Source organism: Tiliqua scincoides, chromosome 4 (genome assembly GCF_035046505.1).
Source record: "Tiliqua scincoides isolate rTilSci1 chromosome 4, rTilSci1.hap2, whole genome shotgun sequence".
Lineage (NCBI taxonomy): Eukaryota > Metazoa > Chordata > Lepidosauria > Squamata > Scincidae > Tiliqua > Tiliqua scincoides.
This window is the reverse complement of record NC_089824.1, coordinates 194525497-194597585: the sequence shown is the minus strand read 5'-3', so window position 1 is coordinate 194597585 and position 72089 is coordinate 194525497. Positions and strand designations below refer to the sequence as shown.

General features: G+C 44.1%; 1 protein-coding gene across 1 annotated transcript; it reads right to left on the bottom strand.

The window, feature by feature from the left end:
- Positions 1-23298: 23298 nt before the first annotated feature.
- Positions 23299-34524, bottom strand: SRSF6 (serine and arginine rich splicing factor 6). The gene is made up of 6 exons (XM_066623466.1): positions 34239-34524; positions 32081-32229; positions 30516-30634; positions 30051-30259; positions 29435-29518; positions 23299-29240 (listed from the first exon to the last, which is right to left on the bottom strand). Exons 1-6 carry the CDS (start codon positions 34343-34345, stop codon positions 28877-28879), a joined length of 1032 nt encoding a protein of 343 aa, XP_066479563.1. The 5' UTR covers positions 34346-34524; the 3' UTR covers positions 23299-28876.
- Positions 34525-72089: the final 37565 nt, after the last annotated feature.

Genomic DNA, 72089 nt, shown 5'->3' with positions numbered 1-72089 from the left:
CATCATCTGCATAAAGCAATGCTGGAATATGCATTGAACCTAGTTTGGAAAAATGTCCCTCTATCTGAAGCAAAAAGGGGGTAAAATCGTGTAGAAAAAGATTAAAAAGAGTGGGTGCTAAAATGCACCCCTGTTTCACTCCCCTTTCAACCTGAATTTGGGGGGTCAATTTCCCCGAAGATGTAAATTTAATTTGGCAAGTGGTGCCTGTATAAAGTTTCTGAATAAGAGTTAGAAGTCTAGGGTCTATATTGAGTTTAACTAGTTTGTCCCATAGCAGCGATCTATTAACGGAGTCAAAGGCTCCTTTAAGATCCAGAAAAGCAACATATAATTTTTGATTTTTTAGCCTTGTGCTGTACATATTGTCTCGGAATAAATTAGCTGCCATTGAAAAAGAGTTGCATGACTTGAAATGTATTATGCCAAGAAATTACTCTTAGAATTTTGACATCTCCTCTCCCTTTGTCTTCTCTCTGGAGCCGACATAATTTGAACATAGCTTAGTCTCAACATGCTTACTTGAGAAGAAAGCAACAGGGCTTACTTTTCTCTACTTAGGACCAGGCTGTTGAGTTTGTTCTTTGGTTAGGATGTATCTTCATAAATGAGGTTAGAGAGCTGAGATTCTGGTAAAGGGAGAAGCAAATATAGCTGCCATATTACATTTACATGTCTAAAATGAAATAACTCTTGGGAGGGGTTGCTCTTGTCTGTTTTTCAAAGAGATTGAATGCTAGCCCTTCCTTTGCAAACAATCCATCCTTAATACAAGAGAGGACAGCTACCACCAGCCCTCCTTTTGCCTTACAGTGTGTGCATACCGAGCATAGTCAGCTAGCACCAGCTGCGCTATCTGGTGTTCTATCACGGTGTCACATCCACAGTCCCATTTTTGGGGTGAGCCAAGTGCGAGGAGGACTTGCACACCACTCGTCATTGGTGACATAAAAGGACAGAGCCACCACCTAGCTAGTGTATAGCTCATAAGAACCTACACTGCTATCCATCAAGCAAAGGCTTCTCAATTCTCTCACGTGTTTTAAATCAGACAATTAATTGCCTCAAGTCCTGAGGCTTTTCAAAAATTGGATAGCTTTTTGCAGGGCAGTTAGCAGCCGAGTTCCTGCAGTTTGCAAGCTTGTGTAAATATAGGGGCATAAGTGTTTGAGCATCGTTTTTTCTGGGGGTTTTTTTCCCATCAATGACAGGTAGTGGGGCAGGAAAAGGCTGGGTCCCATAACCAAGCCCCTCAGGCCCCAAGACTATTCATTAGGGCTGCCTCATTATGATAGATGGATTGAAATTTTTTAAAAACAAAATACATTAATATTACTTGTAAATAAATTTTTATTAAGTCTCGTAAAGCTAGGTGGGTCCCGACAGAATGTCATTTTAAAAAGTGGGTCCCGGTGCTAAAATGTTTGAGAACCATTGGAATAGACAAAGAAAAATGGGCACACTGAGTTGTGCTTTTGCTTAAAAACTCACATACACACCCCGTCAGTGCCATTGTTCCAACCCAGAGAACGTAAACACCTCCTTTCTTAAACTACAAGATAGTGTTGGCCTCTTGAGGTCTTGGCAAAGCAGTGCTTCAAAGAATTACTAAATTGCACATGACAGCACATTCCTTTACTGCTGGTATATTGAGTTACGTATGTAAGAAAACCTGAGCTAAAGTGTGGGGTTTCCCTTCAAGCTGCTGACAGCCTGGCAGACTCCCACCGCTGACCTCCGCCTCACCCAAACCAGCTGTGCACAAAACAAGTGTGGAAAGGCTGGACGTGAGCAACGGAACAGTGGGACGGGGGCACCAGTGGGACAGGGGGACCCCGCTTTTTGGTCTGCAGCCTGCACAAGTTGCCTGCCAAGTGGAAAAGACCCTTCCAGGTGTTATAATGCAGGGTCAATGTGGGGGTTATGGTGACTTATGTGCTGTGGCAAAAATTATTATTATCTCCTCCTTTTTGCCTATTTTCAAAATCTTTCTAATTCCCTAGAAACACCGGTGATGTCCCAGCTTCTTGAAAGCAGCTGATATCTTCCTGCCCTGTTTTCTTTGAATCCAGCATCACTACAAAAGTGTCTCATGTCACTGCAAATTCAAGGTTTTCATCTCTGGGCTTTCCCAAAGACAAGGATGCTGAACAACTCTCCTGCTGACACTGGTATCTACCCACCAGTCAGGCCACTGAACCCACCTGGCTAAGGGTTGGCATGGCCAGCCTCAGGTGACCCTCATCACTCCTCAATCGACTGACCCTATGATATTAACAAACCTAGGTTTCTAAGGGAATGCACAGACCTGCTTTGGGTCATTGCCTCTAGCCTGTCACTGATGCACCCTGTCCACACATCAGAAGAAGGTTCACCCATGCTTTGCTGGGTGCAGGAATCCCTTGCCTCTTTCTTGGACAAGGTCAGTAACTAAAGACAGAAAACAAACTAACAACTTGCATTCAGAGATAGTAAGTTCTTTCCTGCCAGCCTTTGAAATTCTGTGCCAAATTTGCCAAACCCTGTTTGGTGACAGCCTTGCTTTTCTTTGTGTCTTGTGCTTCTGATCATCCACATTCCCTCCCCGTTTCTTTTATTTGGCTTCGTTTACTAGGTCTTTCAGTAAACTCTTTTTTTATTTTTCTTTATTAACAACTTGGTCTCAGAAACTGCAGGTCGTCATGCTTTCCCAGACCACTCAACCCTCGCTATTGTTTGTTTTGGCTTTATATGGAAGTCAGGATTCCTAAAAGGAGATTTTAAGAACTTCACAGAGCTGGGAGGGAGGTTTCCAAGGGCCTCTCTCTGTCTGGTTTTTATCCTGTCTTAGTGTAGCAGCGGAGACCTACCAAACTCCCCAAATGGGAAGTCACAGATCCTGTATGCATGAAGTCTCTATGAACATGGCTACACCAGGGCAGATTTAGACCATGGATTTTGAATGCCTGAAATGGGATCCAGTGCAGAGACCTCCACATGTACAGCTGTGCACATAGGGGCTCTCTGGACATATTCTAATGAATATGTGTATGTTGGGGGAGTAGCCTGCTGCCACAATACCGTTCCTGCTACACATACATGCATGCTTTCCCCTTGAACAGGGTGGGCAAACATTTTGGCAGGAGGGCCACATCATCTCTCTGATAACTGTGCCAGGGGCAGGGAAAAAAGAATTTACACTTCAAATTTGAATAAATTTGCATAAATGAATACATTAGAGATGGAACTAATATGAATGAATGCATTTTACTGAGCTTATTTATAATACACGAGAACTGTAATACAGGCATGTAGAACCACATGAGAACTATGAACTGTTTGCCACACTCCTCTTGCACAGTGAAAACATACAGATCAAGCCAGAAACACATGGAGATATAAGTTGTTCAGAGGCAATGGGGGGTGGGTGGTTAAAATAATGCCCAGGGAAAAGCATATGGATATAAAAGGCCTGGTTCTAACTCAGTCTGCAACTCCTGTCTGGTGGTGGTGACCGGCAGTCGTGGGTCAGCGTGGGCTCCAACAGTTTCTGATGGGCCAGAGGCTCATTGGAGACTGGGGGCTCCATGTGGACCAGATTGGGGGACCCCAAGGGCCGCAAATGGCCCCCGGGCCAGGGTTTGCCCACCCCTGCCCTAGAATAAAGTCTCAAACAGGATCCAAGTCTTTGTGTCCTTGTATCTTGTATGGGAATTAGTTATTCTAGTAAGCCCTAGCCCAAGCTGAATTAGCACCCAAATGTTCAACCTCCCTTTTTATTCTTTCATACACATTAGCATAGCCCCACCATCACCACAGCCGTCAATTCCTCTGCCATTTCTGTTAAACTGGCCAGGCAGAGAGGATGCTGGGAGGTGATCCACTCCCAGTATCCTCCCCATCTAATCAATTTAGAAAAAATGGGAGAGGAAGAGAACAGGAGGCAAGTAGTGGTGGCAGCCCCTTTTTCAACTGCAATTAGGAACAGAATTGTAGAGGTAACTGTATCCTCGTCCTCTAGACCAGCTGTCGAAGCAGCTCTGAAGAAGGAGGTAAACCTCCCCCGCCCTTTTAGCTTCTTACTCACTCTTCAAGGAGAGTGAGTGAAAAGAAGATAGAGCAGACAGCATGATGACTAGGCATGTGGTGGATCAGAGGAGGTGGTGACAGACACGGCACTTTCTCCATCCCACTATTTGAAGTTGCTGCTTCACCTTTCCTCATAAGTAGACTGGCCCAGATTCTAACTACGTATTCCGTAGTAAGGCACAGTGTAAGGGTAGAGGGATAACAGAATGGGCACAACTCCTACTGTTAGCCACTGACACCCACCTCCCAGCTCCCACCTCACTCTTGGAACAGGTATTGAACTGAGATGGTAGCTTTTGCTGCCACCATCCAAAACTAGAGAGTTCCAGACAGATGAAGGCCGCCTTGAGAAAACCTCCCTCCCAGGGGTCCCCTTAAAACCAAGCAGTAGCAGAAAGCACTCAGTGTAGGAAAATGAAACAAATCAGAAAACCAGTAATTAAAAGGAGTTAAAATTACACAAAATGATGGAAGGAAAATAAAAAGGAGTGATGAAGGTGTGTTCAAGGAATAGACAGCAGCATAAGAACAGGGTGAAAGGATTCAGAGCGAAAGGTTGGCCCAGAAGTTAAAAGGCAAGTTGAAAAGAAGGTACCGTATTTTCACCACACATACTAGACTGCACGTGCTCAGAGACTTTCTTTCTTACTACTTTTTACTACTTACTAAGCTGTTGATCTAGCAACTCCCTTTGATGCTGTTGGACTCCTCTGAAAACCTAGAACAGGATAGATTACATTTGGTTCCCAAGCAGTCTCTCATCTGGCTTACAAAACCAGAAGAACTGCTTAGGTTCAGGTAGCATAACTCCATCATGGAACTTCAGATCATTTTCTAGAACAGGGACAGACTAAAAAAAGTAGATCTCAATCTTCTACTAGATCTCCGAGTGATTTGCAGTAGATGGACAAGGATTCCGGACTCCCAGCTATTTAATGATAGCAACAACAAACAAAGGCTCCTCCTCAAAAAATAAAATTCAAGCAGCTGAAATGAAGGAAACTTGGGGAAAGACCCATGAGGAGTTATTTGTGTGAACTGGTACTGAAAGCAAATTCCTTGGTTAGACATGTGCTCAGAGGCACTCTGTTCCTTAATCCTAAGTGCATGTCCTCCCTATTACGTTATTGTTTTGCACCTGGCTCTTGCTGGTGGAACTTGGGGTCCTGGTGAAAAGTAATTCCAGCCAGCTTTAAGACTGCCCATCTAGCACTTCTAAGGCCCAAATCCTAACCCACTTTCCAGCACTGGTATAGCTGTGCCAATGGGATGTGTGCTGCATCCTGCAGTTGGGGGACACTCATGGAGGCCTCCTCAAAGTAGGGAATGTTAGTTTCCTTACCTAGGAGCTGCATTGCTCTTACATCAGTGCTGGAAAGTGGTTTAGGATTGCACTGTAAGTCACACACTCAGCTCTGTAACATGCCATGTTCCTCAACTTCCCATCTCCTCAGTGGTCTCCTGGAGCTTGCTGACCATCACCTACCAATAACACCAATCCTTCCTTGCCTCTCTGTAGACCAGGCCTCCACAACTTGTGACCTATAAAGCCAAATACAGCCCAACCATACCAATCAACTTTTCTTTGAGCTGTCTGCTGAAGACTCAAAGAAAAGGGTTGGAGGGGAGGAAGGAATTGCCAGGCACCTGTCAAGTCACAAGATATGGGCTAGTGAATCACAAGCTGTGTGTAAAGACCTGTTTTCTTCAGTCACAGGCTCCCTGTTCCTAAAGAGCACAAAACACAAGGCAGTGCTGGAAAAATGGCTTCCTAACAAATGCACAGGTAAAAGGCTGCTTCTCCCTACAGAGTGCTGCCACGCAATTATCCAGGAACTTGTGACCCACCAAGCCAAACATCATCCACGATAACAGCTCACAAGGAACTGCAGACCCTAAGATGGGGAAGGGGGAAAAATCAAGCACTACCACCATTTTTGGTTTATATTTTTCAGACAAGATAGAGAGGCAGATGCCCTCTGCAGAGGTTACCCTTGAATATGTGGAGGGGAAGAAAAGCAAGTGGTCCACCTAGCCATGGCCCCCACACTGACACAACTGTTGGCCACACCCCTAGACTGTCCAGCATGTGTCTGCAAAGTGCTGAATACGGTGAGGGCTCCTCTACATGATTTGCAATCCTTCTCCTTAAGTTCAGCAAATATAGGTGTTATAATATTGGCAGAGGACTAGGGAGAAAGTAGAAGAAAGAGATAAAGGGAAAAGAGAAGAGAAGCAGACTAGAAAGAGGAACAGAACTTTCATCCCCACACACTACAGTAACTAAGCTTAAGTGAGCATAACAGAAATAAATGCATATTTATTTCCCTGTTTACCTTTCCCAAATTACCCTCCACTTTCTTCATTGTCTCCCATGTCATAACTTTAGACTGAGCTTCAAGGAGAAGAGAACTTGTACTGTGAAGAGTGTAGAAAAAGAAGAATGAAGAAGAAAGGTGGTCATAATGTGGCATAAAGAATTAGAACTGGATCATATTATGGGTTGGAGTTACAAGTGTATCCCTTGTAACGGGATGAAAACTACACTTACAAACTCTGGTCCTATTGATGGCCTATTAAAATATGAATCTAATTTCAGGTTATGCCAGCCGTGGGTTTGGGATTATATGCCTCTGCAACATGGAATATTGTTCATATTACACTGCATCATAATCCACCCTGATCTCTTGATGAGCAACAGGGCATAAATCATAAATGCAACCTAGCTCAGACTTCAGACATCACCAATCTAATCCACAAAGAGAGATGATGGCACACACAAATCCCCATTCAGAAACATTTTAAATGCTGAGAAAAAAAATGCATGCATCAGTGTGCATTCGGGTAAACAGCAACTTTCAACACCACCGTCCGTGGGGGCATCCATAATCAAAAATCTATTCATATGGAGAAACAAATCAAGATATATCTCAGATATATTTTATTCTAAAAAGTTATTATGACAGCAAATGTCTTTTAATACTCGCTTGTCCAAAGACATACTCCAAAAACAATTAGCAGTGAAAATCAAACAAACAGCACTAAGGTCAGAATGTCATCCAATTTACACCATCTCCCCGAAATTAGTGTAGCACACTGTGGCCACCTAAAATGCCTTTAAATGTCATCATCGCAGTAAAAACGGCTCAACCAAGCCCCTGTGATTTATGATGGGTTTATTACACACTTTAAAACACACTTCCAGCTATTAAACAACCATCACCTTTTCCATGTCTTGGTTTCTCATTCAGAGGCCTAATAAGGAGATGCAGTTGAAAATACCATAATTTGGGGCCCCAAAGCGGATGTTATTTCTAGATAACGATCTTTTTTTCAAACATAAGCTGCAACACACCTTTTGGATTGTACAAGCTATAAACTGTCTGTTAATGCCCAAATTCTTGATGCCTTCTCAACTCCACGAAATTACTATCGTGAATATTTTGGCTTCAAGGAGTCTGTTTCATGTTAGCATCATGAATATTTTTGCTTCAAGTTTTTAATAGCATTTGCTGTTCCTATTTAGTTTTTTTCAGTTTCCAGCCATTGTGACAGCGATATCTATTAAGAATATAAAAGTTCTGACTTAAGGCTTCAGTTATCATTATGTTATCAGTAGTAGCATTTTGCAAGCATGGGGCTGATCTAAGAGTGGTAATTAAAAAGAAGCTAACAGTTTATTTCAACACCAATAGTGCAAGCAACCAGAGCCTCCAGCCCTTTGCAAAGGCACGCGTCTCTCCTTACTTTCACAAAGAACAAGATCACCCCCATGCTCTTTTCTTTGAAGCAGATCAGCAGCAATTCATCAAAATGTTCCCTCTAGACCAGGCTTTACCCTGAATCCTGACTCCCTTTCTTCCCTATCAAACTGATCAGGAGTAGACTATTAAAGGGAGACACAGGGAAAGAAAGGAGAAATGTTTGGAACCTTTTCTTGCTGGAGGAGATGGAAGGAGGAAATCAAGTGGTTTGAAGTGGCGTGTTTAAACTGCCAGGACAAAACTGGTCCAGCATTTAGGGACAGTATGGTAACAAGCAGATACCCTTCCAAAATTAAGACTACAAACAAAAAAGGTGGGCAGATACTTCTAATGAAGGGCATCCTTGATTACCCCAAGAGGGGCAGCATTGCTACAGTCTGCATGTACCCACAATATAAAGTACCTGGATTGCAGAGAGTTGCTCTTAGCAAATATTCACTTCAACACATCAGAACCAAAATCTTCCAAGAGGGGAGGCCTTTTGCTCTGAAACCCTGCCCCACACAGTGCCAAAGCGTGAGTTGTGTCCTGTTTCGGATCCCTTGGGAGGGAGGCTACTACAAACCTGTCAATTCAGAAACCTTTACTTTTTAAAAAACATCAAAATGGCGGAATTCTGTCTCTTTTTATTCTGTTGCCCAAACAGATATTCCCTTTATTGGAAGGAGGAAAGACATGAAATTACCCAAAGGAGAAAGTTTGCAAAAAAAAAAAGAGACCCTTTCTCTTCTTCCCTGATTGTACACATATGAGATCTCCCTCCCTCTTCCTCCTTTTCTGCATCGCTTCATTCCAACTCTTTTAAGTCATCTGTTTGCAGGGGGAGGAGGGGAGGGGATGTCAAATTCATCTTTCTCCCTTTTAGACATGGAAACTGCAAGAGTAAGATAAAAAAGCCCCCCTCCAGGATTGTGCACTGCCTATGCAAAATCACAGTCACCTACTCTATTTTCCTTCTTTTCTCCTCCCCCCTTTTCTTGTTTTTGTTTTTGCAAACTGCACTGCTCATTGCAAAAACCCAAGACAACTGAAAGGAATCCCTGATCCCCCTTGGATTCTTTCTTCCTTCTTCTTTTTGTCTTCCACCCCCCAAAAAACCCACCAAAAACCAAAATGCTGGCACATCCACTTGCCAAAGCAGACCCAGGCACAATTTCAAATCCATACAATGCATGCAGACCGGAGCAAAGGTCTGCAGAATTGGGAGCAAACCCTTTCTCGAGCTGCATTTCCATGATTTAAAGAGGTTTATAAATGACTTTCTTATCTGATTCCTTACCTACAATAATCAGCCTGTGGTCACTGAATGCTGAGCCTGCGGGAACCCAAGGCTGGCCGCGCCTGCGCGAGTAGGGGGCGGGGCTGCCTTCCCTGCAGAAATGCACAGGGCGATGAAATTGACAAGCAAAGCATATTTAATAGAGAGAGAGAGAGCAGAGAAGGGAGGGATCGGGAGCCTTGTGTCAGCCACGCTGCAATCCCCATTTTTATATCAATATACGTTATTAAACCAGCTATTAACCAGGGTCTGGTTTTTTTTTGTGCATGTAGTTTTTGCTTTCCCTACTGATGGGGGGAGGGCTTCTTTGCTTCCATATTCTTTTCCCCCCACCCACCCAATGCTAAAGTAAAGATACATATATTTAGACACTGATTTTTGTTTTACTACGCGTGTGTATCTCTGTGAGTTGCTACAATGATGCACGCTTATCAGTCTGCCCGGATCTCCTGTATCCAGTAGTTCTAGCCTATGGATTGCCAAGCCATGGGCTGAAATCCATTTCTGTTTGGAGGGGGGGGGGGGGAGGACGAGAAAAGAAAAACAAGCCCCCCTTCCCCTCCCAACCATTTGGACTTAAGAGATCCTGGTTCTTCCCTTCGTTAAGCTGCCACTCCAGATAGAAGAGAGCCCCCTACTCCATCCACATTGCATCAATGGAGCCGGATTGTAGAGAAACCGGGCGCCTTGTAGGTGTAAACCTTCCGCCTTCCAGCGATGCATGCATTCTTCTTTACCGCATCCTACTTAGGCCGTTAAGATCCTGCCCTCGGAGGAGTATTTTCGGGATCCAGCCCCTCCGATTGCATTGCAGGAGCCATACTCTGCAAAACCCCTGGGGTTGCTGGACAGTGGAAGGCGGTGGGGGATCATGTGAGCGAGCGAAGACCTCAACAACGGGTGCCACTGTGAGCGAGAGCAGGAGCTGATTTACAGCCCAATCCTATGCATGTCTACTCAGAAGTAAGTCCCATTAGAGTCCGTGGGGCTTACTCCCAGGAAAGTTTGGATAGGATTGGGCTGTCAGAGCCCAATCCTATGCGTGTCTACTCAGAAATAAGTCCCATTATAGTCAAGGGGCTTACTCCCAGTTAAGAGTGCATAGGATCGTAGCCTTAAGGCTGCAGTCCAATCCACACATATCTGAAAGAATGGTCCATCAACTCTTAATGGGACTTACTTCTGAGTAGACATGCATAGGATTGGGCTCTGAGGTTACAATCCTATCCACAGATATTTGAGAGTATGGTCCATCAACTCTAATGGGACTTACTTCTGAGTAGACATGCATAGGATTGGGTTCTTATTCCAGATAATTTGGACCAGGGCCATTCTTCACTAGAGTCAAAACAGACAACGGAACGGCAGTTTAATCACAGATGGGTGACCGCTGCATCTACAAAACCCTCCCATACATAACCCAAAATTATTGTCTCCTAAATACGGACTTCTTTTTGGCTGATGTAGAGCCAGCATAGATCCTTCTTGCAAAAATGCTTTCTGGTTGCTTCAGCATCTGTGTCCATGTCTAAGGATACTGGGGATGACCAAGTCACCCCATAATGTCTTGGTAAAGCAATGGTGGAGCCCAGAGGTGTAACTAAGGTGGAGCCCAAGGGGCACATACCCCGGGCACTACGCTGGGGTGGGGCCATAACGTGCAAGACAAGTCACTTCAGGGTTCTCCCTGGAGGAGGAGGTGCTGGTGGCTTCATGCCCCCATTCCTTCACCAGTGGAAGCTCCCCTTCAGAAGAAACCAGAAATGACATCACAATGCCATGTGACATTGTGACGTCACTGCCTCGGATGCTGAGGCTTCTTGTTACACTGCTGGTGGAGCTATCAGAAACCCTGGCAGAAACAAGTAATTATCTGTCTCTGCAAGCAAAGCAGTCATCCACAGGGTGCGGAGGCAACGGTTGGGATGGCAGTCATGCACGGGAAAAGTTTAGCCACCAGGCAAATTGTGCCACATACACAAGAGCACGAGTCATCCATTGTGCACCAGCTCCTTGGCCTCGAGGATCAGTCCCAAACAGGTTTTTGCAGAGGTGTAACTGGAAACCCCGGTGCCCGAGGCAGTGACATCACAATGTCACATATCATTCTGATGCCACTTCTTGTAGCTTTGCACCCCCCTTCCAGGTTCCCTCTCCTGTGGACCCTGGGCCAAGATACAAATTATCCCCCTCTCATGGGTCCTGCCTGGCCTGAGGTAAAAAAGGGGGCCCAGGAACCAAAGGAAGGGGCACAGAAATTTCTGGGGATCTTACATTTTCCAATGTAACCGGATTTGTTGCTCAAGTGGGATCCCTGCTGTTCGTGTGACTTCTGCCACTCAGTGGTGTCACTGGGGTTTGCATCACCCAGTACTGGAGGCCAGTGTGTCACGCCCATGATGGACCTCCTCCCATGCAGTGGACAGGGCAATGATCCGGATGGTGGGCAAGGTGATGTACCACTGCCCCTCCACGCTGGTTTTTGGGCTTTTGGTAGAACACAGATATTTCAACACGTTTTTTTTCCCCATTGCATTCTGCTGTAAATTATGGATTGAATGATATGATGGTATTATTCCTACAAATTGCAATTTTGGTCACTACTGGTGTCACCACCTCCTCCTGGGTGTCACCTTACTAACCCCTTATTGGTTCAATGCTGTGTCATAATAACATCTCACTGGCTCTTTGAACAATCAGTCTCATTGGTCCTTTATGAATTAAGGAAGTGTACCTTTTTTTTTATTTTTTACATAGGACAGTTGCATTTTTGTTTTGTGGTTTTATGGTCATAGCTTTCGACAGAGTGGATAAATTTCATCTGATTTTTTTTACTGCATTCTGCTGTACATTATGCATTGAATGGTATATAACATGATGGTATTATTCCTAAAAACCATGATTTTAGCAATTTTGGTCACTAGTGCTCATCACCCCCTGTGTGTGTCACCACTGCCCCCCCGTGCAGCCCGCACTCTGCACATCCTTCTAACACCACTGCCACCACTGTCCCTTTTCTCCAGTGAGCTCAGAACTGCATTTTTGTCTCACAGCAACCCTGTAAGGTAGGTCTAGGCTGAGAGACTGATTTAAATAAGGTCACCCAGTGAGGGTCGTTCACACAGGACCCATGTTAGTGTACTGCAAACAATCTTGGCTTCCTGACAAGTGGGCCTATACGACAAGCCTGATTACAATCCCATGTTTGCTGCTATTACACTTTACATTTGTAGCAGTATGCTTAAAGCATCATACAACCCAATCCTATGCATCTTTATCCAAAAACGAGTCCATGCAGGGATGTATGAATAGGGTTGTACAGTTAATTGTACATCTGGGATGATTGCCCAATTTTCTTTTCTTTTTCCCCTTGTTTTTGGACACTTTTAAGTCTCCAGAAACTCCTGTGCAGGTACAGCTAAAAAGTTGCTTAAGCACCCTTTGCAAGCAGATTTGATCCTTTGCAAAATTTGTTATCCTGCAAACATGTACTGGATGTAGATTTCGTTTTGCTTTCTGTCTGGAATGACTATCCCCCCTCTCCAGGATTAGCTGAGCAACTGGGCAGCCAAACTGTCCATTTAAGTTGAGGGGGGTGGGATGGAGTAACCAAATAGGTTCTACTCCTCCAATCAGGTAACTCAAAGCAGAGTTATGTGTTTCCCAACTCAAAGACAGTGTTGGTTGTTTTCTGCCTGCCAGTTGCCTGAGTGATGTATTTGCTGGGACCTCAGAGAGGAGCAACCACTTACTCAACTGCCAGTGCAATGACTGGGGCTTTATTGAACAATGTAAGTAAAAACCCAATCCTAAACAGTGCGCGTTGGCTCACCGCCAGCATGCACTGTTGCAAATGTACCATAAAGCACGTTTACAAGCCCTCAGTGCCAGCCTAGTGCCAAGCTAACCCAGCCCCAGCATGCACTGGGTTAGTGCTGGTGAAAAACTGGTGCTCCGCTGCTTGGCGGTGGCCCAAACCACCAAGCAGTGGAGAAGTAGGTGGGGGGAGGCAGGGAGGGGGCATTCCAGGGTGGGGAGAGGTGGGAGAAGGATGGAAAGAGGGCGGGGAGGTGGCATGCTGGGGGAGAAAAGCAGGAGGGGGGTGGGTGGAGCTCAGCTCCATTGGATCCTGAGCTCCTTTGTTGGGCTCCGTAGCCTGATGTGGAGCTCTCTGATTCCACAGTAGCTCCAGAGCTGCCATAAAATCAAGTAGGCCCATTTCAGGGCTACTTCCTTTACTTGGGGGAAGGGGATGAACATCCCTTTCTCCTGAGGAGGCAGAGGCAGCTGCCCAGGGTGTGTTGGATGCTGCAGCAGCCATTTTCACCTCCTGCAGCAACCCCAGGCTCCAAGCAGCTCAGTATTGGGCTGCCCACTAGGGCTGCCCACTAGGGTCTGTCTAGCTAGATTGCACTTAGGGACTTTTTGTTGCTTTTTCTGCCACATGATTGCAGCCAGCTGCAAACTTCCCAGGTTTAAAGTAGAGAATCATAAGGAGTATCACAACTCCATCTGCTGGTTACTGCATCCATCTGATGAAAACGATTCATCACTTTTCATCAACTTTTCTTTATGCTGCCTAGCCAAGCTTCTACATTTTCCATCACCCTGCTTGTACTTTCACTATCCCCTTTCTCTTCCCATCTTGATTCATTTAGACTTGTAATAAACTAGTTACATTTTGACCCTTTGACTGCCTAGTCCATGTTCATAAGTAACTTGGTGGATTGTCATGTCTCTCTGCGCTGCAGACAAAGGAGTGTGTTTGATTAATAACGCTTGGGGTTTAGTTGTGTCCTTGGACTTGGGTTTGTTTTTTTCCCCCAGATGGACCTGCCAGCTTGGTCCATGTAGCTTGGGATGGTGGCAATGGATATATACCACCAAGATTTTTATCCCTGTATAGCTGCTGGTTCAGTAAAGGAAAGCAAGGAGCACGAAGGAGTGCATGTGTGCTGACCACTAGATGCTACTCCCCTTGGTCTTCTCTTGGGAGGCCCCTTTCCTTTGACGGCATCTAAAAACTAACATGTGAGATGGACCTTGCCAAACAACTACTTGAACATGGGTTTCCCGCATGCAAAGTCAGTGTCAGAGGTTGGGGAGGTGGGGCACTGGTCAAAGGACCACAGCCATCAGAGGGCCATCTGGCTGAGCCAACCCATTAAACTCCCACCATTCTGCTGGTACCTGTGGTGTATGTCTAGGAGATGCTGCATTGGTCATTGGGGAAACCAAGTTGTTGTAATACATGATGATGCACCAGCTTTTAAGAGAAAGCCTATTGGCCAGTGGGGAGAGTGGGAGGTAGATGGGTTGTGGCTGCTGAAACATGACTTGGCAGCTCCTCTGTTTCCCATCCATATCTATCAGAGAAGGGAGGGCAGGACACAGCAGTGGCTCCTCTTTCTCCTACCACCTGAAAGGAAGGAACTGCTGCCACAGATGCCCACTTGCTGACAGGGAGAGTGAAAGGAGCCTTTCCTCACTGTGGCCAATGCTTGGGGGGGGGTAGGAGTGCAGTCTGATCCTGGCACTGTACACAGGCAACCAATTTTGGACATCCACACAATGTTTACACCACGATTGCAAAACAAAAAGAAGAAAGGAAACTCTAGGAACATTGTAAAAAAAAAAAATCTATGCCTAAAATAGCATGAGGGACTTAAAATATATTTCTTCAACTGATGTATCTGTGTGAAGCCAGGGAAATGACTGGCAGGAAGGCGATGACTAGCTGTTTCCACTTGTCATTGTAGCATCTGTGGCTTAATGAACTTCAGTCATTAATCTAACCAACAAGGCATATAAGAATCACCTACTCTCTTTTTATTAAATTGACTCAGTAATCAGCAGCCACAGTCTTCATTTATGAGCAAATTCAGTTCTTAAGACCTTTTGCTGGAGATGCAAATATTAAAATACACTTGGGGAAGAGCTGGTATTCCGGGTCCGTGGTAGGGCTTATTTGGGAGGCTGGGATGTTATGATTTATATACAGGATAGCAGGGACCAAATGGCCAATTCTGCAATTTGGGCAAAACCCATAAAGCCAAGTCATATGGTAACTCCTGGGTTGGTGGGGGGAGGAGTGATACTGCAAACAGTTCTCAGAAACAGGCCATTATAAGTGAATAGGACTTGAATATTACACATAACAGGCATGGTGATTGAGCTGTGGAACAACACAAATCTAACTTTGTATTATTGTGTAGTTCCATTCTCCTGGAAGAATGCTATAGACCAGTGGTTTTCAAACTTTTTAGCAGTGGGACCCACTTTTTAGAAGGTCAAACTGTGAGGACCCACCGGAAGTGATGTTAGGGCTAGAAGTGACATCAACGATCAGGAAAATTTAACACCCCTATAAAATCAAATCAAGAAAATAAATTAAAAGTTTACAATAAGTTTAAAATGTTATTTAAAACAAAGAACCCTCCTAACCCTCCCTTGCTGATCTGTTTTTAAAAAAAAATCCCCAAATACCCCAAAGTAATTCTATCCACACTTACCTGAGAGTAAGCCCCACTGACATTGTTAAAAGCATATATATATAGTAGCCTGTTCAAAGTACAGATCTGGAACATTTCAATTTCAAGCTCATTTGCTTGTACCTGTGTATTTTTTCCTAGCTCTGCAAACAGCAGCGGGAGGCAATTTGATCAGGAAATCAGCACAGAAGGAAAAGAGTTAAACAGGATTCCCTCCCCTCCCCCCACAACCTGGAGTTCCATCCATCAATAGAACCTGAAGCTCCCACTAACTTTTTTAAATTTAAAAACAATTATTAAAACGTCCAATCACTAGAGGTGGAAGAAAACGGTGATAACACAGTAAGAACACTGCTTTCTGCACTTCTCATTTCTGGAAAAAAACTAACAAAGTCCCCTGAGATCTGTGATAAATAAAATCGTTTTTATTTATTATTTAATTGGCAAGGTGCATGGGTAATGACTATGGCTGCATCTGCTGACACTTCACCACCTATATCACCTACCTAGTATACTTCTAAAGCGATTCTAATTTATAATTATGTTTTTATTCAAAATTGACATTATAACACTGCTTTCTGCACTTCTAACTTTTGAAAAACACCGAAATCCACAACAAATAAAACTGTTTTCTCCCACCTCTACAATTATTGATCTCCTGCATAATATGTAGCTTAGCCCCCCCCCCCCAATCAATAAAATTGTTACTAAGCTTTCCTGTACCATTTAGTAAACTTGGCTATGCTCAGTAAAAGACGACAGTCTCTGGTGATACAATTTGGTAATCTAAACGAATTACTGTACTCTAGTTGATTATGGCAACCAAGACTTCAAGATACCCATCACCTTCCCTCTAAAGAAAATTGTCCATTCTTGCTTGCCCCCTGTTCCTGGAATTTTTCAGCTTTAAATTTAAGCATGTGAAGTTTTAACTGTCCCAGTTTCCATAACGACGCAATACACTTGTTCTTCAGGACTACAGTGTCAATTTTTAATCATATCACACTATTTTCGAATTTGATTGCATTGGTTTAGAACTTTGGTTGCTATAACAACTGTGCAGTTAAATATATGTACAGTTCTATTTTGTGGTTATATAGCCCAGTCTCCCTAGAACTATAACAGGCTTATATTTATTTAAATTTGCAGTCCACTCCATCCCTAGGGATCGAGGTGAGTGACTATAACTGAAATACAGATTCTTAAATGCCTGTTCAAAATCAGTGGTGAAGATAAAAACAGATACACTTTTAATATGAGAAGGTTAAAGAACTATGGGCATCTCTCAGAGCTCCTTAAAAAAAGTGTGGCATAAAAATGTAATATAAATAAATCAGTTGGTAATGTCTCTCTCTTGCAGAGGGTTAACCCTAGATGCTTAAAGTCAGCCTAAATTAAAACATCTTGAAATATTTCTGAAAGATGTTCAGGTGTCTGCTTGGGTGCATACTATTCAGGGGAAGCACATTTAGAGTACAAGGAAAATTACAGGTAGTCCAACCACTGACGGTGTTAATGGAAGAATATGAATAAGCAAGGCACGGTGAGGCTGATTACATCCAGAGCGCAATCATGGAGATTCCACCATGTTGTTTTCACTATTTTGATTTTCCAATGATGAGTGGGAAAATGGTCACATGCCTAATTATATCAGTATAGTCCATTACCATCATTATAGTTTTATTACCTAACACATTGCAATTTCTGTATTCAGAGTGCACAAGGCAATGCATACAAAATAATGTAACTTTGCATTATATTTATGTACCATCATGTGTATCATTTAGGCCAAGTGTGAGCAGGAGGAAGACTGGAATCTACCAGTAGCTTGCAGGATTTGTAATAAACCAGCAAAGGCTTCTGACTCTCAATTATTTAACAATAGCAACAGGAACAAGGTATTTCTCTTTGTCTAAATTAGGTGGTTTGAAGAATACCTCAAATGGAGTAATTGAGATCAGTGGCGTCACTAGGGTTTGTGTCACCCGGTGCGGGATGCCAGTGCGTCACCCCCCATGCAGTGAGTGGGGCCCTAGATGGTGGGCATGGTGATGTACCATCACTCCGCCCCCACTGGTTTTTCGGCTGTACCTTTTGATAGAACATATTCCGCATGAAATTACGCATTGATTGATATATAACATGCTGGTATTCCTCCAAACTGTGATTTTAGTGCTTTTGGTCACTAGTGGTGTCACCACCCCCCAGGGTGTCAACTTACTAATACCCTATTGCAGCAGTTCTCAAACTTTTAGCACTGGGACCCACTTTTTAGAATGACAATCTGTCCAGGACCCACCAGAAGTGATGTCATGGTGGAAGTGACATCATCAGGCAAATTAAAAATTAATAAGTATAAATAAAGTAAAACAAATAATTAAATAAGCAGAAGCCAGCCCTGGTCCACCAAATGAATTTCCTCTCTAGCCTGCCTGCAATAACACTTTCCCCTTCAAAATCAGTAAGGTTTTCAGCCCTACCCAGTGCCCAGTTCAATTTAAGAACTTCTGTTTAAACCAGTTCACTGTCAGGATTCACCTGGCTTTGCAAGTCTCAAAAAGGTTCACCTTATCAGCTGAAGCCTCTGTTTTGATCCTTTTTAGTGGTGGGGGGGGACTGCCTTCTGGAGCATTTGTTGAGCTCCAGTTCCATCAGATCAGGACCATTCTGGTGGCTTCACATTCCCCTTTGCCTGGCCTGACCACAAGCCAAGGCACGTTTGCTTACTTGCGAGTAAATGTGACTGTGAGGCTTAGTTTCTCTTTCCATAGGGCTCAATACATTCATCTGCTTGGAGGGAGGGACTTCCTTCTCAGGTGTTTTGGGGGGCTGCATTCATTGGATCAGGACGATTCTGCTGTCATTGGATTCCTCTGTCTGCCCTTTCCGACAGTCTAAGGCAAATTCACCTACTCGCAAGCAAACGCACAATACAGCTCACTTTCACTTTCCATAGGGCTTCATGCATTTTTGTTCTCCAGTTTTATGGCCATAACTTTTGATAGAAAGGAGATATTTCACTCAGGATTTTTGCATTGCATTCTGCTCAAAATTCCACATCCAACAGTATATAATATGATGGGGTTACTCCTAACCACTGCAATTTTAGCGTGTCATCCCCCCAGTGTGCGTAACCCCTCCTGTGCACGTCACCCAGTGCAGCCCGCACCCTCCTAGCAACACCACTGATTGAGATGTAGATCTGTACAGTACAGTATTTGACTATGCTGCTATCATCTCAGGGCCTGGTCCATAGTGTGCAGTAGATAACTGGCTCCACCCCCAGAGTGCATTTCGCATCTGACTTCACCTACCAGATAAAATTTTGCACCAGGCTTCAGTTGGCGAAGCTTTAGTTAAAAATCCCAACATAAATCCCACAAGCATGATTCAGATGCCAGGCTAAGTCCTTCCTGTTCACTTTAATTTTCAGTTAATGGTGATTAGGATATTTTTCTGGTTGCCACTGGCTTCCTTTGGTATTTCTGAAACACTGTTTTAATTTTCATTCCTTTATTAAACACACTTTAGCCTGTTTTTCTATTTTGGAGAAAAAATTGGCAAACCAGCATACAATAAAAATAATTATACTGTACTGTAGTTCAATATTGGGAACAAGAAAATTAAGTGCAGCAGATTAAAACAGCTTGGAAAATAGCAGATTAGAACAGCAAGGGCAGCCCAATCTGAATGCTGAGTGCTATAGAACGTGGCATATACCTTCAGTTGCTGTTGCAAAATGACAGCTCCACTGACAGCAACACACTCTCACTGTCCTAGCCCCAGCTCTGCTGCAGACGCACCATGGATACCAGTGCGATGCTACACCAAAGATGCTACACCTTCAACGCTGACACAATTCCAGCCAGTGTAAATCCAAAACAGGGTGCAACTGTGCATGGGGCAGGGACGAGTCAACCTATACAATGCCCAAACCTTTGCCAAACAAGGGACAAGCCCCAAACATCAGTGCAATGCTACACCAATGTCAGAGATGCCAAAGAAACAAAACAAAAAACAAACAGCCGAATCCCAAGCTCCTTGGCATCCAGAGGAACAAACGGTGGCAAAATGGCAGCTGCTGTATCCTATAGGCAGCGAGGCAGCTGCTGGAGTCTCCTTGGGAAAAGGAGACTTACCCCGGGTAATGCTGCTGTGCCTCCCCTGGGTCTCCCATGCCTCCCATGGGTCTCCTCGGCTCTGCACCTGCTACTGAGTGGGCACAGGACTGAGGAGACTCATGTAGGGTTCTGCAGCCAGGGAGGGAGCACAGGATACAAAGGCAGCCTCTGCTTCCATCTCCAGCCCCTTCCTGGGCCAATCCTCCCCTCCCCTCCCCCTGCCCGGTCCCACCCCTCTTCCCACCCAAGAAACTTCACTTTCAAGAGATGGCTGCTCCTCAGTGAGGTCTTCATGGTGCTGAGGCCCAGTGCAGAGTGGTGCTGGCCCAGTGCTGGCACTCCTTGTTCTCAGGGTGCCATGAAGTGCTTTATAGCACGTACACGACACCCAGAGGCAGTGATACATATATACTGGAGAGTTTAGGATTGGGTTCAAAATTATAGAAAACATTGGGGAGGGGGTAACACCCAGAAAAATCTCAACTCTTGCCATCCTGGCCACTTTTCGACAGCAGAAAATAGGCATGGGAGTACACTCTGCAGCCAATCACAACGTGCTAATCTCAGTACTCAAGCCTCTGATAGACTAGAACTCAGACAACAGGGTACATTGTTTTGGGCTGTCTCTGTCAAGAGGCTATCCACACTTAGAGCATGCACATGTTGGCCTGTTGCACCCACAGGGAGCACTTTGCACAAACAGGCTGCTGCCCCCACATGTACAGCAAGGAACTTTGTTGACAATGTTGCCTGAGAATGCTAAATGCACTGTATTCTACCCTGGGAAAACTCACACAAGTGAAACTCCACTCCACCACCCCAAAGGGGAAGCAAAGACCACCCACCCCACACAGGTAAGCAACAAAGTGGAGGGAATCCCAAGTTGTAACACTTGATGTTGCTGCATATTTCTCGCATGTCTCTGCTTTCCCCTAAATTAATGGCAAATAGAAATAAACACTGAAATAGTGTGATGTTAGATTTGAAAGCTATATTTCTTCAAATAAACTGCATCAGAATAAAATGTCAAGGCAAGGAGTACTTTGCTAAACACACAGCAAAGCATCAGAGATTTTAATGCAGAAGTGTTTCCTTTTGCATTAGCCAGTTTGTCATTCTGAGTACCATTTTATTAACTTTACAATGATAAAACAGTTCTGACTCAAGGGCAGCCTTATTAAGCATTCCTGAATTCTGTTCTTAATCGCAAGCCCAACTGTGAAGCTTTCATCCTTTACTCTTTGATTTATAAGCAGTAAGTACATGTGCTGTATGTGACGCCGACTCAATCACAACCGTTCTTTGGAAATGTGAAAGCATTAGTAAAAGGTTTTCCCAAGCATCACTTTAGTTGTTAGTAAATTTGGTGCCTCGTGTACAGATGCGCTATGTACCTAAATCAAATGTGCTATGTACCCCCCACTAAAAATTAATGCTTTTGGCAGCAGAGAGTAACACGCAGGTGCCATTTCAACTATGACAGTCAGGTTTGTCCCCTTAGCCCCGAGTATGCTCAAATGCAAAAGAAACAAGCCCAGTTATAGCAATTGAAGGAAACCCTGTGCCCTTCTGTTGCCCATGTACTCTCTGTATACAAAGTTGACAAATACATACCTATGATGTGGGGTGCAACAATAGGAAGGCTCCTTTGCGGTAAAGAATTGGGATAGAATACATTGTTGCTGTCTTGATCATCAGAAAATACTATTCGTGCGTAAACGTGACAGGTATGTCTGGCACTAGATATAAGTCTCAAAGTGTTTAATGCAAGGGGGCAGGGCCTAGGAGAGAGGGGTAAAGGGGGTAAATTGTACCTGGGCCCAGGGTCACAAAGGGGGCCCAGGAGCCAAAGGAGGGGCCCCAGAAAGTTCCTGGGATCTGACGTTTTCCTATCTTCTCACACTTGCTGCCCACACTGAATGCTAGGGACACTACCACAAGCATGTGGCTGCAGCTGCTACAGCTACTGGTAAACCATATATGGGCCAAGGAATGCAGACATGACCCTCCTTAAAAGTGTCAAATCTGGGAGGAAACTGGCCTGCTACAGTAGCTCTTTGGCTTGTGGATCTGCTTGCCATGAAATATAGGAGCTCAGGGACACAGCTGCTAGACTATAGCTGCTGCAGAAGCAAGTTTTGGTGTGCGCAGGATACTTTCCATTCTAGTGTGAGCCTAAATGATGATGCTCATTTTCTGCATGATTTTCTATATTTAAAAGATTGTAGAGAGACTTAGGAGTGTGTTTGGTTTTCTGTATTACTGTATCTAGCTGCCAGTGCATATGGGTGGGTAGACCTGGGCTCCAGACTTTTCCAGCAGTCTCTACCCTCCCTACACCCTGTGTTTTCTTCCTGCTCCCATTCTGCTCGCTCGTCACCACCCTCCCCCAGTTTCACCTTCCCCCTTTGCAAAGGGGCCCAAAAGAAACTTTGTATCCCCTGATAAAATTCCTCTCAGAGGCCCTGCAAGGGTGTTACACATAAGAACCACTCTTTATCTGGTCCCTGTGATAACTGGGCTCTCCCAGCACCATGAGCTGCTCTGAGCCACAAAGTGATGCATCTGCAGAAGCGATGCTGCTGAAAGGGTGGCACTGGGAGAGCTCAACTATCATGTAGGCCACCCTATCAGCAACACCACTTCTGAAACAGCAATTTGCAAAATAATCCCAGTGCTGCCCTCTCAGCAGTGCCACTTCTGCCAAGGCACTGGGTAGGAGAAGGAGGCAATATGGAGAAAGAGGCAGACCAAAAGGGAAAGGGAGCAGCTGCTGAGGTGCTGGGAGATGGCAATTATCTTGTGGGCTGCCCTTTCAGCAGCACTGCTTCTGCTGAGGTGCAAAGTGATACTGTTGAAAGGGCTGCCTGGGTGACATTTGGGTTCTCCCATATTTTGCAAATGTGATCAAGATTTGCTTCTTTTGTCATTTGCAACTAATGAGTTTCTAAGAAAACAGTGCTTATCTCTGGTCATCACCTGCTTGGTGGCGTCGGTTCTGTTTAATGACATCACTTCTGGCCCTCAGCAGGCACCATGATGCACAAAACAGGTTTCACACTCCTGCTTTAATGCACCTCTTGCTGAATCCAAAGCCAGGAAATCAAATGTACATCCAAAGGCACATGCTATCTATCCATTCAGCATTGCATTCAGTAGGATGCACACCAAGACAAACCATATTCAGTTTGGATCCACTTTTCCTGATCCAGCAGTGCATGGATGATGACTCCTTAAACAGAACTGGGAGTAGGAAGACTGGGTAAAATGGTGAAAAGATGGAAGAAATGTCCCTCTTGTTCCCCTGCCCTTCTTATTCCCCATAATTTTTCACACATCCTTAATGTTTAAAATAAAAAGCATGTTCTATTTCTCCCATGCAAAAACTAATCTGGAGCCACTTACATTAGGCCTTTCATAATCAGTACCACAGTCCTTTTGAGAGATGGGTTTTATAACCTGTTCATTTTTATGGTATAACAAGTCACTGTGCTCATTTTTGTGGCTTAAATAAGACAATGCAATTCAAAGTACAAAGTGATGTGGTAAGAAAATGAACTTTTACAGGAACTGCATTTAAGTGTACTACTATGGAGGCTTTTAATGCAAACATTTGGAAAATTGCAAGATTTCAGCTTTCTCCTGCTTTTCTATACATTTTCATTACCCAACTTTAAGCACATAACTTCCTATGTTGAATCATACAGTGGGGTTAATAAAGCCTTAACTCTTTTTAAAAGAAAAAAACCAAGGCCTAGACATCATCACCATCTTGCAGAAATGGACACTGCATCATATATACTTGCTCTGTTCAGTTTTGTATCCAAACTGGATACAAAAATGCAAGGGGGTAAATGCAAGTGCACCAGGTAGTCTTGCATTTGGAGAGCCTCTCCAATTTCAGCACTTGCCTTTGCAGACAATGCTGTACTTGGGAATAAATGCAGTGAATATTTAGCTAGCATGTTTCAATTACCTCTATACCTAGATATAACACCCAAACAGAATTGTTTCATGAAATAATATTTTGTCAGTCTTGAGCTGTTGATGAATTTCCCCTTATTTCCCAAGATCTCATCTCATACGAAATGTCTCCCTATTTGGCTTTTTTATGTAGTTCATGCTTTTATAGACATTGCATATCATTCTGTCTTTTCTTAGAAACAAGAAAGACACACCCCATTTATTCTTTGAGATTCCGCAACCCCTGAATGACTTTTCTAGTTCTAAATGTAACTGTGAAGGAAGTCAGTTTTTCAATGGCATATATACTCGTATTTTCAATCTTTTCTAATGATTAACACCAAATTTGCTTTCCCCTGGAACTGCTGATTGTGCTATTTTCAATATTTTTCCCTACGCTCACTTCTTTCCAATGTACTCCTTCAGCGTGTATGCGGTTTACACTTACATTGAAAACTAGCAGTCTATTAACTAGTGCCCTGCTGGTGCCTGCCATGCAATTTGTAGATTCCTTTGAAGTTTTCAGGCTGCTCAGCTTAATCTCAATTTATATGGCTTAATCCATACATCTGGCTTTATCCCAAAATCCAAGTAATTTTTTGAACAAAGAAATAATCACTGACCCCCACAGCTTGTCCACTCTCAAACTGGACACACGCACTTGCTTCCTTCCATTGTGAAAAAGGCCCCATTTCTTTCCTCAGATGTAAATAATTATAGGATTTCCACTTAGCTTGAGTACAAAGTTTCATTAAAAACCTTTCACAAAGAACTTTCACCAGAGGATGCCCTGGATTGAGCCAAATGGAGAAGGACATGCCGAAAAGCAGATCCCACCATAGCACAGGAACGCCAGGAAGAGACAAAACTTGGTTGAGATGTATTTGGAAGTACAGGTGGGTCCTCAGTATGTGGGAGATCCATTCAGATCCCCTGCGGATACTGAAAATCACTGATAAGTGAATCCCCGATTTGACACCTTATGCCCTCTGAAGGGGACCTGAACGCAGCTCCAGAGGGCATTCTGAAGCCCACAGAAGCAGTGCATGTCTGCCTTCTGGCTCTAGGGCAGGGGTCTCCAAATCACAGCCCAGGGACCAGATGTGACCCACAGCAAGCCTCTTTCCAGCCCGCAACCAACCTGTTGTCCCCTGAAAGTCTCTTCCCACTCAACAGAACATGACCAGAACTGTGCTCTGATTGTGTCTGGAGGGTCTTCTGAGGGCCAGAGAGGTTGAATAAATGAGCCCATTCATTCACTCATCTAAGTTCTAAGTGAAAATGACACTTCTGGGTTCCCAAGGGAAACTGCAAGTGATGCTTTAATGCTCTCTTTTAAGGCAGGGGTGTTCAAATATTTTGGCAGGAGGGCCACATCATCTCTCTGACAGTTGGGGGCCGGAAAAAATGAATTTACATTTCAAATTTGAATAAATTTACATAAATGAATATATTAGAGATGGAACTTATATGAATAAATGAAGGTCTTGCAATAGCTCAAGCCCTATAAAAGGCCTTGCACAAAGCAAGATGCTCGTACTTCACTGCCGCTGATGTATCACAGATATGAAACAGCAAGTAGTGGAGGGTGCCCTCGTCCCATAGCTCACGAGAGGTTGAACAGTTGGCCGACACACTGAGAGCAGTTGCATCAGGCCAGCGCAGGCACCAACAAAACTCCAAAGGGCCAGAGGCTCCCTCCCCCAGAGGGAGACTGGGGGCTCCCTGAGGGCCAGATTGGGAGTGCTCAAGGGCTGCAAGTGGCCCAAGGGCCGGGGTTTGGGCATCCCTGTTTTAAGCTATTCTGAGGGTTTTACAGTTCCAGTCACCTTTGGAGGGGCCAGAGTCTGACTCAAGGCAAGGTTTGGGGAACTCACATTGAGTCAGATCTACAGATACAGGATCCATGGATATGGAGGCGCCAGCTACACCATCAACTGGATAACCCTACTCTACTCATTTGTTGACACTAAAAAAAATGTTAAAGTAGGTAAGGGTCTCTTTAGCAGAAAATCAGGTTGACTTTTGTACAGGACTCATTCTTCCAGATATTTAACTATTCTACCTATAATAATGCTTTCTACCAATTTTTCAAAGGCTGCCATTACAGGGACAAGTCTGTAATGAGTCCCATTTTTTTTAAATTGTTACATTAGCTACCTTCCTATAGAGAAATTATAATCTGAGTTGAGGTCAACAAAAACAAAGAACACTTTTCTTATATTAACATTAAGTTAGTATCTAATTTCTATTGTGACATATTCAGACTGGGTTCCATATTTGAAAATTGAATAATGTTAAACCTTTTTGGTGGCTGAGGATTGGATATCCACTTCCTAAAAATGTAGCACTGAATACAGTACCCAAAACTGAGTAAGAAGCAGCATGGGTTGCTCACTGTAAAATCAGATTTACATACTTGCTTTCAAAGGGATGATAGTAAGTCTTGTCTATTGAGTTTCTACTGAAATCTGCAGGACGTGTAAATGAAGGACAGATAGGCAAATGGACTACCTGAGTTGGACACTAAGGAAACAAAGGAAGTATTTTTTAATCACCCAGAATGGAGCTTATGACATGGTCCACCAAATATGTTAGATTACAGCATAAGTGCCATTGCTGAGGACAATAGCTCCATAAACAAATGAATATAAAGTTAATTTCCAGACCAGACCTGTATGTAAGTAACATGCTTTACAAACTATCTTGGTGTGTTTTACTCTACTTGTTAATTATGTACTTTCCACATTGGAATTTTTTGTTTGGCACATTTTCTGAACAGATCAAGAAAACTCAAAATACCACTAAAGGATCAATTTCCTTCTTGACCATAATTAGTTTTATGAGACTGCAACAGACAATGCCTCTCCCTTAGTACGGTCTGTCAGCATGCCAACTCTTCCACAGGCTTTGCTCATGTCAGAGACAATGTTCCCATTCATTCTTATGTACTTGAAAGAAAAAAGGTTTGCTACACCATGAGTTTGCTAAACAGCTTCAAAAAGATACATGATGCAAACTGCAAAGATTTTGATACAGTAAGAAGTCACACTTTGCCTCAATAGATGTGAGAACATAAAAACATAAGAACAGCGCCACTGGATCAGGCCATAGGCCCATCTAGTCCAGCTTCCTGTATCTCACAGCAGCCCACCAAATGCCCCAGGGAGCACACCAGATAACAAGAGACCTGCATCCTGGTACCCTCCCTTGCATCTGGCATTCTGACGTAGCCCATTTCTAAAATCAGGAGATTGCACATACACATCATGGCTTGTAACCCGTAATGGATTTTTCCTTCACAAACTTGTCCTTTTAAAGGCGCCCCTTTTAAAGGCGTCCAGGCCAGATGCCATCACCACATCCTGTGGCAAGGAGTTCCACAGACCGACCACACGTTGAGTAAAGAAATATTTTCTTTTGTCTGTCAGATGGTTATATAAGTATGAAATTAAGATAACAGACAACCCAACTTTAAATACAGGGATCTCTCATATCCGTGGGGATTCTGTTCAACTCCTCACAGGTAGATACTGCAGCTATGGGGGAACCCCATATAAACAGCAGCCCCCTGCACCTCCTTGTGCCCATTACCTTTGTTTTTTTGTTAGCAGTGCTTGAAGCATGGGCATTTCTTGCTTAAAAAAAGGAACATTCTAGCTTAACTGAAGAAACTGAAAAAGGCTGGTAGCCTGCAGGGACAAAATGCTCCTTTGTTAAGCAAGAAATGCCCATGCTTCAATCACTACCAACAAAGGTACTGTAATGGGCAGTGGGGCCTTTCTTGGTCATTGGATTGCTCCTTTGACTTTATTAGCTGTACAGATCATGACTCATTAGCTGTACAGGAGAATTATATATTACTAGCAGAAACCAGAAACTATTTCTAGGCTAAGGATACCAGTAAGGTCTTTTATTCTGCTTTGCTGCAGTAGCCAAACTTACTATCTGCATAGTGGTAGCTACAGGAGATTAATAAGAGTATGCTACTGATGTATTTACCAAAAAATGATAACTTTTTGATGTACCAATAGAGATGAAAATGCACAGGGAACACTATTTCAATAATTGCAGCTAAATCTTGTGTCATTAATATCAGATGTAATACACTAATGTTACTCAGGACATGTCCAGTTTGATACTTTTGTTACCATAGCCAAGATAAGTCAAATCTGATAGGACCTAATAAACAATGAATATATACTACTATGCAAACATTAGTCACTTATTTAATTCTACACAAATCAAACTACACATTGAATAATGATTACAAGTCTGTTCTAATGTTTTGCTACTGTAGCTAGATCAATTTCTAAGAAGGAGGGATTTTGGAATTGGATTCTACTCCACTTGCATGAATTCAACTGATAGACCTGGTTTTAGACACATTGTTACAAACAGAACTAAAGCTCTGTTTTAACATCAATTTTTAGGGCAAGTAACGTTAATTAAGTAGTCAATATAGTCATTAAGAGGATAACAAAATGTGCTACTAAAGAATCTGGAAACCAGAGATTACAATGGAACCTCAACTTTTGTTGAAAGGAGTCACCACTTTGTGTTTAAGCTTTATTATCTCATTAGGCAAAACTGCATCATGCAAGTGTAGAGACGACCATTTTTTATTAGGCTGTCAATATTATCTCAAGTCAGTGAGAAAGGGTCAGAGACATTACCTTGGGCAAGTTAAGCTACAGCATAGGTGAAGTGTTTGAATTCAAACTCAATGCTGGCCCAGATTCTGCTCAGTTTTACAAGCATCTCTAACCTGTTCAGTAAGGTTCTCATGCACTTTTAGAAGCAAGCCATACCCCAGTAAACAAATTTCCATAATCATTAACGGAAAACTTAGGAAGTATTACCTTTTTTCAAAAACCCTCTATACTCAACGTTTATATAAAATCTATTTTCCTTCTCATAGCAGATTTCTGCTGAGATACAATAAAAAAAATCAAAGGTTTGCCCTAATTTCTACACAAAGAAGATTCCTTCCTGCTTTCTCATTTTTCCTACAACTTCATTTTAGGAAGTTTTAGATAATTCAAACCTTTGCCTCATTACTTAGTTTTCAAGCCATTTCTTTCTGCAAGCAAAAAGACCAACTTCTCCAATACTAAATGTAAAAAAAGGACTTCTGGTCTGGCATAAGTGTTCCATAATCATGTGAAAAGGGGGAGGAGAGTTCTAGTCTTAATCCTGTGAACTGGATCTTGACCGTGAACGTGATTTTGAATGAGATCGTGAACGGGACCGTGATGCAGCTCTTTTGGGTGGGGACTCTGATCGAGCCTTTGCAGGTTGGTGCTGTGAAGGTGAATTGGAGCGAGACCTGCTCCTTGATCTGGATTTAGATTTTGCTTCTCCTTTGCCATTTTCTTTGGGTGATCGAGACACAGACCTAGATCTACTGCGAGACTTCTCAGACTTTTCCTTTGATCTGCTGCGGGATCGTGAGCCTCTGTCAGATTTCAGCTTAGACTTGCTCTTTGATCTAGACTTTCTACTTTTAGATCGGGAACGTGAACGATCTTTGCTGCGAGACCTAGATTTAGTGCTTTTTCAAAGAAAAAAAATTGTATTACTTCAAGTATACACACGAAAGCAGTAATTAAAAAGTCTACTAGTTTAGAGGTTGCTGTTGAATACTTGTACATATTGTACACTTTGGGAGTAGTAAGGGTGTGTTCTGCCCAAAGTTGAATACATAACTAGCAATAAGTCATTTGTAGAAAAAACTAAAGTTCTTACCGTGATCGGCTTTTTGAAGCGCTACGGGATCTACTGCGGCTGCTCCTACGACTTCTGCTACGTGACCTCCTTCTAGAACGTGATCTGAAAAGAAAACAGGCATATCCCAAGTCACCATTACATAAGCCATTTTGCACAGAACAGTGCTTAGTTTTTCCTTTCTGAAAAACTGACACCACAAAAGCTATTTCCAAAAAGTATAACAAACAGTCAGAATAATCATCATTTGAAAATACTGCGACTTGTTACATAATTTCTGGACTGCTTGTCAGTTATGTTCTTCTATATATATCTGAAGTTAATGAACCAGAGCAGATGTTTCTGCAGTTAGCTAACCTCTTAACTAGCTCATGCAGCTAGGCTACTTGTACAAGCATTGTAACATCTGAAGTAAATCTTAAGTACTCATACACAAGACTATAGCAACTGTTTCCACTAAGAAAAATCCAAAAGATGCACTTCTGTCTAGTCAGAGAAAACTGCTGCAGGCTACAAACCTTACACATTGATAAGATTCAAATTCACCCTGCAATTCAAACCTTATGCACAGGAAAAGGGGAAGTATTTCAAAAATTAACATCAGTACTGACTCTCAGTGAAGAACTTTCAATATCACCTTGATCTACTGCCAGAATAAGATCGTCTATGGCTTGATCTTGGCTTGTCTTCAACCAGTCGAATCTTTCTTCCATTTATCTCTGTACCATCTAATTTGTCCAGAGCACGCTTCATGTCAGAGTAAGAACGGAATTCAATTACTCCTTCATTTGTGCGTTCTTTGTGAGCATCCGCATAGGTAACTTCACCAGCTTGCCTCATGAAATCCTTCAAGAGTAAACAAAATGATTACTCTTGTTTTGCAAATGTAAGTATAGCACTATAACAATTTAAGACAATCAATAGGTATGAACTCGGCAATCTTTCAAGGCAAGCCATTTCTTCCCAACACTGTACGTACGCAGCAGGGACTAAATGTGTATACCTGTGGGCCGGGCAAAAATGGGTTAAGCAATAGCCTTCAAACCTAACAAGACACAAAGAAAAGCATTCAAACTTTTGAAAAGATTTTATATCAACCTACTTTCAAATCTTGCCAACTACAACGACTGGAAAGATTTTCAACAATTAATCTGTATTCTGTACGAACAGGTGGTCCATATTTATCTCTTCCTGATGCTCTGCGACTGCTATACCCTCCACCTTCATTACACAAACATACAAAGTTAGATGACCATGCATAAAAGCAAACAACATTTTAAACACAAATCGTATTTACAGGAGTAGGACTTTATCTTTCTAATCCTGCAACAAAATTTTCAGTTCGCCACAATGTATATATTAAGGGCAAATCAAAGACTAAAATCCTACAAGATTGTGCTCCTCAACTGTTAGACAGTGACTGCTCCTTTAACAGATTTACCTTGCTAAGTTTTATTTTACAGAACATTGTAAAATATAAAACTTAACTGATTACATGCATTTCTACATTTTACAAAAACGTTTACTAGTTTACACTAAGTACTTACATCACAGTATGAGGTATTTGGTGGTGGTTTGGCCACAACACACGCAAGGTAACAGTCACCTAGTTCAGTTTAACCAGTTTTGTCTAACCCTTGGAATCCTCACCATCACCCTGCGTCTAATGGCAAAAGGCTGCTGTCGTCATGGCTTCCGGTAAGGTCAGCCAAAGGGTCATAGGGCAAGGGTCACACAATGTATGGAAAAGCCATGGCCAATCAGGAAAGGCAGTCATCTTAGCCTCAGTGGACACAGCCTCAGCCCCACTGGTCACTTTTAAATTGAAACATCAAGGACTTGTTAAAAAGTTTGAATTGAACATGCAACAAATTTAACAACATAACATATACATTTGCAAAAAACCCCACTCCCACCAGTAACAAGCCATTAAAAGAGAAGTCTACCTTACTGCTCTTAACCATAATATAAAATTCAACTGTGCTTGATGCATCCCAAATTCTTTCCCGAAAAGGGAAATGTTCTGAATCAGCATCCAAATATTTCTTATTTCCCATTTAATATAACAGAGTTCTACAAGAATTACTCCTCCCCCAAAAGCATACAGTTATTAACAGATATTAATGTTTGAGAATATGAAGTCAAGTACTTCTAAAAATAACACTCATTTAAAGACAGCTGTGTCTGCCTGTTTTAATCAGCAGCTTAAATCTTTTCTCCCATTTGTTTTTGATAAGTTATGCCAGATGTGTTTTTAATTAAGAGCAGTGAGTTATTCAAATAAGCCCATCCCAGGAATGGCTCCCAACTCTCCACCCCCTGCTCCCCCCACAAGACTTCTGTGTGCTAGTCACATTAAGAAAACCAGGCCCAAAGAAAATCTTTCCAGCTTAAGGGTAAGCTTACATCCCTTTCAAGCTGGAGACTCCCAACATCTGAACACCCAAACCCCAGCAACCTCTCAAAATCGCTAATCCATTTACAGACCCTGCCCCATTACCCCTCACCAACCCCCTCTTCCACCTTAGACCAGGACAACTAACCCCCTATTCCTCCCCTCCCACTGCCATAACCCCCTCCTTCTTCCACCTTTGCTATCCTCCCTCACGACTCCTGCACCAACTCCCCCGCGCGCCTCACGGCAGGCCGCGGTGGAGCAACACTCACTGCGGCTGCTGAAGCTGTAGCCATCTCTGTCCCGGCGGGGGCCGCGGGCATGCTCCACAATCACCCGCTCCCCGCACAGGTCCTTGCCGTTCAGCTCGTAAACGGCATCCTCTGCATCGCGGGAGTCCTCGAATTCCACAAACCCATATCTGGAAGAAGGCAGGCAGGCAGAGAAAAAGAGTGTGAACTTAAGAGGAACAGAGGAGAAGGACAGAAGAAAGCTGCCTGGGACCAAAGAAAGTCCACATGTAGACACACAAGAAGCATTCCTCAGACTTCAGAACACCAGAACCAGGGGACATCCACTAAAATTGAGTGTTGGGAGAGTTAGAACAGAAAAACTGAAACTGCAGCAAACTTCCGGAACTTGGTGAATGCATAGATCATCATGTTGAATTTTAAAACTGGTATAAAGATTACCAAGGTTAATTGCCAAAGTATGTTACTGTATCTCAGTGGTTCCCAAACTGGTGGGTCATGGCCCACCAGTTCACGTAAAGGTTCCCCCGTCCCTTAAAGGGGCAGGGAAAGGGGAGAGGTAGGGAAGTGATCCCCAGGATCGCATCCCTATGGGAGGGGGGTGCTTTCCACTTACTTTATGTAGGTAGGGCTGCTGGAGGTGTGGGGAGCCCTGCGCAGCGCTCCCCGAGGCTTGGAATCACCAGTAAAAGTGGGCGCAATGCAGGAGGTGCTTCGCGCCTGCCTTTATTGACAATTCCAAGCCTTGGGAAGTGCTGTGGAGGGCTGCTCAGGGCTCCCCCACACCTTCTGCAGCCCTACCTAAGTAAGTGGAAAGCACCCCCCCCAGTGAAGCAATCCTGGGGATTGTGACGCTGCCCTAGCCCCTCTCCCACAATGACTCACTAAGGGAGTAAAGCTACCTCAAAGTTTGAGAAACACTGCTGCATCTTAATTACTGTATCTTGGTTCTCTGATGCTTCAGTGTGTTCTGTGAAACACAGCACCCTGTGGTTGCTGCTCTCCCCTCCCATCATCCAGCAGGCATCCTCATGGCTCCTTCATGTGTGGCATCCACTAAAACTGAATGTTGGGAGAGACGGAAGAAAATTTTCCTTTACCCAGCATGTAATTAGCCTGTGGAACTCCTTGCCACAAGATGTGGTGATGGCATCTGGCCTGGATGCCTTTAAAAGAGGACTGGACAGATTTCTGGAAGAAATGTCCATCAGAGGTTATAAGTCATGATATGTATGTGCAACCTCCTGGTTTTAGAAGCAGGCTGGAATGCCAGATGCAAGAAGCTGGACTAGATGGGCCTTTGGCCTGATCCAGCAGGGCTCTTCTTATGCTCTTCCCCCTTCATGGCTGCAGAAGTGCAGTGGCAGATTCCAGATGCCACTCACGAATATGGTGTCTGTGGAACTCCTTGCCACTGTATGTGGGAGGCTACCTCAGGCTGCCAGGTGCAGGGGAGTGGCACCAGGATGCAAGCCTCTTGGGTGCTCCCTGAGGCATCTGGTGGGTCACTGTGAGATGCAAGAGACTGGATTAGATGGGCCTCTGGCCTGATCCAGGGGGCTCTTCTGTCCTTATTCCCTGCCTCCAGCACCCACGACTGCTGAGTCTGAAGGAGAGGAAAGCGGAGGGGTGGCTGGTGGTCGCCGGGAGGCCAACCTCTCCCTGCGCCGAAACACAATAGGAGCGAGCATGGCCGCCATTTTGAGCACGGTGCCACGCGGCACGAGGGATGCGCTGGCTGACAGGTCAACCGTCGCTCGAAGCCGGTTATAACGGTTGGCCTCTCTGCCCCTCCCGCCGCGCGCGCCGCAGGTCCCCCCCCAACTTGGGAGCCTTCAAGCTACGCGCGCGAGCAACCGTTTTCCCATCACGATTCCCGCGCGCGCCGCCTCATGACCCTCCCTCGCTCGCACACGCGCGCGCCGTACCCCCACCCGAGCGCCTTCAAGCTGCGCGCGCCGCCCCCGACTTGAGAGCTTTCAAGCTGCGCGCGCCAGTGGAGGCCCTTCACGCCTCCTCCTTGCGCGCGCCCCGCCTCGCGCCCCGCCTCACGCCCCCCGCGTGCCTTCAAGCTGCGCGCGCAACTGTCATCCCCTCACGCCTCCTCCTCGCGCGCGCCCCGCCTCACGCCCCCCCACCTGAGCGCCTTCAAGCTGCGCGCGCGCGCTCACTCGCTCACCCGTTTTTTAAGTCAACTTCGAGCAGGCGGCCATAGCCGCTGAAGAAGCGCTGGAGGTCCTTCTCCCGGACGTGGTAGCTTAAGCGGCCAATATAGACGCGCGGCATCTTCCGCGACCTGGAAAAGGAAAGAGGAAGAGAAGGGGGGGAGGGAGAGGGAGACCTAAGACCCAAAGGGGCAGCTGAGGGGGGGAAAAGGGAACGACAAACCACACCAGACCGCTCACGGGCTGCGGCCTGCTCCGCAGCACAATGGCGCCCGACCCCCGCGCAGGCTTTTATAGCGGGGGGCGGGGCCAGAACGTTCCGCCTCCGCGACCCCGTTTGGCTTGTCGCGACGTCACAAGGGAGTCGGGGGCGTGGTCTAAAAGAACACGTGGGAGGGGGAGACACGCAAAGTTCTGCGCACGCTCTTGTGCCGAGCACGGCTCTGTGTGTGTCTCGGACCGGGCGGAGGAGTCATGCTGTGGAGCACGTGACGGAGGAGAGGCGAGTTCGCACTGTGCATGCGCGAACAGCCCCACTGGATCAGCCATAGGCCCATCGAGTCCACCTTCCTGTATCTCACAGCGGCCCACCAAATGCCCCAGGGAGCACACCAGATAACAAGAGAACTCATCCTGGTGCCCTCCCTTGCATCTGGCATAGCCCATTGCTAAAATCAGGAGGTTGCACATGCACATCATGGCTTGTAACCCGTAATGGATTTTTCCTTCACAAACTCGTCCAATCCCCATTTAAAGGCGTCCAGGCCAGTCACCATCACCACATTCTGTGGCAAGGAGTTCCACAGACCGACCACACGCTGAGTAAAGAAATATTTTCTTTTGTCTGTTCTAACTCTCCCAACACTCAATTTTAGTGGATGTCCCCTGATTCTGGTGTTATGTGAGAGTGTAAAGAGCATCTCTATCCACTCTGTCCATCCCCTGCATAATTTTGTATGTCTCAATCATGTCCCCCCTCAGGCACCTCTTTTCTAGGCTGAAGAGGCCCAAATGCTGTAGCCTTTCCTCATAAGGAAGGTGCCCCAGCCCAGTAATCAACTTAGTTGCTCTCTTTTGCACCTTTTCCATTTCCACTATGTCTTTTTTGAGATGTGGTGACCAGAACTGGACACAGTATTCCAGGTGTGGCCTGACCATCGATTTGTACAATGGCATTATAATATTAGTTGTTTTGTTCTCAATACCTTTTCTAATGATCCCAAGCATAGAATTGGCCTTCTTTACTGCCGCTGCACATTGGGTCGACACTTTCATCAACCTGTCCACCACCACCCCAAGATCTCTCTCCTGATCTGTCACAGACAGCTCAGAACCCATCAACCTATATCTAAAGTTTTGATTTTTTGCCCCAATGTGCATGACCTTATACTTACTGACATTGAAGCGCACCTGTCGTTTTGCTGCCCATTCTGCCAGTTTGGAGAGATCCTTCTGGAGCTCCTCACAATCACTTCTGGTCTTCACCACTTGGAAAAGTACTAAAATAGTACTTGGCTATTTGTTACTTGGGATAGGCAAGGGAGATTAGTCTATGGAACTCCTTGTCACAAGGTTTTTGTCAAAAACTGTTGGTGTACCTGGACAATTTTAGCACCTTGTCAATAAGCTGTGGGATGAAAAAGGTTGAAAATAGCTATGGTGGGCGGTGTCTGGTGGTACTTGTGGGTGGTGGCGTAGCTGGAGGAGGGGTAGAGCAGCCTGTCCAGCAGGGAGACTCGGCACGGTGGTGAGCAATCAGGATGTGGCAGCAGCAGACACATGTCCAATCAGTGGCTGCTGCCACTGGGTTGTTGCCTTACTGAGCAGGAGGAGCCGGTGGTGATTACTTCCATTGAGTGGCCAACACCAAACCGATGCTCCTCAGGTGGCTCCCAAGCAAAAGCAATAGAGCAGTGAGTAATGCCGTTAGCCACACAAGCTGCTTGCATGACATCAGCACACCATATGCACACAACTCATCGGACACAAGAAATTCACAGTGCCCCCTGTTGCAGAAGCTACTGTGGTGCAGTAGCAAGGGGATGAAATCAGACAGTAGCCAGCAATCAGAGGACAGGCATGTAGAATGAACATTCAGGCTTCTCTGAAGTAAGGGGTTGAGGGCCCAATCCTATCCAACCAGCACTGGCACAACCACAATGTAACTTTGATGTAAGGGAACAAATGGTTCCATACCTTGATGAGGCCTCTGTGACTGCCCCACCACCACAGGTTGCAGCGCATGCCCCATTTGCATGGCTGCACCAGCACTGGAAAATTGGATAGGATTGGGCCCTCTGTCCCCATGTAGAAAGCCATCACCTGGCAGAAGTCCTTTTTCCAAGGGAGGGGCTGAGACAGGACACATGAGAAGTACCAGCTGCACTCAGGCAAGCTAGAGTGCTGGTGTCTCCTGACCCAGAAATGCATGTTGGGAGCCAGGCGAGAGAGACTTGAGCCCAGTTGAAAGGGATGTCATGAACTCATACCAATCAATTCACAGAGTTGCTTGCAAACCACTTGGCCATAGCTGGAAGCATGCAAAAAGCATCTCATGAGGTATTTAGTATCTGCTACCACACTTGTTCAGTAACATGTGGAAATGTTCTTACATGCATATTGGAAAATGCATGTTTGCTGAACCTATGACTATTAGCTGGTGCTGCACCCCAGTGAAAATTGCTATTTACAACAGATGATTAAGCGAGAGAGAGAGAGAGAGAGAGAGAGAGAGAGAGAGAGAGATGTACAAACACAGTATTATGTATTGAAGGAAAAAGTTTACAAGAGGATGAACTAAAATAGGAAAATACAAATCAGTCAACCTAAAATGATTCAAATGGTTTTGTTGCCTCTAACCGCCCAAAGGCAGCTTGAGAATAGTTCCCGGTGTGCAAGTATCCCAAACAAACACTCCGAGGGAAGGTATAGCAGAAAACAGCTGTTTGTTGCTGGTACCAAAACAAGACACACAGAGGATATGTCCTCAGATCATGTGCAGAGAGCAAACTGGATGCAACCAGCTTTTTATACACAGTTTAGCATATAGGCGCAGCTAGCAAAGCAATGAAGACAAGGGTCCAGTAACTTTTCACCTTCCCTGCTCAGCCTCCCTACCTATGGCCACCCCCTCCACCCTTTACCTTAGTAAGCTGGATTGTACTGGAGAGATAAAGAAATCACAGGCCTTCAGACACAGGTTACCCTTGCTCTGAAGTACTATTTGTGCAGACTACCTACTTGAGGTCCCGTTATCTCTAGGACAAAGACACCGGGTGCGGGGTGGCTTGCAGCTTTTAACCTACAACATTAGAAAGCCCAAAAGCAGGAACAAAGCAGGGCTGATGTTAAGATGGCATTACTTTGGTTATGTAAAACTCTTAGCACAGGCATCAGTTTTTAATTCAAATTAATGTTATTTCTAAAATGATGCTATACCTGAGCAAGCACTGGGTCCAAGCAAATGGAGTGTTTATGTACTTTATTGTAAAGATTTTTACCCTGGTTTTCCTTAATGGTGTTCTCAGAAACTAAAGATATCAGTAAGAACTATATAAAAATAGAAAATATACAAAGATACAAAATACAAATAAAAATATATCAATAAAAAAACCTCACAGCAGTAGCAGAAACCCAGCAGATGATGGAATACACAGTGCATAAAATTTAAAAATCAGCCACAACAAAGAGCAATAGAAGAACATTAAAAGCACAAAACTAGCAGTAAAACAACCACTAAATCAGCAGTCAGAACAAAGTGCTGTATCCCATATGCCCTCCCCCCACACTCACCCCAAGTAATTAAAATGCTATTTAAATAAAAAGGTTTTTAACCCCCACTTCAATGACTCTAAAGATGTTGTGCCTGTTCCTCTATCCTGTTTAGGCATGTCTGCTGGTGGTGGCTGCACAAGTAAAAGCCATGCTGGGGTGGAGTTGTGCCAGCATCTGGGGTCACAGTTGCTCTGGGGCACAGTGACCCTTTGACCCTAGACCAGGGGTGTCCAAAGTTTTTGGCAGGAGGGCCACATCAGCTCTCTGACACTGTGTCGGGGGCCAGGGGAAAAAAAGAATTAATTTATATTGAAAATTTGAATAAATTTACATAAGTTTACATAAATGAATATATTAAAGATAAACTTATATGAATGAATGAAGGTCTTGCAATAGCTCAATGCCTATAAAAGACCTTGCACAAAGCAAGGCTGGCCTTTCCTTTGCTGCCGCTGCTGCATCACAGATGTGAAAGAGCAAGCAGTGGAGGGAGCCCTCATCCCACAGCTCAGAGAGGTCAAACAGTCGCCCTCACGCTGAGAGAAGTTGCATTGGGCCAGTGCAGGCTTCAACAAATCTGCAGAGGGCCAGAGGCTCATTGGAGACTGGGGGCTCCCTGAGGGCCGCATTGAGAGGCCTCGAGGGCCACAAGTGGCCCCCAGGCCAGGGTTTGAGCAGCCCTGCCCTAGACTGTAAAGTCATTGGATAGCCTAGTAAAGTATAAGCAAAGACAGAATCATTTTAAAGGTCTGGCTAAAGCATAAAGGCATATAAAAGGTTCTTTAGAAGCTGTTTTGCTAGTTTCACAGAAGCTGGGATTTTTGGGCCTCAAAGGCTATGTTGATACACTTTGGAATTTGGAAAAGGGAGTCGTATCTAAGGCAAAGATAGATGGGCCAGAAGCACAGGTCTTACCAAGGACGTTACAATGCTGAGAAAACAAGTATATAGAAACATTGTAGACAGTAGAAGCTTTAACTGTTTGATTTTAGAAAAGCCTTAAACATTGCAAGGAAGGTTTATCAGTTGGCAATGCTTCTTGGCAAACTAACAAAGCATCTAGCTAGCTAACCATGGAAACCTGCAAGGGATGAACTCTAGAAGACAGAGGACAACACAAACTTCTGCTTTTAGAGTCTCTTTGTTTGAATTGCAACTGAAATGGAGAAATGTATGTTTAGAGGGATTGGTGCAGGTTTGTTAGGAAGGTACAGAGAAAGAGAGAGGCCTAGTGCATGTAATGTAAGGAAATCTGAGTAACTTGTTTAAACGTAAATGGGAGAAGGATTTGTTAAAAAGGAAAATGTGATGCAGTGAAAGTTTGATATATGAAGAATCAAACAGGGAAGGTGACATTGTTGTGATGCTTCAAAGATATAAGATAGCAAAGAGCTGGCTGAAGCCTTAGCTCAAAGAGATTACATTTTAGCAGGTGCTAGGCAACCAGTAAAAGGGAAGAGGTCACTTCTTAGCAAGGATATACACCACTATAGATCCCTCAATACCAATGTACTCAAAGTAACTGGTCACAATAGTCATATAGAATTATGTCAGTAAAACTGTTAATAGAAGTTTAAAGGACAGAGATTTGCAGAAGGCCCACAGTGTTTTACTAAAACCAAGAGAAGGAATGTAGAAGAGATAAGATAGGTGACTCAAGTAAGGCCATTCTAATTAGGAAGGGTCTGAAGGGAATATATGCCAAATTGGGGTCTCCACACCTGTGTTTAAGTGTTCTAGTGTTAATGAGCATGTTATAGCGAACCCTACTGGTTTTTGAAAACTTTTGGAAATTGAGTAATTTTGGCTCAGTTTTAAGGTGAAACCCCACCCGTATGTAAATCAGAGCCAATCAATGGTTTTGCTCACTTGTTGCCCACCTATTTTCTATCTTCTTTGTAAATAGTATTTTATCTATATCCTATTAAGAATTAGCCGCATTTATGATGTCAAACTTTCAGCGAATGGGAAGTCTGGATTTTCAGACAAAGGGCCAAGAGTCGTATAAGAGTTCTGGACACAGTAAAAACCAGGCCATGCTTTGGACATGAGTCCCGTGGACCAATTGTATACAATTCAAATAAAAGCCTGTGAACCTTCATCCCTGTGTACCAAGTCATTCTGAGTTGCTTATCTGCCTTGCAACAGCTCCAGTGAGTGTCCAAGAGCAGCTGTTATATCCAGAATGGCTTTTCTGTACCATAGAATTGGCTGTTAGAGCTAAATTCTCATTCTATGGCTGTACAGAAAACTTAGAATGCAAATTTAATTTGAAGTGTAAAGTGGAATCCATGTGGACCTAGAATTATAGCTAAGGCATTTAATTCACCCTGGGCACAATCCTAACCAGGTCTACTCAGAAGTAGGTCCTATTTTGTTCAATGGGGCTTAATTTTAGGAAAGTGTAGTTAGGATTGCAGCCATAGCCTTCTGGTGAGAAACTAGGTATCCATAGGCTACTTTAAAAGTAACAGAGGCAAAAGAAACTGTATTGACATGTGCGTATTAACACAGCAGGGAAAATTGTATAGATCAAGGAAGTGGTGTTGCTGCTGAACCTGTGGCTGGCGCCTGCTGGACCACATAGACTGTGCTGGTTACTGGAAATCTCAGTGTTTGAATTATCAATAACAGGAGAAGGACCATAATGAAATCCATGATTACCGTCCCCCTCCCATTTTAGCCAAATCATACTGTCTTGTAGCTTTTCAAAACCCATAGCTAAAGGGCTATCACAAAAGGTAAGGGAGGTTGGTCCTCTTCTGGCCACCTGTAATTTGGGCAGTGGCTGAAATTCTTCAAAAGGCAGACCATGCAAGATGTAAATCATCTTGCATTAGTTGGATTGCCTACTAATTTCTTCAGAGGTTTAAAGTGAAGAAGTGATATTTACAAGTCTGTTTGCTTTCATTGGTGCAGCTCTTGCGCTCCTGAGTCAGTGCACGCCTGTGTGCTTGCTCAGCTTCCTTCTGAGCAGCCGCGAATGTGCTTTATTTATTTATTTATTTATTTATACAGGTATTTATATACCGCCTTTCTTTGGTCATCAGATTTCTCCTCAGACTTTAATCCAAGGCGGTTTACATAGGCAGGCTGTTCTAAACCCCCATAGGGATTTTTACAATTGAATAGTTCTAGTCTTTCATAGAACTCCTCCTTCCAGCTGGATTCCTTCCTGGTCTGGCCTCTCTCTGGCCCTTCGCCTCCCATGCTCCACTTGACGACAACTCCACTCTGCCACCGAGGGTCAGTTCATCAGTATATCAGCGTGTCGTCAGTTCTCGGGTACTTCTGGTTGTTTCGAACTGGCAGCCTCAGATCTTCAGGCATACAAGGCTGCAACTCTACCAACTGAGCCAGACCTCATATGAACATATGTATGAACATATGAACAGCCCCACTGGATCAGGCCATAGGCCCATCTAGTCCAGCTTCCTGTATCTCACAGCAGCCCACCAAATGCCCCAAGGAGCACACCAGATAACAAGAGACCTCATCCTGGTGCCCTCCCTTGCATCTGGCATTCTGACATAACCCATTTCTAAAATCAGGAGGTTGCGCATACACATCATGGCTTGTACCCCATAATGGATTTTTCCTGCCCTTTACAGCACATTTGCTGACACTCAGGAGCCAGCACAAAGGACTTGTGCCAGCTTTGGGGGGGGAGGGGTTTGGATTGCGCTGCCCAGAATATAAGTCAGAAATCACAAGTCACGCACTGCACAAGATGTCATGGGACTTCTGCATTAACTCACTTTATCACTCTTTGCATTGATGTATGATGGATTTCCATCAGGTAGGAATGTAAAAATGCTTGCAAGATTGCATGCTGTAGTTACGAGCATGTACTCGTAGTAGTACTTTTATAAGATCTCTGGTCAGCTCTGTGAGAATGCCTGCGGTATTGGAGTCTGACACTCATGTCCTCAAATTTAAAGCTTTTGAAGGGTATGTTTCTCTCAGCTACTTTAAATACTTAAACCTTCATATCCTTACTAGCGTTAAAATGAATGTCACTGTCTTTCTCAGACGTGCTGCTTCATTTTTAAAATACAAGGTTCCCTTGGGTCTCACTGTTTTTGTGTCTGTAATATTCAACCCCTTTCCCAGAAAACATTAAAAGAATGTTTTTACTTTTTAATACCCTTCAATTTGCAGGTTTTATCCATGTGCTCCTAATGCTTCATGGCAAATCTCTTATGCATATTAACGTCACTAAGAACACCCACCAGAGACTCCTACAATTACTACCTAAACCTCATAATGTGACTCCTGTCTCTCTCTTAATCAGTAACAGCCTAATTGCTGAGCTTCCTTTGGAGAACCAAAGAAATCTGTGATGGGAGTCTGTGGTGCAAAAGATGCTCATTTTGTGTCCTATTAATGGGAAAGAGCAATTCATTCGTCTCAGAAGGTTTTTTCAATAATCTAGATATGTCCTCATGCTATGAATAAGCAACATTTTCATTTATGGACCTGTATTTTCCAGATCACGTTGTTTTCCTGCAAACATTTTTATGGAACAGTAATTTAGAGATCATTTATAGCTGATAAACAGAAATATGAAGGATTTGTGCTGCGGTTCATATACGCTTAGTGTTGGGACTGTGTTCAGAGCCACATGAACATCTTTTGTGGCCTGGGACCATGCTTTTAATTTGTCACCCAAAAATTGCCAATTCCATCTGAATTTTGCTCCAAACTGTGCATCTCAATTAAACACTCAAATTGGGAAAATTAAAAAGTGGTCTTGAAACTGGCAAATTATTCTTAAATATTATTTTATTATATAAAATAAAAAATAAATATAAAAGAGATAACCAAATGAACCTGTTAAGGCAGACATAAATAAACAGACAGTTAACAATAACTACATGGTGGATTTTGCCTACTGGTCCTATAAGTTGTTGAGGCTGAGATTTCTCTATGTTTGATCCCTACCTTTTTCACAGAGCTACAGTTCCCAAAGTTTCTTGTGAAGAAGAAATTACATTAAAGAAGTTTTGATCTGTGGTGCTGTAAATAATATGCCTTAAGACTACACCTGTTCTGAGTCCTTGTTGTAAAAGAAAATTCATTCGTACTACATGAATGATACAACTTCTGTCCTTTCCATTCAGAAGGAAAAGAGCACTGGGAAAGTTTCTGATAGTTTCACAGTCTAGTCCTATAGGGGCCTTGTGCTACTGGAGCTAGTGTTCCAGCAGCACAAGCTCCTTTATGGCTGGCGCAAAAGGTGACATAGGGTGCAGCCCTAACCCCTTAATTCAGTGCTTTCCAGCACTGGCATAGCGGTGCCAATGGGACGTGTGCTGCATCCTGCAGTTGGGTGTCACTCACGGAGCCCTCCTCAAAGTAAGGGAATGCTTGTTCCCTTACCTCAGAGCTGCATTGCCCTTATGTCAGTGCTGGAAAGCACTGACATAAGGGGTTAGGATTGCGCCCACACTGTTTTGCATAGTCAGACCACTGCCACAAGGGGCAAGCAGCCATGTGCCAGTGGCTCATCCATAACTCCCAGAGTCTGTGAGACAGCATGGCAAGTGGGTGGAACAGAGCAGGGAGGGGGAAGAATAAGACAGAGACAAGGGTGGAGAGGAGAGGAGGGAGTATTAAGGCTGGGAAGGGGGCAATAGCTGCAGTGGCACTGCCAATATCCCCCTTCCTAGCCTTGGTCCACCTTCCTGGGTCGTCTTGGACTTGCATCAGCTAAATTGCTGACAGTGAGGGCTTACCCCCAGGCAAGGGAACAATTATGCTCTTTACCTGGAAGACACCTCTGGGACTGCCCCCCCCCCCCCACAGTGTGCAGCACATGCTTTGGTGGTGCAGATGCATTGGCAGGGGGGCAGATTTTGATAGGATTGGGCTGTCAGTTTCATAGGGTGGAGATAGGAAAAGAACAGGGCCAACTTCAGATGTCATGAATCCCTCAAGCAACTCTTCTTCATGGGCCCCTCTCCTATTTTGATAGTCCCAAGGGAGTCACTCGCCACCACCACATGAAGTCTGTGGGTTACAGAAGTGGTCTTAGGCATCAGTGGTGGGATCTCCTAAGCATGTGGGCCTAAGCAGCTGATGTACAATGCCAAACCCTGGTGTCAGCCTTGCAAAAGGAAGTATTCTTATGAATAAGAACATAAGAACAGCCCCACTAGATCAGACCATAGGCCCATCTAGTCCAGCTTTCTGTATCTCGCAGCGGCCCACAGGGGGCACACCAGATAACAAGAGACTGCATCCTGGTGCCCTCCCTTGCATCTGACATAGCCCATAGCCCATAATGCAAATTAACTCAGTAGGAAAGGATGCCTGTAGGTATCTGGACATTTCTGCATGATTTATAACTGAAATATCTATGAATAGTTGAGGCAACCTGCACTGTCTGCCATGTCTTCTCCTGAGTACTGCTCTACTTTTCCAGGTTTCGCAGCATGTTAGGTACTTTAATTACACATTGCAGAAACAAGCATCACAGCAACATCAATTATATTTGATTGGGGAGAAGATTCTGGCTATTGTCACACCTCTCCTCCTCTCCTCCACAATGTCCTTACAAAATAATAAACTTGACTGATTGCCAGCACGTTCAGCAATCATCACCAAGGGCCCAAACTGCATGTTATAGCAGAGATCTGTTTTGTACTCAAAAACAATCTGGGTGGTGGGTCACTAGATTTGACTGGCACAATGGTATTGGGGGATGTGGTGATTTACTCTTCCTCTGTGTATCATCATCACAATAGAAATCACTCCCCAAAGCTGTTATTAGCAATATTGGGGAAAATATACTGGTCCTGGGGCTAATAGTTTCAGGAAAGTGTATAGATCAGGAAAATGGCATGGGGGGGAGGTTAAACATCCCTTTTCACAGCCATGCTCCAACTGCAGAGAGTCATTCCCCTTCACCCAGCACCTGCTTTTAAGTAAGAATCCAACTGCCTGTCCCAGATAAGCTGTGGTTTAACTGTAAAACTACCCATTAGGTTGCAGCCATATGTAATGAAACCCAAATGGCCTCTCCCTTCATAGCCTCCTCAGGAAAGAGCATTTGCATCTGAGAAAAAAACCATGCTTAACTTTCCCCCTGTTGCTCACTTTAGACCTTGAAATCTGCCCCTGCAACTGCTCTTAGCTCAACCAGTGTTCTGGACCCTTGTTTATCTCACAGACCCAGGTCTGGAAGCCCATGGGGGTAAAAGCACTGGGGGGGGGGGGTGGTCAGATTCTAGGGGGAATTGTGACTAGCAGGGGAAGTATTAACTACTTCCCACCCCAAGAAACTCTGAAAGGATAAGGAGACCATCTGGGGCTTACATCACCTGTCCTATAACATTACATAGTGTCTGTCTAATATGTACCTTGATTCTGTTTGTGTGATCTTGGTGGGGGAATGTTTCAGGACTGCAGTCACCTCACTCTTCTGAATATCCAAACATTGAAAGTTCTGACCCACAGATCTGATGCATGTTCATGAACTCTGGCACACATGTAGCTGAGATCCATGTGACAGCATTTCAGACATTATTTGTTTGTTTTGTTTTATTTAAGAAATTTGTATCCCACTTTTCCCATGCTGAAGCAAATGCCCAAGACGGCTTACAAAGCTCTATAATAAAGTACAAAGTATCACAACAAGTAAAAAGAAAAGCCAAGCATTAAAATATTAATTTTAACATTAGACAGTGAAACATAAGCCAAAACAGAGCAAAATCTCACACATGTTGTTGAGCTACTGGGGAACAAATTAGTCCAGGGAAGTAGTCAAGTCACAGCTGTATTTCAGAGGCACAGAGGGCAAATATGAAGTCATGTACACCACCCTGAGCTGCTTAGAGGAAGGGTGGTATAAAAATGTGAATTAATTAATAATATAATTAATAATAATAATTAATAATTAAATAATTATGTTGTGTTGGGTGACAAAAATTTATGGGTCCTGTGTGTCAAATGACCTAGCTATGCCTCTGCATACAGTTGTGGCTACTTCATAATCCCATTGAGATGTCTCAAAAGTATCCTCTAGTTTGCGCCCTCCAATAAGTTTTATCCATGTCTACAAGACTCCACAGTACCCTGGAGACATATTTAATGCTATTTTGAAAATACATTGTTACCCAACCACCCCTAAGAACTTCTGGTTCCAAGTGGAGTCAGTATGAGCTGAGAATACATGGAAAACAACAAGGCTGTTGCGGAATATCCTTGGGCCTTATGGGTAAATCATTCATCTCCCCAAGCATTCACATGCCTACAGTTTGGGGAATGCCGAAATAAATTACCCAAAATAAATTTATAAGTACTACTGGCCTCTTTGCTATCAAATGAATAAGAGCTTCTGCTCTGGACGCCTTATACATTGGGGCTCTGCAGCACAAATCTTTGGTGTGTGACACGGGAAGTAATGAGAGAGGGTGGGAGCTGAGAATGTCACAGAATGGAATCACAGGGAATCACATAAAAAAACCCATTGCAATCAGTTTCTTCTTTCTTAAAGGTGAATGTTAAGCTCAGTCTGATAGCCAGATGCAAGGCCAGGGAAGCTGGTCATAAATCATCATCTGCTAGGCAGAAATCAGTGGTGTGGCAACCTTTTATTGGACTCTTTATTGTCAAACCAATAAAATATCTCCCTTCCCCTAATTTGTCTGTTCTGCCAAGAGCTAATATTTGACTACAGCTTATTGCTTATAATCTGCTGTCGGAGGAGGCTTCCTTGGAAAATGGATGGCCTTTTTGCCAGCACTTGCCAGGTGGGAAAATATCCATTCATGTGAGCACGTTAAGCAGGTGAGATAAAATCAGTGACAATCTTTTATTTCAAATCCTATCAGCTATTCAGCAAGGGGCTAATTTGTCAAGATATGGCATATGGATTTTGATGTTGCTTCTCACCTTGCATGTTGAATTTGTTTCCAAAGTCCAGCACCTTTTCTGACATTAAGGGCACAATCCTAACCAGGTCTACTCAGAAGTAAGTCCTATTTTGTTCATTGGGGCTTACTCTCAGAAAAGTATGGTTAAGATTGCAGCCTAAACCTGGGCCATAGACTTCAAAGAGAAATCAGATTATAACACTAGTGAAACTTTGATGAACTCTCACAGGCAAAACAGGGACTTTTGTCAGGAATCACAGCCTTTTGCCCTGAACCCCTTCTTCCTAGCTATTCCTTCCCATTCCCCATCAGAAGTCCAAACTGGGAGGACATTGTCTCCCTGTACAGTCTCCCTCCCATACCAGCACTGCAGCTATCCATTCCCTCGCCAAGAAAACAATCATATACTGAATTGTGCTGATAAATCATGTCAAATTTTTACAAAGCTCATGTCCTCAAGGTTAAAATAGTCATTTTACAAAATTCACACTTTGTTTTGATCAGCTAATTTGCTGTAGTTTTTGAATGTGTCGATGGATTGGCAGTGCACTTTAATCCACAAGTTACCAGCAGAGAGCGCTGCAGCCAACACATTGTTTTCAAAAGATTGCTGCACACTGGAAGCCTCTGCCTGCTTACTCAGAAGTAAGTCCCGCTGTGTCCAGTGGGGCTTACTCCATAGTAAGTGTGCACAGGATTAACATATCTGTCTCTTACTAGATTCATGTTTGACCAATCAGTAGATACATACTGTGAATGGGCGAAGCATCATTTTACATGCTACTGAAACATATTGGGCATAAAGAAATAAGCTTTTAGTTTATAGCAAGGCATCTCAATTTCTTAATAGCTTGTACTGCTTAGCTTCCAATAGGGCACACAGATTGTTGCTACTGCTCATTTTCTGCTCAGCCATTTTGCTGAGTCTAGAAGAAGGGACAGGAGAGGATCTGGGTTCAATTCTTCTCTTTTTCACATTCAGAAAAATGACCAGGCCTGAAAGAAAGCTTGCAGCCTGAAACACCCTTCTCTAACCCCCCCCCCCCCACACACACACACACTGCTGTCATCAGTGGTGTAGTAGAGGTACACGTTGATGTGCAGGAGCTTATCATGAAACATCCCATAGCCATGCCCAACAACAGCGACACAAGTCAATGTTACATTTCTTCATTAGAGACTAGAACACACAATGTGTAAACCATCTGAACAATGTGTAAAGCACCTGAACCATGCTTCTAGCCCTTTTCCAAAATGGAAGTAGTTCCATTGAGCAGGCTGGGGCTCAACACAAGGCAAGGGGTAAAAAAATGTTCCCTTATCCTGAGGAGACCTCCAGGCTGCTCCTGACCAGTGCTGGATATGGTGTAGGCCACTTGGCACCGCTGCACCAGCACAGGTTAGGATTGGGCTGTGAGAAGTAAACTTCAGAGTTTGATTCTGTCATACCAACAAGGTTGAGTTATTGATTCCTGGTTTTAAACTGATCCCAGGGGGAAAGCCGACAGGAGCCTAGGGGCATCCGGTTCGGGATTCCTCATTCCTATGGGACAAGGATGGGAAGATTAGAGAACAACAAGGTAAGAACAGGGCAGGAGAAGAAATTGGGAATGATGGGCTGTGATAGACGGTTTGGCACAATGAGAGGATGTAGGGATAAAGGAGCTAATAAGCAATCCATCCTGGGGCATTCCATGTACAAATGCTTTAATGCGAATGCCTGAAGTCTCCAAGCAAAGATGGGAGAACTGGAATGTATGGTGACTAGGGGAAACATTGACATAGTGGGCATAATGGAAACCTGGTGGAATACGGAGAACCAGTGGGATACTGCAATGCCAGGCTATAAACTCTACAGGAGGGACAGGGAGGGGCATGTTGGAGGTGGGGTGGCCGTTTATGTTAAGGAAGGGATAGACTCCAGCAAAATAGAGATTGAAGGCGGGTTCGACTCCACCATAGAATCTCTGTGGGTTAAATTACCAGGCCTGAGGAGCAATGTAATAATGGGGGCGTATTATTGTCCTCCAGACCAGAAACTGGAAGGGGACCTTGAAATGAGGAAACAGATCAGGGAGGTGACAAGGAGGGACAGGGTTGTAATCATGGGGGACTTCAATCATCCTCATATAGACTGGATCAATTTGTGTTCTGGTCATGAAAAGGAGACCAGATTCCTTGACAGGCTAAATGACTGTGCCTTAAAGCAGCAAGTCATGGAGCCCACCAGAGGACAGGTGACTCTGGATTTAATATTGTGCGGTACTCAGGAGCTGGTTAGAGATGTAAATGTTATGGAGCCATTGGGGAACAGTGATTATGCTGCGATCCGTTTCGACATTCATGTTGGGGAAAGAATACCGGGCAAATCTCTCACAAAAACCCTTGACTTCTGACGAGCGGACTTCCCTCAAATGAGGAGGCTGGTTAGAAGGAGATTGAAAGGGAAGGTAAAAAGAGTCCAATCTCTCCAGAGTGCATGGAGGCTGCTTAAAACAACAGTAATAGAGGCCCAGCAGAAGTGTATACCGCAAAGGAAGAAGGGGTCAACTAAGTCCAGGAGCGTGCCCGCATGGCTAACCAGCCAAGTTAGAGAGGCCGTAAAGGGCAGGGAGCTTCCTTCCATAAATGGAAGTCTTGCCCTAATGAGGAGAATAACAAGGAACATAAACTGTGGCAAAAGAAATATAAGAAGGTGATATGGGAGGCCAAGAGAGACTATGAGGAACACACGACCAGCAACATTAAGGGGAATAATAAAAGCTTCTTCAAATACGTTAGAAGTAGGAAACCTGCCAGAGAAGCGGTTGGCCCTCTGGATGGTGAGGGAGGGAAAGGGGAGATAAAAGGAGACTTGGAGATGGCAGAGAGATTAAATGAGTTCTTTGCATCTGTCTTCACAGCAGAAGACCTCGGGCAGATACCGCTGCCTAAATGGCCCCTCCTGACCAAAGAATTAAGTCAGATAGAGGTTAAAAGAGAAGATGTTTCAGACCTCATTGACAAATTAAAGATCAATAAGTCACCGGGCCCTGATGGCATCCACCCAAGAGTTATTAAGGAATTGAAGAATGAAGTTGCTGATCTCTTGACTAAAATATGCATCTTGTCCCTCAAAATGGCCATGGTGCCAGAGGATTGGAGGATAGCAAATGTCACAGTGATTTTTAAAAAGGGAAAGAGGGGGACCCAGGAAACTACAGGCTGGTCAGCCTAACATCTATACCAGGTAAGATGGTGGAATGCCTCATCAAAGATAGAATCTCAAAACACATAGATGAACAAGCCTTGCTGAGAGAGAATCAGCATGGGTTCTGTAGGGGTAAGTCTTGCCTCACAAACCTTATAGAATTCTTTGAAAAGGTCAACAGGCATGTGGATGCGGGAGAACCCGTGGACATTATATATCTGGACTTTCAGAAGGCGTTCAACACGGTCCCTCACCAAAGGCTACTGAAAAAGCTCTACAGTCAGGGAATTAGAGGGCAGATACTCTCCTGGACTGAGAACTGGTTGAAGATCAGGAAACAAAGAGTGGGTGTCAATGGGCAATTTTCACAATGGAGAGAAGTGAAAAGCTGTGTGCCCCAGGGATCTGTCCTGGGACAGGTGCTTTTCAACCTCTTCATAAATGACCTGGAGACAGGGTTGAGCAGTGAGGTGGCCAAGTTTGCAGACGACACCAAACTTTTCCGAGCGGTGAAGAACAGAAGTGATTGTGAGGAGCTCCAGAAGGATCTCTCCAAACTGGCAGAATGGGGAGCAAAATGGCAGATGCGCTTCAACGTAAGTAAGTGTAAAGTCATGCACATTGGGGCAAAAAATCAAAACTTCACATATAGGCTAATGGTTTCTGAGCTTTCTGTGACAGATCAGGAGAGAGATCTTGGGGTGGTGGTGGACAGGTCGATGAAAGTGTCAAACCAATCTGTGGTGGCAGTGAAGAAGGCCAATTTTATGCTTGGGATCGTTAGAAAAGTTATTGGAACAAAACAGCTAATATTATAATGCGGTTGTACAAATTGATGGTAAGGCCACACCTAGAGTATTGTGTCCAGTTCTGGTCACCACATCTCAAAAAGAACATAGTGGAAATGGAAAAGGAAAAGATTACTGGGCTGGGGCACCTTCCTTATGAGGAAAGGCTACGGCGTTTGGGCCGCTTCAACCTAGAAAAGAGATGCCTGAGGGTGGACATGATTGAGACATACAAAATTATGCATGGGAAGGATAAGTGGATAGAGATATGCTCTTTACACTCTCACATAACACCAGAACCAGGGGACATCCACTAAAATGTTTGAGTGTTGAGAGGGTTAGAACAGACAAAAGAAAATATTTCTTTACTCAGCGTGTGATTGGTCTGTGGAACTCCTTGCCACAGAATGTTTGTTCCCTTACCTCAGAGCTGCACTGTCCTTAGGTCAGTGTTGGAAAGTTGGTTAGGATTGCACCCTTTGCTTCTGTTGATAATTTCCTTCAGATCTCCCCTGCCCACGATCGTTTGTGCCACTGACATTAGACATAGATTCCCATTGCACTTGCACAGTTACATTCTTCATAATGGTCCCAACAAGCATCATGGGTACCAAAGTGTGAGGGAGGCACTGGCTAGTCATACTGACACACTTTTTGGCCATGCCCTTGCATGTTTGGGACTTGTCTGCAGAGGGCAGCATCAGATGTGGAAAATGTTCCTTCACAAGATAAGAACCTTGAGGTTCCATGGAGTGCTGGGAGTCCTGGTTGCTGAGGCACCCAATTCTCATTGTTCGAATGCTCTACTTTTTTTCAACTTACACCTAGTTCAAATGATACACTCACCTCGTGATGTGCTCATCATTCACATGATATTTTAGCTGCATAACCACATGCAATTTCTATGGTGTTCCACCTCTGGACGCCACCTCAAGATATCCGTGATCGTTTTGTGGGTGTATTTTTTTTCTTTTCGTTATGTGGCATTTGTATTGTTTAGATCTGGTCTCACTCTTAAATATATCCAAGATCTGGAGGACTGTGGAATGGCTGTTACAATGTGCCTTAGGAATTAAGTCACCCTGCTCAGTGCTCAGATTGAGCACATGCCCCCTCCCTTCCACAACTGTGCCCCTTACCTAGCCTACCACTTTTTCCACTCACACTGCCTTTCCTATTGCCTCTTGTCACTTGACCCACCTTCTCCCCTGAGTCTAACTTGCCCTCTTTTAATCCACTCCTCAAGGTAGGGTTACCAGATTGTTGATTTTGGGCCAAGATTTCTGAGTTTTAGGGTGCAATCCAAAGTGCCTGCTCAGCTGGTGCAAGCCCCTTGTGCCAGCCGATGAGTGTTGCAAAAGTGCTTTATGGCACTTTCATGCCACTCTTGGGGGAGATAGGCTGGTGCATGGATGTGTGCTGGCCTCCCCACTCAGACACAGGCGGTGGGGCAGGGTGAATTTGCACCAGCCAAGCGTGGCCAGTGTGGGAGTCTGGGGGGCATGGGGAGGGCAGAAAGGAAGTGGGAGGGAGGTGTTTCAGGGCAGAGAAGGGTGGGTGGTTTTTTCCCCTGGGGACAGTTGGGCAGGAAGTGGGAGGCGGGGCCAGGATCCAGCACTTATGCAGGATCCTAGCCCTGTTTCTGGGCAGCTTGGGCCAGCCCCTGGTTGCTTGGATTTGCGCCACCAATTTAGGTGCTGCGGATCTAAGTAGCCTCATTTGGGCTGCTGCACTGTTACCTGGAGTAAGGGAAATTTTTTCCCCTTGCCCCAGGTTGGCCTGAAATCAGCCCCAAACTTGCACTGGATACAGCGCAGGTCTACCATCCTGCCTGTTCCAGCGCAAGTTGTTGTTGTTGTTGTTGTTGTTGTTGTTGTTGTTATTATTATTATTATTATTATTATTATTATTATTATTATTATTATTATTATTATTATCAACAACAGTATTTATATACCGCTTTTCAACAAAAGTTCACAAAATGGTTTACAGAGAAGCATCAAATAACTAACAGTTCCCTTTCCAAAAAGGGCTCACAATCTAAAAGATGCAAAACACCACCAGGCAGAGCCACTAGAAAAGACACTGCTGGGGTGAGGAGGGCCAGTTACTCTTTCCCTGCTAAATAAAAGAGGAGCACCCACTTGAAAAAGTGCCTCTTGCCCAATTAGCAAGGTTTAGGATTGCATGCCTGCTTACTTATTTTTTATGAGTAAAATTACAGAATGAGAGCCCAGAAGACTATTATCCTTGGGCTCCACTCCTTTGCTTCTTCACCATTCCAAGTAAAATCATATTATGTAGAATACATTATGCCCTGAAAATGCTATAAAATAATAGTGTGGATAGTAGTCCTTGGCTTGACCATTTGTCACTTACCCCGATGCCTTATCCATCAGCCTCTATGTCTGAACTGCCCCCGACCTGCTAGGAGAATCCCCCTCCTAGACATTTCAAGATGTCACCTAGATGTCATTAGGCCCCATCACTTGATCTGACACACATTGTTCCTGAGCACTCAGGTCATTTGTGAGCCTTTTTCACATCACAATTTGCCTTGCCAGCCCTTCCCCAACCTCTGTATGTCCATTCAAACCTCCACACAGAGCCTACATGCATAGAAACCACATGTGTAGGCTCTGTCCATGCAATCTAAACCAGAGATTTTCAACTTTTTCATCTCACAGTTCACTTACAAGGTGCTAAAATTGGGGAAACTAAAATTGGGGGTGCCCACACTTCCCCAATGGCCCTTCTAATAAATGACCCTCCACCAAATTCCTGCAGCACATATGCAGACTCTTTGCAACACATCAATGTGCTGCAGCACACAGGTTGAAAATCACTGATCTAAACAAATCCAGGGCACAGATTACACTTACAGAGCCTACACGTACATTTTGTATGTGTAAGCTCTGTGCTTGGGTTCAGATGAATGCCCAAGAGTCAGAGGCAAGGGAAGTGGAAGTCCGTCCTCCCTACCTCTGTATGTTCATTTGTCCTGGATTGTCATGTGAAAAAAGGCCATATTGAACAATACCTCTATGCCTTCTATACACGTAGAGGTAAGTAGAAGTATGGTTGTTCCTGATACAGCATGCTTCAGGATGACTTTGACCACTGGAAGCAAATAAAGATGTCAGACGTTGGATAGATAATAATAACCAGTATGCCACATTTTTTGGTCATTGGATTACTCCTTTGACTTTAATACAAGGCGGTTCACATAGGCAGGCTTTCTCTAAACCCCAAGAGGTTTATTACAGAAACAGAGAAATTCTAATCTTTCAAGAACAACAACATTCCAGATGGATCTTTCACAGTCTGGTATAACTTCTGGTCACAGTCACCTCCCATGCTGATAAACAGCTTCTTTTCTCCCACTGAGGGGCAGCCTCTTTGCTCTCACCGAAGGGATGGTGGAACAGCTGAGCCCAGTTTGTCAGTTGCTTCTCAAGGTCTCACCACTCACTGAAGCTTCCTGAACTTGAAATGGCAATCTTCAGATGATATCTTTGGGCTTAATAGCAGCAATACCCTCTAGACCAGACCTTCTGTCCATGTGTGCAGGAAGACATGCTCGCACTCCTCTCCATCTTTATGGGCTGTCAGATTAGAAAGTTCACTTAGTGCCCTGTCCCAGGGTCTGAACAGGCAATCCTACCTCCATCATCAAGCCCACACCCAAAAAATGCCTTGCTGACTTTCAGAAGATGAACATCATGGGGCAAAAGGCTTCCCTTGAACCTGTGGGAAGATCTTGGTACCTACTCTTGCACAACATATTCATCAAGGATTTTTCAATATTGGAACAGCAAAGCAGAGCAGCTGTGGCTTTTATGAGGGAGAAACTAATGTGAGCCAATCACATGACATCTGAAAGTGTCATTAAGGACCAGGCAAACCATAATAACATTAGTCTCAGAACCAACCACAAGATAAGATGTTACCTGATACAGACTAGAGCAAAGAAACCAACATAATATCAGCAAGCCAAATATTAGACTCAGTGAGATGAAAATGCAAATGTTTCTCCTACTTTATTGCGGGTGAGGCTGCAACCCTTTTCCTGGCAGTGCTGTCACTATCATTCATCATGGGCTAAGTGTTAGCCAAACCTCTTTGTTTTCTTTTTTCATTTTTAATAATGCTGGAGCCATCAGCAGAAGCAAGTGTGTTATTGAGATTATAATGTAATTTGTAAACAAGAAGCGTGTTCTATATTGCACGTTCCTGTAAGCATAAACATGAAATGAGTCTGTCATGATTAAGATCTTTGTTGTCCCCTGTTGAGGCAGAATCTGTGTAATATCTTGGATACCTTACAGCAGCGTTTCTCAAACTGTGAGTTGAGACCCACTTGGTCTCAATTTCTGATGGGTCCTGCAGAGCTTCCGATGAAAACATGGGTGATGGAAAAATCATGTAACTAATTGCTTCATGTCCAGAGGCTTTTCAAAAATCAGATTAGCTGCTAATGGCCCTGCAAAGAGCTGAGCTTCTACAGTTTGCAAGATACCTATGAATTGCCCTGTAAACAGCTGAGCTCCTGCAGTTTGCAAGATAGCTGCTGATTGCCCTCTTCATATGTGTTTTTTTCCAAGTCCCATCAATGACAGGTAGTGGGGGGCTAGTGAAGGCTGGATTACATAATTAAGCCCCTCAAACCTTAGGGCTGCCTCATTACAGGAAATGGACTGAGCTTTTTTTTACAAATAAATAAAATATTACAAGAAAGAAAGAAAGAAAGAAAGAAAGAAAGAAAGAAAGAAAGAAAGAAAGAAAGAAAGAAAGAAAGAAAGAAAGAAAGAAAGAAAGAAAGAAAGAAAGAAAGAAAGAAAGAAAGAAAGAAAGAAAGAAAGAAAGAAAGAAAGAAAGAAAGAAAGAAAGAAAGAAAGAAAGAAAGAAAGAAAGAAAGAAAGAAAGAAAGAAAGGTATTATTTCTTTCTAGATCAACATTTTAAAAGTCTTGTAAGTCTAGGTGGGTCATTTTAAAAAGTGGGTCCCAGTGTTAAATAGTTTGAGAACCACCGCCTTACAGTATGAAATGGAAAATGATAAATATGCTTAGTGGAGCAAAGGGGTTAGAGCAGAATTCCTGACCTGTATACTTAGAAGTAAGCTCTGTTGTATTCAGTTGAACTTATCTGCGTGTAAGTGTATATAAAGTTACACATACAGTGTGTGGGTGTATATACACACATATATGCATCACACACATGTGGTAGGGATTTTCTACCACAAGGCCACAACTTTATTTCTCTTGATTGCTCCTTCCTCCAAGAAGCTCCGGGTAGTTTGCATAGTTCTCCCCAACATACAGTTTATCCTTACAACAACCTATGGGGCAGGTTAGGGTGAAAGATGGTGATTAGCCCAAAATCATCCAGTGAGTTTCATGAGTGAGTAGGGATCTGACCCCCCCCCTCCCCCAGCTAACATTCTGTTCATTACACCATACAGGTGAGATCTAATCTTTGGAGACTTTTCTGAGTCGTTTAAGATGGATGGCAGATCCTTCTGTTCTAATACATTTTCTGCCTGGCCATTGCTTGGAAAGCTCAGCTAATAAAGTGTCTTTGAGCCTAGGACTCTAGGGACTTGCAGTTCCAGCTGCTGCATTCAAGGAGCTGTGTCTTCATGGCGCTATCAAATTATTTATTTTAATAATGTCAGGGATGCCATTTTCTTTACATTATCTTCAAGTGTTGGGAAGCCACCACAAAAACAAAAGCAAACAAACAATAACAGCTATAAGACCAATATAATGAAATGGAACAGCGTTGAAATGGAAAGCACAGCTCCAAAATGGGAGTCAGTATGCTTGTAGAGGTGAATTCCATGTGGATTATTACTCCAGATTTTGTGTCACCAAGAGATGAGCTTGGCCAAGATATGCTTTGAACTGGGCATTGTCCCCTCTATTCTCTGTTATTTCACACAAATTACTTTGTCAGCTAAGAAGCTCTGGTTTTTCTCTTTCTCTCTGTCTGAGTGTTGAGTCATAAAATGCTTCATCAGGCTGAATTTTTCCCCTCTATGAAAATAATCCAGCAAACCTCACACTGTTGCATAAATCCCAGAAAACTCAAGATTGTTTTAAGAAGAACTTTGACTTTGATAGGGAAAAAAAATCAGAAAGTTTTGCACACTAAAAGAAAAATATTGTATTTCCAAGAACTTTGCAAACAAGCAATGCCTTTCCTTTAGCACATCAGTGTTCAGCTTTTAGACCCAACAGTTGGTGCCCACAGGACCACAGTTGTAGAACTTGTGTTATAATTCCATTTCATAAAGTGACCTTTTGTAGGCTGTTACTTGATTCCCTTCCACACATTGACTGTATGTAGGAGGAATTGGGAATATGCCCAATAGCCATGACCTCCATGTCCACAGGCTCAGTTTTAGCCTGTTAAGTTTTAGTTTACAGTGGTGTAATTATATGCATTTATTGCTTTGTAAGCTGCCAGTGGGGAAAAGATAGGGGATAAATTTATTAAGTACATTGTCATCTTCATCAACAACAACAACAAAAGCAACCATATGCACATACAGCTCCTCCATGCAAGTCAAGAACTCTGATCAGCCCAGGGTTCCCAATGGTAAGGACATGCCCTGTACTTAAACAGCTGTTCATATGAACATTAAGTATGTGGACATATGAGATATCAACTAGCTTCTAGCTCAGTATTGTTTATATTGATTGGCCATAGGTCTCTAGGATTTCGGACACTGAGTGAACACGTGGTGAACAGCCGTAGCATAGTTGGTATTACCACACTGGTGATTTAAGAGTGACAAGAATGCTGAGACTTCAATATTTCCATGTATCTGTACATCAGTGGGTGTTCTGACACCAAAGTAAGGTCAAGTGGGGGCTAATTCATGACCTTTTTTTCAAGGTGCAGATGAACCCATCATGGTGTGCGTATTTAATTAAAACCTTCCCCACAAAAAGTAGACTAACAAAATTTTCTGCAAATATGGCTTTGAGACCAACTGAATTAATTAAGCATAATGAGACTACACCTTCCACAACAAAGTTTGAGACAGAGAGAGACAGAGAGAGAAAGCTTTAACATTCAGACTTTCAAAAAGCCACACTAAACAGGAGCTCTTAACATTTTGATTTGACATCAGCAATCAGGACTTGACTTTTCAAAATACTAAGAGAGCTCTCTTTATAATTGAAGCATTGACGTAAGGGGCTTTAACCCCAAATTCAGAGATGCTCCAATGAATCCCAGGTTTTGCAGTACCAGAAAGGTAATTTAAGGAGTTTGTAAAAAGTGGACATGGATTCTGTGTTAGTTTTGTATAGAACAACAGAAGTGAATTTGGGTTCTGAACTCAGAGAGCCGATCTTACTGCCAGAGCCAGTTACTATGGTCAGTTCTAAAGAAAGATCCATAGCACAGCCAGGAAGATGACTGTTGCTACTGGTGTTGTAAATAATAACTGTAGTTATTTCTCACATTTAAGCTTTACATCAAAATGGTTACACAGAACTTCTCTTGCATTCCATAGACTCCACTATTTACAGTTTTTTTTTCTTTTGACGTCTCTCTCTCTCTCTCTCTCTCTCTTTTCACACACACACACACACACACACACACACACACACACACACACACATGGAGACAACTGTGCTGACTTCTCCTCAATGTCACTGCTCAATCACTTTCTGTCCAACTGAGGTCCCTTCTGGCATCAAAGCTCAGCTACAAAGGAAAGTGCTCATTGAAAGAAATTGCAGGGAAGTAAGTTGTCGGTGGGGGAGGGTTCGGCTGCAATCATCACTCAATGTACCTCTTTTGATGTTAAAAGCCAGACCTCCTCACCCTCTCCTTTGATGGAACTGGGCCAATTCTATGTTTATAGAATCATACAGTTGGAAGGAACCTAATAGGTCATCTTGTCCTAGAGCAGGGGTGTCCAAAGTTTTTGGCTGGAGGGCCACATCATCTCTCTGACACTGTGTCGGGAGCCAGGGAAAAAAAAGAATTAATTTACATTTAAAATTTGAATAAATTTGCATAAGTTTACATAAATGAATTTATTAAAGATGAACTTATGTGAATGAACGAAGGTCTGGCAATAGCTCAAGGCCTATAAAAGGCCTTGCACAAAGCAAGGCTGGCCTTTCCTTTGCTGCCTCAGCTGCATCACAGACATGAAACAGCAAGCAGTGGAGGGAGCCCTCATCCCACAACTCACGCGAGAGGTCAAACAGTCGCCCTCACACTGAGAGCAGTTGCATCGGGCCAGTGCGGGCTCCAACAAATCTCCAGAGGGGCAGAAGCTCATTGGCGACTGTGGGCTCCCTGAGGGCTGCATTGAGAAGCCTTGAGGGCTGCATGTGGCCCCAGGACTGGGGTTTGGGCACCCCTGTCCTAGAGCATCCCCAACAGGTGCTTGTCAAGCCTCTGCTTGAAGATCTCTAGTGAGGGAGGGTCCACTACCCTTGGCAATCTGTTCCACTGCCAAACCACCTTACCATCAGGAATTTTTTTCCTGATATCCAATAGAAATTTCTTCTCTTTCAGTTTGTACCTGTTGCACCTAGTTCTACTTTCAGAGGAAGTTGAGAACAAATTTGTCCCTTCTTCCAGGTGAAAGCCCTTCAGGTAGTTGAAGAGAGGTATCCCCTCTCAACCTTCTCTTCTCCAGGCTGAACATACCAAGTTCCCTCAACCTTTCCCCACAGGGCTTGTTCTCCAGCCCTCTGATCATCTTCATTGCTCTCCTCTGAACCTGCTCCAGTTTGGCTGCATCTTTCTTGAATGGTGGTTCCAGGAGGCCCCCAGCAAACTCTGCTCCATGGCACCCTCCTACCTGGGTGGACCTCAAGGGATTTGTTCACTACCATTTCATGAAGGCTACGGGCACAGGGCTAGTCTCAGGGAATCAGCAGTGGATCCTCCTGAGGGTCCTGGGGCCCCAGCAATTGTCCAACAATGCTGATCCCCCCCCCCATGTTAGCCTGGTCAGCATCACATCTATATTTGGCTCACAGATATGCTTCACAAATGGTCACTGATTTATGTGATAAGTAATTATCTGTAACAGACATTTATCAATAGTGTATGTGGCATGCATGATAGTGTAAAATGCCAGTATGAGCACAAAGGCCTTCTAATTACCAGAGACTCTTCAGAGTTGAAAAGTTTATGAATGCCTTCAGCAAAGCCTGCTGGGAGATATGCCGATAAGCTGCTCCTTTCCCAGACACCTTTGCCATCATGCATTACTTTATAACTCTCTATCATGATCACCTTGGTTGCCTTTTTTCTAAACCAGGGGTGCCCAAACCCCGGCCCTGGGGGCACATGTGACCCTCGAGGCCTCTCAATGCAGCCCTCAGGGAGCCCACAGTCTCCAATGAGCCTCTGGCCCTCTGGAGATTTCTTGGAGCCCGCACTGGCCCAATGCAACTGCTCTCAGTGTGAGGGCAACTGTTTGACCTCTAGTGTGAACTGTGGGATGAGGGCTCCCTCCACTGCTTGTTGTTTCACATCTGTGATGCAGTAGCGGCAGCAAAGGAAAGTCCAGCCTTGCTTTGTGCAAGGCCTTTTATAGGCCTTGAGCTATCGCAAGACCTTCATTCATTCATATAAGTTCATCTTTAATATATTCATTTATGTAAACTTTAAATGTAAATTAATTCTTTCCCCCCCCCGGCCCCCGACACTGTGTCAGAGATATGATGTGGCCCTCCTGCCAAAAAACTTTGGATACCCCTCTTCTAAACTAAAGCACCCCAAATGCTTTAGCCTTTGCACATAGGAAATATGTTTCAATTCTCTTATCATTGTTCTCCACCACCTTTTCCAACTCTACAACATCTGCGCTGAGATAAGGTTACCAGACCTCCTCATATCCACTTCTAGTAACTTGTCTTCGTAGCTTTTTCCACCATCACCACCAGTCATCTTCATTCAAAGGTTCAACTGAAAATTAAAGAATGGCTCCCTGTTATTCATTCAGGTCCAAATCCTAACCAACTTTCCTGCACTGACATAGCTGTGCCAGTGGGGCATGTGTTGCATCCTGCAGTTGGCTGGCACTCAAGAAGGCCTCCTGAAGGTCAGGGAATGTTTGTTTGCTTACCTTGGAGCTACACTGGCCTTACCATGGTGCTGGAAAGTTGATTAGGATTGCACCCTCATTCATTCACTCATTCATTCATTCAAGATATATCTGAAAATTGAACAATGGCTGAAAGTCATTCATTCAAGTCTGATCTGACATCACAAGAGGTGCAGTTTGTAAATGAGGTTTCACAGAATTGTTAGGTTCTTTGTATGCCTAGGGTTTCACCATAGCAGACAAGACAAAACCCATATGACCAATCACTGTGACCATAATCTTCTTATCCTTCTCATTTCTAATCTGTAATACCATGTCTGTAATGAAATCTCTGGTAGAATGGGAGTAGAAAAGGTCTCGATCTGGGCACTGAGGAAACAAGTATTTTATCTGGGCATTGTCCCACTCTCGCTTCCATTGTTGACAACAGATATTTGCAATGCAGTGTACCTGCTAATTTTGTGTATAAACTGAGAGGGAAAAGTCAATATTTGGCGCAATATTTGGCACAAGAATGCAAGAGCCAATGTATTTGTGAATCTGCACAGCGGTGTGTCCTTTTATAGCAGCCCCACTGATCAGGGGCAAATGTTAATCTCCAGCTAAAGCTTTAGTTGACTGATTAATCTGCTGATTACATTAATTAAAGCTTGCAGCCTGGTTTGACTTTGTCAACACTACAAGAAATTGGTTGATCACCCCCTCACAGTTGTTCATCTAACCTGCATATAATTTTCGTCACTGTGGGAGCTGACAAGCCATGGCTTCAGGAGATGTCCCCTGTCATTCTTGTAAAACACGTTAGCCCACAGTGTGCCTTGATCAACCTGTTCACTTCAAATCTGCACAGAAAACTGGTCTGGCCTTCATCTGTCTCCCTGTTTCTGGACTTTCGGCATATATTGCCATCACACTTTAAATCATCTCTGTGACCATGAAGACTAGAAGCATGGATATAAAAGAGACAAATTGGGATTCTCAGTTTTGTAAGGGATGAGTCACACATACGTGCACATCACTCATGCCACTCCATCATTCTTTGACTGGAGAAAGAACACATGAACCGACTGCACTGAAAATTACTGCATTTGAGGAGATGTCCAATGCATAGCTTGGCCCAGCATACTGCTTTGTTGTAATAGCAGGTGCAGATTGTCCAATCAGGACTGGGATCAAGGTGTGATGGAAGGGGGGCTTTAACCCTTCCCCCCACCTTTCCCAGTCTGGATCAGGGCTCTCTGCAGGTGTTGCTTCCCCCAGGAGAAAAACAGCTTTTGATCGCAATGAAAGGTTCCTTCTCCGGGGAAACAACAGTTGTGACATCTGTTTTCCTGTTTAATGTAGTTTGCCCCTGAAAGCTCTGCCTGTGGTGCAAGCCTCTATGATGGCCGTTTCACACATGCAAACCATCCCTGGGTGTTGCAGTCTGCTGATAAACATGAAAGGGTGAATTCTGCCCAAATTAGATTCCTCAGATGGCACAAAAATGCTTTGAAGGGAAGGATGAAGGATCTGGTCTGCTCACAGGCTGGATGATGTTGCCCAGCTCTAAGGTGGTGTGTATTGTAACAATCAACAAAGGGGAATGCTCAGTCCTTCATAAACTCCCAGGGATGTTTGCTATTGATTCTGCTAGCAGGCACCTGCCAAACCCCAGAAGGAACAAGGAGTAATAGAAGTGGTAGACTCATTGTGTCCAGTGGCCTGATAAATCTGCACCACGCATCAGCAAGCAAGCAAGCAAGGGAAAGCCACAGCAAACTGCTTGGCTCAGCTGCCTGACACATCCATCTCCCACTGCCACATCCTTCCCGCACTGTTTTATCAGCACATTATAATGCAGGAGGAGTTCAGATTTGTACCTGATGCTGCAAACAACTTTGCATTTTAATTCCTCTACTTCCTGCCTGATGGATCACTTGAGAATTCAACCTTGTCTGGAACGGAATTCAAAATAGTCTCCTTTCCCTTGGGACTTGCCTTTTCATTCCAGGATGATTAGGAAGGTTTTTTGGTACGCATGGCATGGACTGGATCTTAGCTGGGCTTATTGACAGATACAGCATTGTGCCCAGTCACCTGAAATAGCTGACATTTTAGATTTAGCAAGTGCTTGAACATATTGCTGTCAGTTCGGGATTTCTTCAGGACTGTCATTTCTCATGATCAGTTTTGAAACAGGAGGCAGATTGAGGAAGGAAGGCATTTCTATTTTTTCTCCCCATTCTTTCTGCTTGCTTTATAGTATCTTGGTCTAATGCAGGTTCTTTGGATTATAGACATGAACCCATCATTCTCCAGATAACTCTGCACATATAGATGCATAACCTGTATATAAATACATCAGTATTGCTATAGGTGCAAACAGAGATGGATAAACAGAATACTCAGTAGTAATATTATTCATAGTAACTTATGTAGTAACTGCATGCCTCCATGTGGCTGAAGTCTGCCACCTTGTTGTTGTTCAGGACACTCCAAAGTTCTTGCTCCTAGAAAACTGGGGTGGGGTGCAAGTGGGGACCAGATAAAGCCTGCACAACTGCCAGGCTGGCATATAGATGGGTAGCCTCAGAGCTGGCTTTGTCATGGGAGGGCAAAGCCGAGGGGTTGATGCTCACCTGAATCCTCTTCCACCCTCTGGAAGCTCCTGCATGGAGCTATTGGGTAGCCTTCCTTCGGAACAGGAGGTAACCAGAAGCTTCTGACCTCTTGCTCTCCAACCATCATTGTGCTCATCATGGACTGGGGCTTTTTAAGCCCTTACTGCAAGCTGTACAGGCTTCACTGTTTTCCTCCTCCTCAGTATAGTGTGGGTGTAGCATCCTGGTTGTTATGGCAAGAGAAGTGGGCCCCAGCTGCTCTGGTACCTCAGAAAATGGCATTAGTTTGCCTGATACGGGATAATCAAGGACGGAGTCCTGGGCAACTAGTACAGTTCTGAAATATTATGGAGAACTTCCAAGTGGTATTAAAGTAATGGCAGAAGTAGTGTACCTAAGAACAGCCACAGTAGGTTCTTCTCCTACAGGTTAGATGAACCTGACTTCTCAATGTGTCTTTTACATATGTGTATCCAACACTAATCAAATGAGGGATTTGCTCTTAATCCTGCCCTTCCCCACATGCTTTAGGGAGGTTGTTCAACTTAAATATTTTTTGTTTCAAGTGGATATTGAATAATATTTAATAATATCCATTTATACTATAGCTGTCGACTAATCAAAGAAATCTAAGGGCCCAATCCTACCCAAATATGACACATTGACTGCAGGACCACTGGCACAGCATCTGCTTTATCCAACATCTCATCCCAGGAGAGAGGCCAGGCAGGATGGGTGAGAAGAGGAGATATTTACCTTGGTGTCTGCCACAGCATAATGGAACTCCTCAGAGTTATGCCTGGATAGGATTGGACTGTTAAGGCACAATCCTATGCATGTCTACTCAGAAGTAAGTCCCATTGTGTTCAGTAGGGCTTACTCCCAGGAAAGTGTGGGTAGGATTGTGGCCTTAGTGTATGTAGCACATAAGCCATTGCACACTTGAGGGACTTAAATGAGTCTTGTCACTGCCTCTTGGAGCATAATGTCAATCCACCCAGCTAATCATGCACAAAGGGCTGCCATGTCTCTCTGGGATACAACTGACTAGAACAGGCCATTGAAAGTCCCATTTTCAGTACCTTGAAGGATCTGACAGCAGAATTTGCCAAAATGGTGCTTTATCATTAACACGGTATAAACACTGTAAACATTGCTTCCCTTGTTGGATGCAGATCTTTAAGTGTCCTGCTTCAGTGGTAGTCAAGGATACTTTTTCCACTTTGGGGTTTTGCTTCATTCACCTTCCCATCAATCCTTTTCCTACGGGACTACAGTTCTGCTCAAGGATCCTCAAGGGCCCACCCATTTTAGCTTGCACAAAGGCTCATTTTAGCCTGGACAAAGATATGACTCTTGCCTAATTTCAGAACCCGAATCCTCCCTTTCTGTAAACTAGAAGGTGGGTTATATCAGGCATTATGGCTTACATGTTGGATGAAAAATAATATTACTTGCATTCCAAATCATTTGGTTCCATAATTCTTGATCCACTTTAATGGATCGCATATTTAGACAGTGAATTAGCTCGGTGAAAGACGTGATGCATAAATGGACTTCTTTGCTGCCTTGGTGGATGTCACTAATAATGGTTTCCATGGTAACTAATGTACTTCATCAAGGGAAAAATATGGAGATACAAATAATTTGAAAAGCCAAAGCCCATACAACTTATAGCAAAATAAAAACAAGAAACGGTGTAGTTGTGTACTGTGTTGTGGATATGCTGCTTTCATTGCTTCGGAAAATGGATTTAAATTTTATTTGGAAAGATGCATTTTGTATCTGGAGAGACTGTGAGGAAATGGAGTGTGGAAAGAAGCAAAGCTGGTAGAAACACTGAGAAGTACTTCAGAACAAAAGTTATAAAAGTATTCTACACTGTGCCAAAATATCACTGTAGAACTGCACTGTTGGATCGATCTTAAGAACCACTTGATCCACAACTACTCCAATGTTTCCAAACATTTCTACTATATTAGCTCTTGTAATGAAGGAATTTAGCTCACAACTTGTTACATCAGGGGTTTTAATGGACCAGTCCTAATAGGGCCTTAAGCTGCTTAAGCTTAAGAGTTCCAGCAGCATAAGTTCCTCTGTAGCTGTTGCAAAGGGCAACACACCACTCAATGTGGCCTGGCTGCCGCTGCAAGTGACAAGCAGCTGGGTCTGTGTGCACCAGTCTGTGTATGACTCCTGGCACCAGTAAGCACAGGGGGTGGGAGAGAGGTGGGGAGGAGGAGGAATGGGGCAGATATGGGAGGTGAGTGGATTGAGGCCAGGGAGGGTGTGGTATTGATGGCAGTGGAACCCCCGATATCCTATTTTCCTTCTTGATCTCAATCCACTGACCCAGGTCCACTTGGACTTGTGCCAGCTACATAGCTAGGGCAGTGAGGGCTTACCCCAGGTCAAGGGAAGAAATCTTCCCTTACCTTGAGGAGATCTTTGCAACACGAAACTCCCCCATGGGATGCAGCACAAACCTTGTTGGCACAGCTGCATTGCTACATGGGGAGTTAACGTTGGATTGGGCTCCAAGAGTCTGTTTTGGGGAACCTGGGATTCCTTCTAAGATTGCCAGGAGTTCCTCAAACGAATAATGGTGGACAAACATTCACTGAATGATAGCTAGTTTACCACCCCTCCTCCATTTTTCCTTGCAATGTGAGTAGGGAATCACTGGGTGCATTCTAAAATGTATTTTCAGTACAACCAGAGTGATGGTGTACCCCAAAGGCCAACACAGGTACGCCCACTGAGTAAACCATGGCTCAAAGCCCTCTTCAATACACAAGGACTTCATGGCAGACATTACTGCCCAGAAAAATCAACATGGGAAGCATTCCTTCAAAGCAGAAGGTTTGAAAACTGCTGAGTCAGATCTATGATACGCCACAAGTGGAGATAAGGTGACACCATGTAAGCTCACTGTGCAGTAAGGAGTAGAATTACAATGAACAGTAACAGCCAGCCACTTCAAGGTCCTAGAACCATGAAACGCAATCACCGTAGGCTCCACTCAAAAGGTTATGAAACTGGACAGATTTTGCCAAAGCAGAAGTAACTCGTTCCACAGTCCAGATTTTGTTTAGCCTTCTTTGTAGCATATCAGCAACCTCTGAGCTCTCTGCTATGTATAATTGCAGCAGATTGATGACAGAAAGACTAAAAATGCCCTGGAAGCAGAAGCATCAGCACCATCACAAGAAGATGTGTAGAGTGACAATGATTTTATGATATATGGATGTGGAAATAGGGGGTAGAAGCATCTCAACTGTGAATGACCGGAATCTGCTTTACTTCCAAAGTGCTCATTAAAATTGAATTAAAGATGAAAGTAACTGCGGAGAGATGCTCTTTCTGTTTCATGTGTTATACAGTTGTTGTTTTTTTACAAATGACTTTCATGTATAAAATTACAAGCAATTCATGGGAAGGGAAGGCCTCACACATGACTTGCATTCTTGGATCTTTTGCTGCAAAATACGCGCGCACTCATGATGATCACAAATGACAATGTTCATGCACAGTTTCAAAAGTGACTCCCGTGTGGGAAAGGTATAAGGTGTGAAAGCAGCTCTCTCAGACATTCTGTAGCCCTCTGAGTTCAAAGAAGTACCTGAGGGCAGCCACCTACTAATGGAACTACCCAGAACATTGATGCCAAATAATTGTTTTAACAACACCCTTGGAGATGTATCACAGAAGATCAGGGCTGGCCCATCCATGAGGCCAACTGAAGCAGTCACCTCAGGCAGCAGATGGGGCTGGCACCCATCTTTGTTGACATATTGACTTCCACTAGTAGAAGAAGACAGAGAGGAAGGGGAAATGCAGAGGGAATGCTCAGCTAGAACACTGGAAAGTGGGAGGAGCAGAAACTGGCACATCATCAGGTAAGCAGGGAGAGCAACATTTCACATGGTGCCTCAGATATCACAATGGTCTTGGGTCAGGCCTGCGGAAGATACACTCTTTTTCTTGTGAACTCAGTATATATGCTGCTTCATTGCTCCTGACCTGCTTGCATGCAGTGACTCCACTCTGCCTGGCCTTAGACCTTGACCTCTGGATGCAGGTTCACTTCTCATCCCTCCTCATCCCTGCAGTCCTTCTGACCAATTTATAAACTCTTGCTTGTGCTGGGTCTCCTCTTCAGTTTTGTCTTTCAATTTGTCTTTCCTTTCTCTGGCATTGACTGTGTCCAAGTTACCAAGAGCTTGTCTTGTGCTTGTCCACATGTACTTCTCCCATCCTCAACTTGCTTATGCTTCACTTTGGGACTGGAATCTAAACTTCAGCCTTATTGGAACAGAGTAAACATTATATGGAAGTTGATTCTGAAATATTCATAGATAGGACTGTTATTCATTTAAAATATTATGATACTGTTTAGCCACTGGACTTCCAGGATAAGACAAGACAGAAGCTCAACTAACAACTATCCATCCAAAGAGGTAGAATTGGTGAGTCTGTTATTTGTGATGAATCTCTGTGCTCCCATCTTTCCAAAGGTTTTCCCACCAAGGATTGGAATGTGCCTGCTGATTTATAAACTGATTGGCTCACATTCCTTTCAGTTTTCTTCCACTCTTCCAAGCAGGGAGTGCCATGACATTATTCCAGCAAATGTAAACTCCCAGTACACAGGAAGCAGTGTATAGTTCCAGCAGCCTGAGAACCCACTCCTTGGGATGGGCAGCTTAGTCCTGAGCTGCCCATTGTGCTGGGACTGCTACAGCACCAAAATGGCTGCTGCGGCATCCTGTGTATCAATGGTACAGAAACGGCTGCTGCAGCATCCTGCCGGCAGCTCCTTGGGGAAGAGGACTTTCTTCTCCTTCCCTGGGGTGAGGCAGATTCTGTGGCAACCCTTGGGCTGCTGTAGAATCAAGAACCTCTGTGTCGGGCCTGCAGAGGAGTGAAGCTCCGCTGGTCCCGCCTCCCTCCTGCCCCACTCCCTCCCCCTGGCATGCCTCCTCCCTGCCCTTCTCCTGCCCTGGAATGCCTCCTCCCTGCCTCCCCCCACACCCCCACCTACCTCTCTGCCACCTTGCAGTTCGGGCAACCACGGAGCAGTGGAGCACCGGTGGTCCACCAGTACTAACCCAGCACCGGCACTAAGGGCTGCAGATGTGCCTTACAGCAGGTTTGCAACAGTGCATGCTGGCGGTAAGCCGGCACACACTGTTTAGAATTGGGCCCGCAGAGAGTTTGTGGAGTTTGTGGATTAGTGAGTGAAAAGAGCTGGAGATTCTTTCAGGCAAGGCAATGTAACTCGGGAAAAGGTCTAGCTAGATGTGTCAGGTTTTCTGTTTTATTTCAGTTCATTTTGCAAAGTCCTCCCAGTTATCGCTTTTGACCCACCTTTCTTCCCCTGTTTAAACTTTTAATAAAAACTGCTTCAATCTGAACCCATGATCGTTTTTGCCCTTGGCTATGGGGCAGTTCGGTGGATCGTCATGCCTCTCGTTCTGCAGATGCTACTGAAAGGGATTCAGATAGAAACTTCTGGGGTTTAGAGAACTTTAAACCCCCCCACTCCTGAGAGTGGGGTTTTGCCCAGATAGCCTCTCTCAGTCTGGTCTTATATCCTGGGCTGGTGGCAGTGTGTGCATGCTACCAAGACCTTTCCCCATTTAGTTGCTTGTCCAACAAAAGAAAAGGGGGGAGCAGGAAAGAGGGATAACCCTAAGTACTAGGCACTATTTCCCCATGTCAGCTTGCACTCTCTTGGAACCAACGTTGCTTATTCAGATGAGGAAAATCTCTCATTTGATCCTTGCTGTGTGGCACATGCTTTTTGTTTGTTTAAATATTCAGCATCTTTGGGGCTGAAGACAATGAGGTGGATGGATGGATGGATCAGATCTGACTTTACAACTTGTATGAATTCTAATATGACCGTTTATTTCTTTATTTATCACCTTGTCTTTTGCAAAGCCTCAAGGTGGCTAAGGAAATATAAAAACACAATTAGAAGTCCAATAAAACATAATAAAAACATGGAATAACTAATCAATGAAATAGACAATAAAAGCCAGGGATGCAGCTCCAATAAAAACACCATCAATTTACAAACGCCCCTGTCATTCACACATTCAAAGCCTGGAGGAATGAATAAGTTTAAGAAACCTCAGTAAGCCTCAGTAAAGGCTGAGAGGGAGGAGGCATCATGCACCATCTGAGCTAGAATTGCAGAGCTTGGGAGCTGCCACAGAGAAAAACCTGGCCATCATGCCTTCCATTCAAATTCCATCTAATGATGGTACACAGAGCAGGGCCCTCTCAAAAAATCTCAGTGGGCAGGGAGAAAGTAGTCCTTAAGGTATCCAGGGCCCAAACTGTATAGGGCTTTGGAGATAGCAGCCAGCGCCTTGAAATGAACCAGGAAATGGATGGAAGCCAGTGTAGTTCATACGGTTACATGATCCCCACCAAGAACCTGACTGCAGCATTTTGCACTAGGACTCGCTCCGATTCCTGAATACTTTTATTGTGAATACACAGCTCATTGCGATCATCTAACCAAGACGTGAGCAAAGTAGGGATGACCTTATCAGTACACTAATGCACCCATTTAACAGAGAGACACAGTCCCTCTGAGATACAGACATCTATCCATTCACCCAGTGGCAAGCAGGCTGGCATCATTCTACAATTGCTAACAGACAATATTTGTCATCAGGTGCTTTATTTCCACTACTCTGAAGGATGTCAGAATCCCTGGTTCTTCTTTTTCCCCAACTACACCAAACATAGTTAGTAGATAGTACATCACCACTTAAGTTCATAAACAGGTGCTGAAAGAGCCTGTTTTTGTTTTTTATACTACATAATCTTCCAGCGCCACTGACAGCCCAGACCTATCCCCTGTCACACTGAAGCATGCCGCTGTGCCATGGAGGTGCGTGCTGCATGCTGTGGTGGAAGTGATGGGGTGATCAGGAGGCCTGTGAGACATAAAATCTTTTCTCTTATCTCTGCGTAGGCCTCCTGATGGCCTGTGGCTCTCCTCAGACCTGTGCCAACGGTATAACTAGAGTAAGTACAAGGAGGAAAAAAGGAGAGTGACTGGGCAAAGGAGAGGACGTAGGATCCTGGAGCAAGTCGCTGCCGCTAGGATCCAACCCCTCCTCCTGTGCTCTCCCCCACTTCCTGCCCTCCTGGTCCATGCCCATGAGATGCCCTGTGCCACCAACATAACTGCCCTGGTGCTGTCCAAGGTCCATGGTAGGCATTGTTGCCATGCTGCTGTTGCTTTGCAGTAGCAGCTTGGACTGGCCCAGCAATAGTGCACTCCGTGTGTTGTCCCAGGACCTTTTGTAACAGCAGAACAATAATTCTGCTGTCGCAAACAGCCCATAGGATTGGACTGTACATCTAATAAAACTTTAACAGCCTCCTTCAATTTTTTTTTTAAATGTATCTGGGCTCACATATCAGTGACCTCCAGATGATGTCATCAAATTGTTGCAGGATTTTGTGTGAACACATTTCCTGTTATTTTCTTTCATTTCACCATGCAGATGTTCTCTGATAAGCAAGAGAAATGAAATACTTACAGTATTTCTTAGAAGACTGACTCTCTCTCTCTCTCTCTCTCTCTCTCTCTCTCTCTCTCTCTCTCTCTCTTTACAACTAACTTTCAATCAAGTTTCAATGATGTGACTGACAGCAGGCATCTGGTCCAAGCCTTAACTGCAGTTTGGATGGAATTGCTGTTTTTCAATCAAGTTTTTCAGAGAACAGTCTAAAAGCTGATGTTCTCAAATGGCTCCTTGGCCATCTGGACCAAGAGCTCTTGTGGTCAATTACTCCATCAAGCACTGAGGAAATGAATGGAAAGATGCCAATGTAAAGGAATTTGTCCTGATTCACACCGGATGCATCATGGAGTATTCACTCATTCTCCGTTCTGAGTCTTAACCTATAGTTCAGTGGCCTACCTGAAAAGTTGCAGTTCCACTGTGTAGTATAGAACTTGAATTTCCCCATTGGAAACTAAAGGCTTTTTAGTCAATGGAAGAATCTCCATTTCATTTATGGAAAAGCAAATTCCTGATTCTAGCCCTAATGTTTAATAAAGAAAGGTTGATTATTGGCATCTGCAAAAGGTTTAAAACTGAGTGCTAGAGCTTCCAATGAACCAGGTGTAGGAATGTTGTGCCTGTCTCTGCTTCCTGCTTCACCCTGCCTGTTTCATTCAAGCCTTTCCCCCCTCTTGGTCCTTTATATATGTATCCCCTTCTCACCAATATTTGCTTAAAATAAATAAATAACATAATTCAGTGGAGTCTTCTGGTGAAAATGAAACAAATTTTGTGTGCAATATTTTATGTTCAGCCAGGGGCAATTTTTTCCACAGACATGCTTGAGACCCTGTGTTATGGAGTTTGGGGATCTTCAGTGCAGACTTCCTGATTGTATGACTTACATCTTCATGTCTTCTCTCCCCACAATGTCTTTGTCTACTGAGAAACTTTTCCCAATGTCCGAAGCAGCTCACACCAGAACAAAAACAATGACATTAGAAAAA

What these genes read in the sequence shown, in the direction of transcription:
- SRSF6 (XM_066623466.1), bottom strand. Translation starts at nt 34,345, where the DNA reads ATGCCGCGCGTCTATATTGGCCGCTTAAGCTACCACGTCCGGGAGAAG. An exon ending in GAAGTTGACTTAAAAAACGG is followed by an intron (nt 32,230 to 34,238) that starts GTGAGCGAGTGA and finishes GCCTTCTTCCAG; the next exon opens with ATATGGGTTTGTGGAATTCG. An exon ending in CTACAGCTTCAGCAGCCGCA is followed by an intron (nt 30,635 to 32,080) that starts GTGAGTGTTGCT and finishes TGTGTAATGAAG; the next exon opens with GTGGAGGGTATAGCAGTCGC.